At 36.6% G+C, this 72089-nt stretch overlaps 2 protein-coding genes and 1 long non-coding RNA gene across 7 annotated transcripts; 2 read left to right on the forward strand and 1 right to left on the reverse strand.

The window, feature by feature from the left end:
• Window positions 1–5781: 5781 nt before the first annotated feature.
• Window positions 5782–24028, reverse strand: LOC135154845 (uncharacterized). Of its 5 annotated transcripts, none has more exons than XM_064103041.1 (12): window positions 23879–24025; window positions 22914–23132; window positions 21329–21694; window positions 20624–20704; window positions 19141–19197; window positions 17109–17207; window positions 12452–12693; window positions 10552–10641; window positions 9890–9961; window positions 9544–9651; window positions 8923–9000; window positions 5782–7640 (listed from the first exon to the last, which is right to left on the reverse strand). In XM_064103041.1, the coding sequence occupies exons 1-12, from the start codon at window positions 23925–23927 to the stop codon at window positions 7569–7571; spliced, it is 1533 nt and encodes a 510-aa protein (XP_063959111.1). In that variant the 5' UTR covers window positions 23928–24025; the 3' UTR covers window positions 5782–7568. The 5 variants fall into 5 exon arrangements, with proteins under 5 accessions (XP_063959111.1, XP_063959110.1, XP_063959112.1 ...); XM_064103040.1 differs by having other exon boundaries at window positions 22845–23132; window positions 23879–23998; XM_064103042.1 differs by lacking the exon at window positions 9890–9961 and having other exon boundaries at window positions 23879–23968.
• Window positions 24029–26521: 2493 nt separating this feature from the next.
• Window positions 26522–28769, forward strand: LOC135154846 (uncharacterized). The gene is made up of 3 exons (XR_010294270.1): window positions 26522–26598; window positions 27875–28007; window positions 28568–28769. It is a non-coding gene; the product is annotated as an uncharacterized LOC135154846 (long non-coding RNA).
• A 5651-nt stretch (window positions 28770–34420) lies between these two features.
• On the forward strand, window positions 34421–37893 carry LOC135154847 (uncharacterized). The gene is made up of 2 exons (XM_064103045.1): window positions 34421–34720; window positions 36507–37893. Exons 1-2 carry the CDS (start codon window positions 34664–34666, stop codon window positions 37752–37754), a joined length of 1305 nt encoding a protein of 434 aa, XP_063959115.1. The 5' UTR covers window positions 34421–34663; the 3' UTR covers window positions 37755–37893.
• Window positions 37894–72089: the final 34196 nt, after the last annotated feature.

A 72089-nucleotide genomic window follows, 5' to 3' on the forward strand; every position in this document is an offset into this window, starting at 1 on the left:
ATACATACATATATATATATATACATACATTCATACATGTATATATATATATATATATATATGTCTCGCTATGTTTATTTTTTTTTACAATCTAGATGATTTTCTGTACAAGGCAATGACAAAACATTAGTCAATGATCGATGCAAAATTTGGGGGTTATTTGTATGGAATGGTTTTATTTTGATTGCTGCATGCTTTATTCAAATGTATATATATACGAATTTGAACCTTCCTCCTATCTCATTGTGAATGAGATCAGTCCGATATTAGAAATTTTCTCGACTGCCACCATTTTTGAAAGGGTATGGAGCATCGAAACAGGTAAAAGTTTTTGGAAACTTGGTGCGAATTCCACAGGCATATTTAGATCTCCCAGGCTTCTTATTGTAACTTTTCTCTTCCTCTCTCTCTTGCACCATGAGCCTACCTCTCCTAACTTAATTAACAAATTGCCTCTCTCTGAGTCATTCAATTTTTCTATTCACTTTCTCGCAATTTTACCCAAATCTCATGTTTTCCTTATTCATCTATTAATTCTTCACAGTCCTCTCCCCATTTCTTCATGAACAAATGTACATGATATCAACAACGATTATGATGATAATGATCATAGTAATAATAATAATAATAATAATAATAATAATAATGATAATATAATGATAATAATAACAAGTAATAATAATAATGATAATAAAATGATATCAATAAAAATAATAAAAACAAAAGTATCAATGAATGGAGAGTTTGTTAGTAACACCATGTAGGTTAGTCATGAAAAGACGTTTCGATCACATAAGCTTTGATCTTCGTCAGAAGTGAAGACTTGAGTGTGTGTGTGTGTGTGTTTGTATTTGAGTTTTGTCAGGCGTGCAGCAACTATATACATATGGGACCGAGCTTTAACGTCACCATCCGAAAGACGTCATAATGATAATAATAACCACTACATAGGCGGATCCACGGAGTTGAGGGGCCCTGGCCCCCTATTGGTGGATCAAAAAAAGAAAAAAAAAAGAAAAAAAAAAAGGATGAAAAGAGAGGAGAAAAAGAAGAGGAGGAAGACGATGAGAGGAAAACTTTGAAAAACAAATATTTTTGGTCACTTTATAAGGGCTTCGCTCGCGCTTCGCATTAGCATTGCCTGATTTACACATCTTGTTCAATATGGAGCTTAAATATCAAGTTTGGAAATCAATATACAAAATATATTTCACCTTGGAAATCGAACTTTAATTATATGGTGTAAGTTACAAATTTATTTTAAAAAAGTGCTCTGCAAGAGTGTAAATTTATGGTCTGAATATTAACATATTCCGCTCGCGCTGAGCGCTCGCAAACTTTATTTATCAAGTACCTATTATTTTCGTGCATTCCATAAAGTTTTCAAAATAGCATTTTTCAGGTCTCATTTTCAAAACGTGTCAGCTAGCACTCCACGCTCGCATTTTGATTGGCGAGTTATGTAAGTCTCAGTATTGATTATCCAACAAACTACTTGAAATCTCCTTTTCATGACACTTGTTATATATAAGAAGAATTGTAAAAGCAATTACATTTATCTATTTATTTATTTTCTCTTTAAGGATATCCATATCCTAGAATGATAACGACAATTCCAGCACGTGTTTGTAAAAGCTATCGTTATGCAGGCCTTTCGCCTATTTAAAGGCCAAGGATTTTTATTTTTTGAATAGGGTGAGGCAGACAATAGAGCTCCCAGTAGTAGTGAAAAGAACAATAGACTTAGCTATGTTGTTGACATGTTGATTTCAATGAGGTCATTCAAATATGTTTTAGAATTTAGACTGATCTAGAAATGGGCAGAATGTTCTTTTTATAGTGAATACTAGAAGTTTCTAGAATAATGAATAATTTGTATACAAGGAAGGATTTCATCACATCAGATCATCATACCAGATCCTAACTCAGAGTTTCACGCCAGACTTTATGTCAGAGCAGAGTTTAATTCCACCTGGAATATTTATCTTCTGTGGAATTATTTGCACACCATCAATGAACTGTTTGCAGTTATTTTGAGAGAGGAATTATCAGTTCTCATCGAGATCATCAACCTGTTTAAATGAACGCTTTTCAACCCATGGATTGCTAAAATTGACTTTTAATCATCATCAACAACGTCTTCATGGATATTCCAACTCATTACAGTGACTCTGGTTAATCATCGTGCTTCAACATCAGTTTCATCATCGCCATCATTGTGAACTTTGATTTACGGAATCTTCGCCAACCAACTTGGATTATTACTTGAATATACATGTAGTACCATCACTTTCGATCGCACATCTGTCACTTCAAGAGATGTACACGTAAGAACAATATTTATTTATGTTTGTTACTTTATAATTGTTAATGATTTCCTGTAATAAAAGAAAAGGAAATAAAAATAAAAAAATAAATATTTATTGTTATTTGTTGCAGTATCGTAACACACTTTATCAAAAATTTTGGCTCTCGATTTGCGTTCGCATTAGTGTTTAAAAATATATTAACTGATGCATCATATTGATAATTACAAAAGTGCTTGAAATTTCCAGTTTTCAGGCCATAATAATATCATCAGATTCCGCGCCTCATTATGCATTAATAAATAAGACATCAATATAATAATTAAATTGTCCGTTTAGTTTCATCTTGCGCTTAGCAAGCGAAATAGAAAGATAGACATCATTTTCACATGATGACATGTCTTAAGTATGTCCAGGTCCTATGTCAAAGCTCAAGGTAACAATAATGAAAAATATCAGCTCTTTACTAACTGCGAACCATCCACCTCGCAATTCTACCACAAAGTGCTCGAAATATAGAGCTGAAATTGACCCTGTTTCAAATCGGAATATCAGATATTTTAAGCTTGCGCTCGCTTTGATTTCCATGATAAAATATGTATTTAGACTGCCTAGATTCTAGGTCTAAATCTGTAACACGCGCGTGCGTTGTTATTCAGATACGCAACTTGTTCTTTATTCAAATCATTATCCAGTTTCAGATTACAATTCAAAAAAATTCTGCTCGCGCTTTCTGCTCGCATTATCAATCTAGGTAGATCCCCTTTTACTCATCCTTTTCATGATTTACAAAACATGAATAGAGTATCCCGCTTTTAGATCTAAATCTATAATTTTCCGCTCGCGCTTTGCGCTAGCATCAATTGTTTAGTTACATAGCTATCCTGTTCACGATTACAAAAATTGATTACAATTTTCATTCTTTATGTAGAAATGTCAAAAAATTCAACTCGCACTTTGAGCTCGCATTATTGGATTGTTGAAGCAGTCCTTAACAGGTACATTTTTGATCAGTTAAAAACGTATATAAAACATTTCTGCTCGTGTTTTGCACTCGCATTATTAATGTAAGGAAGATCCACAATTAAAAACATGAATGGAGTGTCGTTCAGCAGGTCTAAATCTCGAGATTTTCCGCTCATTCGTTGCGTTCGCATCAATTGCTTAGTTATAGTTTCTTTAAGTTACAAAAAGTGCTTAGAATTTCTATTCTTAAGGTAAACATGTAGAAAAAAAAATTAAGCTCGCACCTTGCGCTTGCATTATTTGAGTGTTGAGATCTGTAAAGTCTTTATGGCTCACTGCAAGCGGTCTTGAACAGGTAGGCCTACCTTTCCGATCAGTTAAAAACATGTATCAAATATTTCTGCTCGCACTTCGCGATCGTAGAAATTATTTTGTTGCATACATTGCCTAAATAACCAACATTGCCCTGAGTGTTCAAATTGTAGGAGAAAATACATAAAATTTCAACAACAACAAAAGAATGCTCGCGCTTCGCGCTCGCACTATATAAATAAGGATTACGATATTATGTTGATTTATAAGAATAAAGCTAAGGAGTGGCTATTAGGACTAACCCCTCAAAGAAGCGAACAAAAATCAACTTCGAGCGACCGATCGGTAAAAATATAGCTGAAAAAATCCAGGTCCCCCCCCCCCCATTGGTGATGGCTGGATCAGCCCCTGCACTATAAGAATACATTTTACAATTACAATAACGATATTAACTCACAATATCTAGTTTTGAAATAGGCTTTATTGTGCTTCTTCGCGGCCTGAACAGTGACGTAATACTGTGTCAGGGGGTTTTGATATACATATATATAATATATTTCGGTTTTTTTTTTTTCTGCGAAAGTTATTGGGATAGTGGCACTAAAATTATTCAGTACTCAATTGATGGAGACCTGCAGCTCTTGACTATGTTGTGATTTCTTTAATTCTACTAAGTTTATGTATCAGGAATACAAATGGAAAATTGCGCCAAATAAGCATAAAGTAAAGCATGGCAAAACATCAAAGGCTGTAGGTTAAAGCCTACAGGAAAATTCATGATATTTATATGTAATAAAAGTGAAGAAATCAAATGTGTAAATGGAATTCTCATAGATCTAGATCTATATCTTTATTGGCTTTATCGTATCCGTCACATCCACAAAAAGTCTAATCCAGCTTTCTGTGTACAGAGCTATGAAATCACGACGCTTCTGAAATCACTATAAAGCTTGACAATACGAATTGGGGAACATATTGTTGTGTTGGGGTCGGTGCTTATAATTAAGAAGGGAAGCGTAACGAAGAAACTTTGGAGAAAGTTATACGGTTCAAATTTACGATGAATATAAAATAATTTAGAAGTATAAAGATTGAGATTGTGAAGTACAGATAATATTTGATGGACGTCTAAGTCTTGAAGTCAGTCAGTCTATATCGATGAGTGTGGGTCTAGTATTCTCCTGTATATATTGTGTATCTCTCTAAGAATCAAAGTCTTATTTATATCATTAGTTTTGGGGGTGTAACAATTTAAGGTGGGAGCGATCTAAACTTGTTCTGATTGGTCTGGTGTGGTGATGCTCTGTGAAAGTAACTGGGGCTGGAAGTGTGAGTCATACTTCTTAGAACTTAAGTTCCTTGAAGTTAGCTAACGTCACTGAGAGTTGGTATTTTTATGGTCAAGGCCTGGGAGTTAAATGGTATGGGGGTTGGGGATTTTTAGATGACATTGGGGGGAGTTTGTAAACAAGGTTAATGACTGAAAGGATAACAGGAAGTTGAATACATACTACATAACAATATGCCAAAATCATCCGCAGAGCAGCTCTTGAACTATACTATATGCGATGGATACGCACCCCCCCCCCTTGCATGGTGTAGGTCATCCCATTTTGCAAAGATTGGTCCTGTCCCAGTTGCGAACCTAGGATTTTCCACCCACAGGGGGAGGGGGGGGGGAGCAAAGTCGTCCGCCCAAAATTTTGACAAGCAAAAAAAAAGGTCTTCAAGCTCGTCAGGGGGGGGGGGGGGCAGGGATACGTCCTTTGCATGGGTTGTGACTCGTCAGGGGGGGGGGGCAGACTGCTCCCCTGTAGGTACGCTAGTGTCCTGCCCTAAAAACTGCCAGAAGAAAAATTACTGGCTGTCTGCGACTAACAAGAATATAATTATCAAAACCTACTGTGTGGTATTTCCCCTCCACACATTAAAAGAGAGGTGTCAGCACAAAGTGAAAAAGAAAATCAAGCAGGAAGATAACCCGGCAGTGATCTGGCAGAAAAACTCTCCTATGGACCAAGCGAATAACTCCCCCCAAGTTGAAGTGAAGAATGACCAACCTGCCAGCTGCCTGTTTGATATTTTTTTTCCCAATAAACCATACCAATCCAATCCAGTCTTGGGCTTTAAGAAACGATAGTTAATGCAATAAACGGAAGACATCAGACACTAAAGGAAAAGACAATTACACAGCCTTGGCTGAAGTGCATTATGTTTATTATGGCTGTCACTTGCCGCATCGTGTTAATGAATATTTGCAGTGTTTACATGTATATTTCCAAATTTAGGAAAAGGATACAGCTCTGTTTTGCAGTTGAAAAGCAGTTACAATACATTAACATAATTTCATGATCACTCACACTGCATTTGAAGGAACATTGACTTCTTCTCTGAGATCTAACTGATCTTCTTTGAGATCTACGTGAATTCCATATACATTATCACAATTTATTTACATCATTACACAAATTGAGGTTCACAAACATTTAAATCAGACAAAATTACATTTCTTGTATACGCCTACGATCCACAGCATATCTTGAACTACATTCCATCTGTAATTACTTTGCCTGCCTAGGCCAATACTACAAGCACACGAATGAAACCCCACCCGGTGCTTAACGGAAATAAAGATTGTGTTCAAAATGTTTTTGCTCGAAAAGTAGCGATTTTGCCAGTTTCGTATTTTCCCGGCCGTGGCTTACGCAGCCCTAAACGTACTATGTATGGACACATTTTGCATATTCTGTCGTACAGCCGTTAGGAGTAGTTGAGGTGGAACGACGTCACAAAAGAGAATATAAAGTGCAACATATTTTCGTCAAAGATGGGACACAGCACATTGATTTTTTTATGATCAGCGAGATATACATGATGAGCTTTGGACTAATTTTGCATCATTATTCAAAGTATCTGGAATATAATGCAGAACTATCAACACATCGTACAATTTAAGGGGGGCATGGAGAATAAATGATGCATACATTTACATGATTAGGAGTATTTCAAAGAGTTTTGGGTGTCTGTTTGTGTTACTGCCCCCCTTCTCTCGCTACTGATCTAAACCTAAAATATAGTTGCAAAACTGCATTCCAATTCGATTGCCCTGTCGAATAGTAATTGAAACTAAATGCATACATTGAAACAATGAACTGAATTGATTGATCACCAATACTGATTATGAATAAAAACGTCTGGACTAATTAATTACCCGGGTGACTGCAGTTACACTTAGGTATGTAGTAAGCATGGCCGGTAATTCTGATTTAAAAATGGCCACTCAATAGTACGCACTGTTTCAAACTGATTCTACAATACGTGGCCGAGCCAAATCAGTTAAAGGGGAGTGACCTGGGGATCGTTTCATGAAAGTTTTCAGCAATGACAAGTTGGCTTTCTCCGACAGTTACCATAGTAACGGTCAGAGGTATGTGCCTCACAGCCAATCAAAACCAAGGATTTCACTGAAATTGCCAGCACCGACAATTTAGTCAGTGCTGACAACTTTCATGAAACACCCCCAGAAGTAATATTCGCTTTAATAAAACATGGAAACAAAAGTTCTGCTTTGATATAATGTTAATGCATTTTAAGACATAAGATTTTTTTTTGTGGATTTTGTGTGAAACCTCTTTCATGTCTTTTGAGCATACAGGCCAATATATACATCATATCACATAGCACTCCATTTGATTCAGTTATACACAAGTGCTCGAGATTTAATTGAACTTCATTTATTGTACATTGTCAACAGGTCAATTCATGTTGGTATGGGTTCGCGTGCGCGGGCGTGTGTGTGGGTGGGTGTGAAAGTGCATGTATACATTAATTAGCTATTCTACGGGTCTTCATCGTTTTAAATTTAGATCAAGTGTGGCTATTGCTCCCTTATCTATGATGATTTTCAATCAATAAAATTCCCCCAAACTTTTTCGTCGGTATTCAGATTTACACAATGACATTTCTTCCTCCAGAATCCTTAGATTATCGCCTCTTGTGATTTCTTTTTTTCGATTTATCAACCACTGCGTACTCGGCTTCCACATCATGATGAATCTAGAAGAAAACATATAGAAAGTTTCGATAACAAATATTCTTTCAAGATAAACATGACACTGAAAATATATGAATTCTTTTATTGAAATATAGTTATTCGTGAAATTTGAAACATTATGTCCACTTACACCTTTAGGCAACACCTAGAGAAATTAGACATTATGGGTCACGATATGTATTTGAGATGTCAATAATTTGATGCATGGTTCAATACATATAAAATGATCCGAACATATATTATGCAGCTTATATAAAGATGAGGAGTGATAACGAAATCTTTGGGGATTTAATGCATGCAACATTTTATGATAATAACCGGTAAAATATTAGGAATTCAACAAATGAATTCAACATACAAATCACCTAATAACAAGACAACAAATATTTTTCTGAAAAAAAAAATCACGCACAGGTTCAACCATTATAATTTGCATATAAAAATTGTTAGGCATATCTGTCGTTCTTGTAAAACAATGCAAATTATCAAAATGCTCTAATATGATGAAACTTTAAAGGTCTGCCCAAAGTAGTTTGTAGTTTTCTGCGAATCAAATTATCATTGATCTTATGTGAGAATTACACGGTATAAAAATGAATATATTTATACATCATTCTCGCTTCCAAAGTTACAATAGCTTGCAATCTTGTGAACTCCATGTCATCTGTACCATATTGCAAAAAAGAACCATTGTTGCTGAGTAAAGTGAAAGCAAAGTAATCTGCTTTTGTTTATAAGTACTTTGCATGGAATGGGCGTTTGTTCTCATTATAGGTTCGATGAGTCCTATTCAGTGATGATCTATTAGGCCATCAATGGTATAATGGGTGGATGATTATATCATGTATGTTGTTTGTGTCTCAATGAGAGTTTATGCCCTGCACACTTTAACAGAAACAAAGAAGAATACTATCAAAACGTTTTGTTATTGATCTGAGTTTTGCCTTCAACATATTTAGATCACAGCTAAACAATTAAAAATGCCATTAACTTGTTGAAGATAAATTTTCCATACTATTTTAGAAAATGACAGTTGAAGTTATATATTTGTAATTTTATAGTAAACAAGGGCCGCGGAACTGGGAGGGAAGTCCCCAAATATTAAGTGTCGATGTACAGAAACCTGAAAATTCCAATCAAATTGTGATTGTACGCATGTTCAACTTCCCACCACACTCAAACACACACCCACCCTCACACTGAAATACACAAACACAATTTTAATCTTGTTCCGCCGCCACTGATAAAAGCAACGCAAGAAAGTATGGAAATAAGTAATGCTACCTTTTCGATTTCTGCGTGTGAAACCAACGACTGTGCTTTCTTCTCGTTTCCTGGTTTACTAACTACAGCATACTCAGCCTCAATAGATAGATAAATAAAACAATGATAATATTTCGTATTTCTTTCATATTATACACAAGGAAACAAAAGTCCATGCTTGCACCCCATGATCTAATACTGGCAGCTTTTGGGTGCAATATTACACCTCAAAGAGCATATTTATTATTTTTACAGTGCCGAGAAATGCCTATTTTAGCACGTTTCATCTTCGTTTAAAATGCATGGTGTAAAATTACTGCTACGATGTACATATCTGCTCATATCAAGATTGGAATGCTGCAGATAGCTCTCTTTATTATGTACAAAAGGCTTCTTAGTGTGCAGAGTTCCCATATAAGCTTCCAAGGCTGCATTCGAAGAACGTGGTGAAAAATACAAATTTTTTAGCATCGTATGAAGAAAGACAAAGTTAACTTACACGATGTAAACCTAAAGTCATAACCCTCCTATTTCATATACATTCAACATGAATGTATCATAACGAGCACATTTGTAAAGCTATTTTTTTCTTCAGTTTAGTAACCGTGGCTAATGGAATAAAAAAAAAGAATTTTAATTTACCAGGCCCGTGTGTGATTCCCGATAAACATGCGGTACGGTTGAACTGACTGTCAGAGAAGATGGATTAAGTAGGTCATAATCTGAGTCGTCATATTCTTCTTCAGTTCGCTGTAGAGAAATAAAAAAAATAACATCATTATCAGCCTTTATTATGAATTTTACTCTACTCAGTACATTCGATAATTTAGATGGTTTAACGGACGTAAACTCAAGCTTGGTTTAACAAAAGAAATTACGTCCATATTTTTTTTAGAAAATTGTATGTACGGTACCATGAAATGAGCCTTCGATCCATTATGATCAACAATCGAAATGAATATCTATTCCCAACATTGATTTGCATCACCTTCTTGGCGGGATGCCTTGAATCTTTCTCCTTTTTGTCGATATTCTGTCGACTGACCTGAGCATATTCCGCCTGTAATAACGACACAATGAAATAGTATAGACTAATAATGATGATAATATAATAATAATAGTCAGATGTTGTACAGCGCATAACACATCATGAATAACGTCTCTATGCGCTTCCAAAGGACTTGGATATTATTACCCTGGTTGTAGCTCAAGCAGCTTTTACGCGCTCGGCATTTCAGAGAATAAATTCCTGGCAGGTACCTATTCACCTCACCTCGGTTGAGTGCAGCACAATGTGGATTAATTTCTTGCTGAAGGAAACTACGCCGTGGTTGGGATTCGAACCCACGACCCTCTGTTTCAAAGTCAGAAGACTAATCCGCTGGGCCACAACGCTCAGCATCTACAGTTTACGTCTTAATGCCAATGGAAATTAATTCATGAAAATTGGGCATTTTAATGTATACTTTACACGTGGAATTTCACTAGAATTAGAAAAGCTTTTTTTCAAAATCAACCGAAATCAACAAGAAATGATGTCAATGCATTGAATCCAATGCGTCATATTACCGGGTTTAAAGTTCATACATCAATTAACTTCTAACAACAGGGATCACTAAAAAAATTAAACAAAAATTATGTCATATTTACCAAACCACTAGCTGTTTCTCTGTAAACATGAGGAACAGCCCAAGAGAATCCATGGTTTAACAAGTCGTAATCTAGTCCAGTATCTGGATCCTATATCAGAAACAAACAAATGCTATCATTATTTACGACTTAATTAACGTAAATAATCCCCTAATTGTTGTATAGTACTGTTCAGGTGAACCATGACCTTACAAACTGGAAGTGAAAGTACCAACCACAGGTTCCAAGGGCCTAATTATATACAACTGGAGGGCTAGAGATATTCGTTCGATCCAACCGGCCATTCGATTTTTTTTTTCAATTTGATATTGCTGATTGACAAAAGTGTATGAATTTAATTGAAAATCTAACACTTATTCCAGAAATGGTAACTACTGAACTTCCTTTGCAAGATATGGGAAGATATATCAATGACTTTGGAACTCTTTTCTGACTGGAGGAAGAAAATAGGGTTATTTTACTGTTTCAGTTGATAAATTTGATCCCATAACAGTATCTTCATAAATGGCGATTTATTTTTAAAATGATCTACCCTTCTCTGGTCAGATATGGAATGTCAGATATTTATCCTATCCAATGGTAGTATACATTCGACCCTCTAATTTCACGTTTATTTTTTATGAATTTTTCAAAAGTGCCTTTTTAATACACAAGTCTACCATGTCTATGGAGAATGTTTGACACCTAGTATAGGTCCCATGAGCCTAATTACAACAGGAAGGCTAGAGATATTCGTTCGACCCAACCCATTCGATTTTTTTTCAATTTGATATTGCTGATTGACAAAAGTGGTGGAATACAATTGAAAATCTAACACTATTTCCAGAAATAGAAACTACTAAACTTCCTTTGCCCGAATTGGGAAGATATATCAATGACTTTGGGGAATGTTTTCAACTCCCGAGGCCCGTTTCATATTAAGAGGTACAACTGTTGTAACTTTGCCATTATAGCAACTGCCACGGTAACAACGATTTTGATTGGCTGCTGAGCCCTGATGCCATGGCAATTGCCATAATGACAAAGTTACAACAGTCGTAACCCTTTATAAAACGAGCCCCAGATATCTAATCAAAGCACGATTGTATTTTCCTTTAGCATGTTTTATATCTCTAAAATGACACCGCCTCCTATGTACTTTTATTTACAAGGTTTTGTTAAGAATAACAAATACTATATCATAGAATGTGATGAAAATTCATCTAGCAACTATTTGTTAAATCATGTTAAGATATCATTAGCACATCGTGTGTCGAGTTGAACACATCGACATCTCGAGAGGTAATGGAGGAATATCACGTTATTTAAACAGGACATCACACATTAGAACTGTAAAACTATATCTTGTGAATTACCAAAGAAGAATGAATGTAAGGTGGATTTTTTTAACTTTCGTAGCTGTCAATTCATTACAGATTATGATGGATCGTTTTCTCAATGGCTTACGCTCATCCTCTCTTGTCATTAAAACGAATAAGCCTATTTCCCCTGGGGTTTCGTTATATTTTATGACATATTATGACTTTGAAAATTAATGTACACCACTATACAATCTTTAGTTATCATAAAATTGTGTTATTGTCGTTGTAGTTCTCATTGACTGATTTGCACTCAATTGCTGTTTATATTTGATCTGTATTTTTATCTGAATTTATTTGTGATGGAAATGAATTTCTAGAATAATGAATTTCTTGAATTTAATGAATCTTGACATCTATATAAGTAGTGGTTTTATAAGTTAAATGCATTTTTTCCCCCATCCCCAGTATAAAGCACACATTCAACATAGTGTGCTTAGAAATAACTGTAGTGAGCGCCTTATAAATGTTATGTATCATTACTATTATTATTATTATTGTCTCTATCACTATAATTATCTTAAATCAAAGTAGCCACAAACCCTTCTGTTCTGGCTTCCGCCTCCTCCCCCCAAACCTCTGACATCTTCCGATACTGGCACCAAGGGCCGCGTTGGAATATCAGGTGGGAGAGAAGGAACTGGTCTGTGTCGCCCAGTGGTTGTTAATGGTCGATCGGGTAATGTACGGTTGTCAACTGGCGTCAGGGGCAATGAACCTCGATTTCGTCGTGGTGTCGACTCTGGGGCATTTGCCGCGGATTCAGCTTTTTCAAAACGTCTGACTACGGAAAGACAGACGTGATTGCAAAAGATTAACGCAAATATGAATATTTACATGATTAGTACTTGAGATATTTGATAGGTATACCATGTATACATGACTGCGTTATAGGTCCTTAACAATACTGTGTACCGGAGCGCATGCAATAATATCAAAATAAACATACATGTTATATAGTCCTATAAATGTAAAGTAAAAGTATTAAAGAATAACTTGCTTGAGGAATGTTTTTAGTTAACATGTTTACAGCTTCAAATGTATTTGTTCACGTTTTACTAAGTCTTAATACGAAGAGCTTAATTCCAAAAGGAGCTAAATCCACCTTTGACCAACAATGATTTTTTTTTAGACAAGTATATGTATCTTAGTGGTGCGAATCAAATGCAGCATATCACATTTGAAAATAAAAATGGAAAGGTTGGTTAAAATTGATTACAAATTGAGTTTTGTTCCAAAAGGAGCTAAATCCACTAAACGGTTATTTCAAATTTGTTATTTTTCCTATTTTACATAAAGTTATGCATTCAATTTTCAGGTAAATGTTTTGGAAACAAGTTTACACCATCAGTGCAAAGTTAGCTGAAAATAACAGAATTTTACCATTTTTTAAAAATATTTTTAGACTTAGGTCCTTTTGGAATTAGATATCGAAAAGTTGCCGTCCTTAGAAGAGATGACAAAATATTATGTTTTTTTTTTTTTTGTAATTTTCAACAGATAAACATCAGAAAAGATGTGAAATGTATTTTGCTAGCCATATTATGTGTTTTTTGTGTTCAATTTCCAATATCAAACATGTTTGAATTGGCAAAAATTGAAATTTTACTAATTATAAAGATCAAAAATTAGATTAAAAATCAATAATGAAAGTTCGATTATTGAAATCATGATTTTAATAATATAAGATGATAGTAATATCATATATCTACAAATGAAATAGCAGTGGCTAAGGGAAAGAGATGAATTAAAAAAACCTTGATTTTACAGAAAAATACCAAAAGTGGATTGAGCTCCTTTCGGAACAAAACTAAGTGCAATGAGGCAAATACCTTGATTTGGAATGGAATATATACACAACAAAAAAAGTAAGTCCCCCCTAAATCAAATTGCTGTAACTTTTGAACGGAATTATTTTGAGATATGATATTTCGTAGGTGGTTTTTTACACTCATTGAACAACCTCTGGGGAAAAATGACATTGATCGGTTGAGTCATGCATGAGTAATTAAAGATTGAATTAAAAATGACAATTTTTGAAAGTCACAAGAGTCGTTTTTCAGATTGTGCAAATACAAAGCTGGGCAAAAGTTGTTTTTAGGTGAATTTTATGGTGTTAATGCTGTTTTACTATCCATTATTTAGCCACTCAACACACAATTTTGATATCGTATGTTCATGGTTGAGTGAGCACAATAATGCAGGGGCCGCGGGGGGGGGGTCACCCCCCACTTTTTTTCCAAAAGCATGTACAAAAATGTAAAAATGACCATACCATTGTAATTTTTTGCATGGTCAGCCCCCCCACTTTGAAAACCGTTCCGCGGCCCCTGTATAGTGACGTATCATCAAAGGGGTTTATGGTCCTCTACGACTTGTTAGATCATGTTAAAATTTGAAAATGTTGGTGGCTCCCCCCGATTATAGGCCCCTCCCTCATTTTAAAATTCTAGATCCACCACTGATTTGTCCATAAATTAAACTGATCATGAGAATTTGTAAGAAAAAATACATTTATGCAGTATAAAGAGTATTCATTCCTAAGTTTTCGAATGTGCTCGCTCAACCATGAAAATTTTAAAACTTCGGAAAGTGTGTGGTGATAGAAATGATGGATGATAAAAACAACAGCAATTAAAGTCTCATTTGAAACCGAATTTGCCCCCAATATTCACTTTATTACCATTTAAAATGGGTCTGTGACATTGAAAATACCCAAATTCCCACTTTGATGTGTGCTCACTCATCCATAAATAAACAAATCGATTTCATTTTTGCACAGAATTCTGCCCATAGGTTGATAAACATTACTGCAAAATGACATTTCTAAAGACAGCCTTAAAAAAAAGTTCCACCACATTGAATAGGGGGTTACTTATTCTTAAACATATGCACCCATAATGTACACAAGTCTATGAGAGAGGTCAACATTTTAACAAATATGAAATGAGGGTTTGTTTCATGGACGGTTTTTGTTACTTCTGCCAACAGTTATTTCATGAAACTTCGCACATGGCTTCAGTGTAACACTATCCAAAATGTGCGCACACCAAAATAACCATTTGATATGGCACAGAGTGTGGCCAGGACCTTGAAGTTTCTTCTCATTTGCATAATTTTCGAATATTGTGTGCTCACTGATGCATTAAACATCGGGATTTTCATAAAAATCAAATCAAATGAACCATGCAAGGAGGTTTGTGATAGATATCCATAGTTACAAATTGCATTTTTTCCAATAACATAAAAAAGAGCTTATCACATTCCACATGTTCATCCAAGCGTGAATGTTTAATTAAACGCCTTTGAACCATTGAAGCATGTTAATTGGTCATGAACATAACGAAAAAGTTGAGAAAATATCATTTTCAGTTACCAAAATGAAACAATACTTGCCTATGATATTTCAAAATAGTATCTTTTGTTTTCAATAAATGTTCATTGAACCGTGAAACAATGAATATTGTTGAAGATACTCTTCCCAAAAATAACTGTCATCATATTCTATCATTTTTATTGATAGAAATGCGTAAAAAATCCAATTATAGCAAATTTGGACTTGTGTTCATTCAACCGTGAAATTTAGCCAGAAAAGTTGTATCGTCTTGTAGAAAGTACCTTTTAAAAGCCTTCTGACTATTTTTCATGATGAGAATGTGGAATTAGTTCCAATAAAAATGGAATCAAAGTCATGATATTTGGCTTGTGACTTTTGAAAAGTGACATTTGTGCCTTCTGACGGTGCTCACTGAAGCATGACGTAAAATACGTCCATAACATTTACTCAGAGGGTAGCCTATAAAATTACCTACACGTTCATGTAAAAATATATTAAAAACTCGCATTGGTTTGGAAATTATTGATGTTTGTTTAAGGGGGGACTTACTTTTTTTGTTGTGTATGGATAAGATGGTAACGATTGTAAAGTTTTAAATAAAAAAATGTCGTAATCATTCTCTAATTTTTTTTAACTAGCATGTGTCAAATGTAACACTGACAGTGGTGTAACTACGGGGGAGGGGCACATGCCCCCCCCCCCCCATCGGCTGGCAAATCGGGGGAAAAGGAGAAAAAGAGGGAGAACGAAAAATATACGCAGAGGGAGAAGAATAAATTAATGTTTATTATTAGTGTTATGTTATATATATTATATAGCATAAAAAATATTTTTTGCATAATTTGTAAAAATTAAATTGCTTTTTACTGCCTATGTGTTTATCACTCATGGTGCTTGCTTTGGCTTAGATAAATACTCCTGTTCAAGGGGATAACATTGTACGAAAATATCCTGTTTTCAAGTCAATAAACACCAAATATATTTCCTCACAATTGGAGTTTTTATTATTGTATGTAATTACAAATGCGTATTTTTCATGAATACTTGCCCCATCATGAGTAATTGCCCCATTTTTAGGTCTGATAATAAGGAATTTCTAGTCCGAGTAAACGTTGGCATTAGTGAATTTTTGATACGTGTCTGCTCTTCATGAATTCATAAAAAACAGTTCTTAAAATGTCGCTTTTCCTGATTTGAATAGCCAAAACTTATAGCTCGCGCTTCGCGGTCGCATCATTTTGTTAGTGAAATACGAATTGTCTTGATAAATTCCTAGTAAAAAGCATCAGGATGCCTCTCTTCAGCTTAGAGTTTGAAACATTTCCAGCACCCAATATTTGATTAGTGAGATACGTATTATGTTCATTATTCCAATGAAAAAGTCCTTCATGTGTTTAGGTGTAGTTAAAAAAAAAATCAGCCAGCTCTTGGGGCTCGCATTACATAAACCATACGCCAAGATATTTATGCTCTTCATGAATTCCTACAAAAATAGTCTATCCAAATGTTTCTGTTTGGGGTCAATATAGACCTATATGTATGCTAAAATTTAAGGTCATGCTTCGCACCCGCACTGTTCGTTAGTGAGACAGGTACGTATCATGATTACCAAAATTTGCTTACATTTTCCCTTTTTAAGGTCTCGGTATCCATGATATCAGAAATTTTCAACTCGTGCTTCGCGCTCACGTTGTTTGATTAGTGAGATACATATCTGTTTAATATATCTGGCTATTTGAGCGCACCTCGCGCACCCACTAAGGACTCAACATTTTTTATGGTGCCCCGCCCCCATGCCGTGACCCACGGTACGCCACTAAACATTGATATTCAGAAAGAATATTAACAGCAAAATGACTTACCAATTCTTTTTCTATAACCAATGATACCACAAACGCCTGCAATGAAAAGCACGAAGCTCAAACATCCAACGATAATTACAGTGTGCACTGGATTCCAATCTTCAAATGAATTTGAAAGAAAAAAACCATCGTAAGAACATTGCAAAGATATTTTTGTATTCATATCCAATATTATTTGGGGGTTTAGGGAGAATGACACCAATAAGGAGTTTATTTTATTGCCTTATGATGATACTGAAATTTGCATATATACATTTTCCTGTTAGAATTTTTACATTTCATCGCTCGGTAGTCACTTTACCATGTTTACTAGTTATAAAACTGGTATGTCATTGCCATTGAGACCGCCACACTTCTCTAATAGCATACAGACATTACAGTTACATGTATATACCGAATAAGGGATAGCCAAAAGCATGGACGGAAATCCCAGGGATGCAGAGGGACGCCGCCCCCCCCCCCCCCCCGCCACACTTTTTGAAAGAGGGGTGGCACGATGTCAATGTTCCCCCTAATTTTTGTGGAAGGAATAAAACAGGAGGAGAAAGAAAGAAAAAGAAAGAGAAAAATAAGAGAAGGAAAAATAAGAGAGATTGAGGGAAAAAAGAATGACTAAAATAAAACAAAAATGCAGCTTTAATATAATATCAAGTTTTGAGGTCAATATGCAAAACATTTCTCGGAAATCGAGCATTCATTAGGCCCTACTATGTTTATTTACAAATTGACTTTTTTGAAAATTTTCTGTAAAATGTTTTATGGTCCGAATATCAACATTTTCAGCTCGCGCCGCCCGCAGGCAATATTTGATATGTTGAGAACCTAAACTCTTCGTGTATTCCATAAAGTTCTGAAATTATCGCTTTTCAGATCTGATTGTCCAAACGTCTCAGCATGGGCTGCTTGGTCGCATTTTGATTGGCGAGTTACGTAAGCCTACATTGATTTTAACACACCACTTGAAATTCCTCTTTCATGACAGTTTATCAAAATTTCGGCACGCGATTTGCATTCGCATTATTTTTGTTAAAAATGTATTCATCCATGAAACCTATTCATAATTACGAAAGTGCTTGTAATTTCCAGTTTTACGCTCTCATTAGGCTCATTAGATTAATATGTAAGATAATATAATTTTCATGAATTCCTAATATAAATCAAATTCCTAATCGATATTCCATTTTAATGTCGACAAATTTCACCTCGCGCTATAGAAAGATTGTGGAGTGGAAACATTTCCGTCTATGGCCAAAAGAGCACACCTTTCCTGCGAAAGGTATTTCATGAATGTACAAGTCTCATTAATATCAACGATTGTATAAATTTGTAGAAAATTCATAAATATGCAAAACTATAGTCGTAAGATTTATATAGTTTCAAAATCATCTTCAAACTCATAATAGAACATCGCAGTGTGTACAGCCCCCTTTAATACCCCGAAAGCCCTATAACGATGATGATGATGATAATAATGATGATGACGGTGGTAATGGTGATGATGATGGTCATGATGATAATGATAATATTAATAATGATTATAATAATAATATTAATAATAATGATAAGAATACTAATTATAATAATACTAATAATGATTAATATCATAATAATAATCATACCACTAATGATAATTATGTCAATGATATGATGCAAATATTTTTATAACGTTCCATATTTGCATTTTCCCCGATATAGCATTGCTGTCAATCAGGCTCTTTAGTGTTTTCTTGCCGGGTATCCGTTTCCCCCTCCTGAGTTGAGTGCAGCATATGAATATGTTACCGACCCTCGAATCTTGTGATCAATACAGCGGAGACACTATACTAAACAACGACACCTCTAATGTTGACAATATTATGCAGTTGTGCAGTTAAGTGGATTACTTCACTTAAAAAATCAATATGTATTTCATGTATATTGGATTCGTATGCATCATACAAAAATCAAATGCATACACCCATGTACACACCCAGTTCGGGCTCATGCAAATTTTCAAAATGTTTCTATTTAAGAGAGTGTAGTAAAAAATTACCTGTTTTTTCAGTGGTAGAGATTAAAGTTGTGTTTGATGTGGCATTCATCGCATAGCCTGTGAATTGAGTTTTGAAAATATTCAAAAAGCCATATTGATGAGTCTACATAATGTATAGTAAAGGGTCTTCTATTGACAAACGCTGATAAAGTAAAGAAATATTATTCACCCCGTAACTTTATCAAGTCTAAAAATTAGTTCGAACTTCATTAATTTTACATGCCTGTAATTTATTTTGTAGACGTCAATACGCACTAATCCTTTTAACCCTAAATTTTTAAGGTGTTGAGACACTAAGAGTTCCTTGAAATATTTCGAAAGGTTACAGGATAATAAGAAATAACACAATCGCAAATACATATATTATGACATGATGATATTACAACGATAAAGTTTAAAATGAAAAAATGTGATAAAAAATAAGAGACTCATAGTAGAAATAGCGACATTAGAAGGAGTAGTACAAATTCTTGTAAAATCATGTAAAAATATGGAAGAAATAAACAATGCAAAAAAAAAGTTGGTTAGTAATCAAAATTGTATTAATGGTGATTCTGATTCGGATAATATAACAGCCAGAAAATTCCACGTTGGTGTCAATATTCATATTCGTCATAGTGGAGGTGCCGTGGCCGAGTAGTCTACGGCGCCTGGCTATACATGGAAAGTCCGGGGTTCGATCCCCGGCCGCGGCACCTATGCCCGTGAGCAAGGCATTTAATCTACAATGCTCTTTTATCCTGCTTTCAAACAGATGAAAATGCTATGTGCATTACTGGTAACTAGGTGTGCACTTGTCAAAAATGAAAAGAATATTCATATTCATGAGGATGATGATCTATTATTTATAAATCAATAACGATCAATATAATTATGATTTTAATGACGATGATTTTCATATTAATAATGACATAATAATAATAATAATAATAGTAATAATAATAATAATAATAATAATAATAATCCGCATTTATATAGCGCTTAATACATCGGAACGACGTCTCTTAGCGCTTTACAGACAAATTATTACCCCGGTCATCGGATCCTTGCATGCCCGCATACAATGTATGCACCTTCTCCATTCCCTGGGGAGCATTCCAACAAGAGTTCCAAGACTCAATTGCTAGGCATACTACATATAGGCTTTCACATCCTACCGGGTACCCATTTAACACCTGGGTAGAGAGTGGCAAAGTTTGGATTAACGCCTTGCAAAAGGACGCTAGGCCATAGTTGGATTCAAACACACGACCCTCTGATTACAAGGCGAGAGTCAGAACCGCTACGCTACGCTTCCGTCGTTGTGTAGATTATGATACATATAATTATGATACATATAATTTTTAATTTCTTATAATGATCATGAACATTTGAGTTTTTGAAATTTGCAAAACCTAACTAAAAATAAATATTATAGGTCAATCTTTTAACGAGCAATTGCTAAGTGATAATAAAAAAAACATTCATAATCAAGAATATTAACCTTTCGACTGTCCATAGTTAGCTGTGTTTGAATGACTATAGTAGAGGCTCGTCAAAGGACTGTTTCCGACAGTTGTGGGTTCTAAATTACGTAATACAAAACACACGTTGACATGAAAATACATTCAACACCAGACGAAAATGTAATATGTAAATGAAATACAAGTCATGTAAAAACTAAAAATGTGATGATAATAATGAAAACATAAATTATAAATGTGTTAAAGGATAATTTCCACTATGACGATTGTGAAGTGGAAAAACATGAATGAATGAATGAACGAATGAATGAATTCATGGTTATATATAACCCTATTGCGCGTCACCGTATAAATTTACTTAATAAAAATCCGTAATAGTTTTCTCTTTTACTATAATGTGATTTTGAATCATAAACTACAATATTTCGTTAATATTAAGTTTCGACTGTATCAAATTATACACGAATCGAAGTAAATGTTAAAAAAGGGGGTTGAATTTAAAACTATAAGGATGACCCTAGTCCGTGTTTCGTCCTTCACCAAATATCTTTGGTTGATTGAATATACCTGTAATATAAAACAAATATAATTCTCACTCCCATCTGCATTGAGCAATGCACAAATTCATTTAAATGATATAGCAATATTTGAGGGTTATTTAATGGGAAATAGTTTTAACTCCTTATTATAATTGTGTCAAGATAAAAATATGTACACGAACTCACCATGCGCACCTTTCTTTTTTATGATAACGGATGCATTGATTTGGCTGGAATTTTTGACGATACAAACGAGCTCTATTTCACCGTCATCGTCATCCATATAAGTTGGTGAGAAGTCTATAGTTAGTGTTGGCAAAGTAAGTCTAGTATCATTTGAGTCATTAAGAAACGTTGACGATTGAAGGATATCCTTCAACATGTTCATGCCCTTTAGGATCTTCCACTCCAGGTCCACAGGTGGTTTCACTGACGTATTGGTCTTACAGACTAACGTCTTGTTTCCCCCTTCTTTTACAACGATTGATCCTCCTTTAGGAATGACTTTACCATACCGGTTATCTTCGACCAACGTCAACCCTTTTGCTGGAACTAGTACACGGTAAAAATGAATTGATAGAGAGGGGGAAATAGAGACCAGTAAAATGCTGACCCGTTTTGATATTGACTTATGAACATCATTGATGTCAAATTCTGCTTCTGATTATTATCTTGTGAAATTCACAAAATTACTTTGGAATTTGACTTCTTCAGAGACTCATTGCAAGGTCATATACGAGTGGGCACATAGTAGACAAAATCGTTTAAAATCTCTCTTACCCCTTCCCATTCCCCAATTAGGTGAATGCATACAAGTATAAGATAGTCAAATTCTAAAGTATTTTGCTATTTTCCCCCGAAATAATAGTCAGAAATATTAACGTTCGTTCCAGCGAGAATGCTGATGGAAAATTATCACGTAAAGCCAAACATAAAACCTAACCTTCAAGACTAAATAAACAATAATAATTATCTTAGCATAGTTCTCAATCAAAAGCTATAATAAAATCATATTTCTCTAACCCAATGCCCTCCGACATATCATAACCAGAGCAAATTCGTGTCACCATCTGAACAGTACAAATACATGTATTATTTTTACAAATACTCTCAAAGTATAGTTTCTCTTAAATGTTAGTTTAAAAAATAATTTGAGCATTACTCTCTAATTTATCAAATGGATTTTAATTCTTGAACATAACATGATTTGGTTTTATTAAAATTGATCAAACGAAAATAGTAAATAAATTTTGAAAGAAGGAATTTAGGAGTCAGGGAATACACTTTGCAAATTTAGATTTAACCTCGGATTAATGTTATCAGCAAAAGGAACACGAAAACCTACTTCAAGGGATAGCTTTTATCTTGGATGAATAACATCAATTTCATCGTTTCATTCAACTTTGTGCATTATGTTTTGGTAACTTTTTAATTTAAACAATGGAATGAACAAGGATGACATTGTGAAAAGTGAAAAAATGTCAAAGATTTTTTTTTTAAAGGAATTAGATCCATTTCAGTTTATGAAATGAACAAGAATACCATTTAATAATGGTAATAAGTACAAACGCCTTTGCCCCAGATTATTACTACTGTGTCCACCTCTACTTCATCAAGGATTTATAAATTATATCTGGAAAATGTGGCGAATGTATTAAATATTTTGATGCTATTTTGTTAATCGTATAAAAAGTGATTTTACCATTAACAGTCAACTTGAAATCACACGTTTCCTTATCGTTATCACTTGTCCAATCGAATAAGTATTCACCTTCATGAATCAACGAAACGTTCCGTATTGTTAAATTAGTGGAGGTTAATACCGAAATATTTTTTTCACAGTCAACCGTTATTGAACTGCAGCTGAAAAATATTGAGCCATCGCTTCGCTTCAACTTTATACCAAGATCGCCAGTTGTGTCGTTTGGGAGGCAGTGTAGACTGACGTTCTTTCCAGCTTGTACTGTTATATTTACAGCTTGGTCTCCACCTTTAAAATACAAACATTTTAATGTTTTACGTATAACCAAATCATTTACTATCATTTGAAGCACTTATTACTGACCTACATGCATTAATATGGATCTTGTATCACTGTGGTATCAATATACTCAAAACTTAAAACAATAATGAAATGGGGAAAATTGTTTTAAAGGTTCTCTCAATTATTTATCACTTAAATAGTACACATATATTATTGTTGATATTTACTAATAGTAATTTTAAATGCATGAATATCTGCAATGTTGCAATAACGAATGTCTTTGTCACAACCGGTGTTGTGAATGCAACACCGGAGGTCACTGATATGGATTTGAAGTTTTTTTAACAAAGTAACTTTGTTCAAATTAATGCTTTTAACTGTACTCCTTACGGTGTTGCAACACAAAATTGAGAACGAGTATGATAATCACCCTTTCTTTGATCATGTTTCTGTAACTGTTCTCAGTTTTAAGAAAAGGGTATATTAATATGACCACAATTAAGTAGCCTGACATGAGGACGATCGAGGTTATGAATACAAAACATAGTCTAGATTTCAACTTAGACTTCTATTGATATTAAACATAAATGAAATCAGAGATAAGACTTGCTGAGTCTAGTCACAATTGATTGTATAATTACCCATATTCTACAGACCTAATAATTTTTTTTTTTTTTTTTTTTTTTTTTGGGGGGGGGGGGTCAAATTGCATAGCGTCATAACTACTAAGGAACAACGAGAGATATGCTTACCTAAAACGTAACTTATAGATCCAATTATGAAGAAAGATAACTTCCACATGATTAGTTAGGTTTGTTTCCAGTTTAAATGGATCAAATAATCGTGTAACAAAAGGAAGCGGTAATACATGTAGGTTGCAAAATAAATACTTGTCGTATTATGACAGTTCTGATCGGCAGAATACGACATATTGTTTGGTGTTGGCGCCCTTTACCTAAAATACCAACATGTTATTATAATCTACAAATTAAACCATGTCATTAATTTCAAAGTATAATCAATAAAATATGATATAGCCAAAATATTTATTGAATGCCATTTCTCAAAGGAAACAAAGCCCAATTTCGAGGTTTTTTTTTTTTTTTTAAATACAGTATGTTGTGTCAAAATAATGTTTGGGCAGCTATCCAGCACAAAAGGTGAAAAAAGAAAAGATAAAAATCATCCCCACAGCCGTTACGGATTATGCACATTGCTAATTTCCCAATGCCTCTTTTTAATGCAACGTAAAAGGATAAGTATGGAAAATCAGGTCAAATGTAATTAAAATACCCCGATAAAGTACCCTATCCAAGCTATTTCACTAAACCCATAATGTGAAACACCCGAAAATCGCATTCACAATATATATAATTGAAAAGGGAGAAGACTACTCAATACCATTCTTCGACGTTATTGTCACATGTGAACCAAGCAACCTCCTCTCACACGAGGTCTCCTACGATCCAACCAAGACAAGCAACGCCACTTTCAGTCATTCCATCGCCCTTTTGTCAACCTGTTTATCCCCAGAACATTGGTCAAGAGGGCACCATTAATGATGACAACCATCATATAGGAGGGCTTGAACAACTCAAGTCTAATCTCATAACCCTTAACGTTTATTCCCGCACAAGATCAAGACCAAATCTACTCCACCCCGCAGCAAGGATCCAGCCAATAAGTTCTACCCTGTTCAGGCCCTACATCCCACAAAGTTCAGCTTATTTTCAAGTCAGTGAAAATTGAAGTGGGACGCATATCTTCCAACGCCCTATAATGATACGCCTCGAAGAAATTTTGTCAGCCAAAAATGAAATAACAATTTTGAGTGGTTAAAAGCAGAATAGTACATCAATACTGCCAAATTTAAATTGCCAAAGCTTATAGTTGACTTGTTCAGAGCTTGAACGCTGCTTTTCTTTGTACAAATGTCCCACTTGGCACAGTTCCTTAAGTCAAAAGAGAAAGATTCATCTAAAGAGACACGCTGTATATTTGCAAATAAGCAAGTAAATTTGCATATTATGTCGATATAGTAAAAACAAGTATTTAGGAATGAATATTACCCCGAATCGCTCTAAATTGAAAACATATACTTTGGGTAAGAAAAGCAAGAAAATTGTCATACAATTATTGGGATATCCTTGTTTACTATTACCTAATTTACATGAATTATGACAATTATAATATAAAAAAGAGTACTTTTTGTTGCGATACTGCAACAAATAACAATCAAAAATTAAGATTTAAAATTTAAACTTGGTTTCCTTTTTTTATTACAGGAAATAAATCATGTAATTAAACAAAATAAAACCAAACAATGATCTTACATCAATCTCTTGAGGTGACAGATGTGAAATATATCTGAGTAATAATCCAAGTTGTTTGGCGAAGATTCCGTAAATTAAAGTTCACAATGATGGCGATGATGAAACTGATGTTGAAGTACGATGAATAAGATGAGTCACTGTAACGAGTTGAAATGTCCTTGAAGACGATGTTGATGGTGATAAACAGTCAATTTCAGCAATCCATGGGTTGAAAAGCGTTCATTAAACAGGTTGATGATCTCGATGTGAACTGAGAATTCCTCTCTCAAAATAACTGCAAACAGTTCATTGACGGCGGGTAAATAATTCCACAGAAGATGAATATTCCAGGTAGAAATAAAGTCTGCTCTGACATAAAGTCTGGCATGAAACTCTGAGTTCTGCTCTGATATGATGATGTCCTTGAAGAAACTGCAGCTTATATATACAAATTTCATCTATTCTAGAAGCTTCTAGTATTCACTCTTCTGGAAGCTTCTGGTATTGTCTTTAAAAAGAACATTCTGCCCATTTCAAGAGTAGTCTACATTTAAAACACTCTTGAATGACCTCATTGAAAACAACAATGTCAACAAAATAGCTTTTCCTATTGTCCATTTCCACTACCAAAACAAGTCTATTATAAAGCAATCTCTATTCAGAAATAACAAAGAGTACTCAAAGTTCTATGTTATAAATATCCTTAAAGAGGAAATAACTAAATAAATGAATGTAATTGCTTTTACAATTATTCTTATATATAACACCTCCCCCACCGGGGAAAAGAAAACTTTACTGTAGTAAAGGTTTCTTTAAGATTACTTCTTGTTCTTAAACTTTTCAAAGTCATCTTGATAAATCATTTACAATATTGTGTACAGAGGTATAGTACTTACAAACATATGTGTGGCGTCGCGCAAAAACCAGACTATTGGTGAGAGACAATAAATGCGCTAGGACGTCATTTAAATACGCGTGTCATCAAACTTTTGTTTGGCGCGCGTTGCGAGGAAAAACAAAACAAACAACCCGCGGGAAATAAAAAAAAATGTCAGGCGCATTTTTATTTTTTAGAACTGAGGATATCGGCTCGATATATTTGGTGGCGGGTTCGGATACATGTTGATTGAATTTAATTCCCTTGGCTGAAATCCATGAAGGTAAGTTAAATTATGTTGCAAATTGAGTTGTTTTGTTAAATTCATTGATAATTGCGATGCGAGGAACATGGCAACTAAACACGTGAATGTGAATTTTGTGTTGCGTGTTTATGTGGATCGATCGAGAGACTGAGCTTTTTTAGGAACGACTTTAAACGTCAAATTACATGCGACTGCTGCAGCGATTCGCGGTATTTGTCCGGGACTTTGACGGCCTTTTTAAGATCTAACTTATGTATGCCTAGGCTATCAACTAGATCTAGATCTGCACGTACTTAGATAGGCCTTCGTTACATACTTGTAACCATTTAAGTTAAATCTATCACATGCAACAAGTTTGTAAAAAATGTATATAAAAAAATCAAAATTGGACAAGGAGTAAAGGAGCTATGATAATTTAAAGATATGGATTTCGGTGAAACAGTTCTATGCATGTTTTTATGAATTTACTTGACAAACTGATGCAAAGATGTCTCACCTTGTTACATGAAATTATGTTTGTTCTATCCCCCCCCCCCTCCAAGACTAGATATTAATTAATGCAAAAAGGTGACATATCATTCACACACGTATGACCAAATAAAATAAGTATGATTTCATGTTTTGTTATAAGAAAAGTTAAAGTGGGGTGTCATCATCAGCCCATCTAACGAATATTTATTAAGACGTGCATATAACTGTTTTTATAATGCATGAAAAACCCTTTTAGATCTAGTTGTTATCAGATTTTGATGAAATTTGCAGCATTTGCTTACATTTGATGAAATTATTTTCAGCTCGGAGTACCCTTTTAAATCGGTTAATTATGGACATTTTTCAAATCCCCTCTTCTAACAAAATTCTTATTTGTCGGACTTCTGATTTCAAATTTGTTTTTTTTTTTCGGAGGGGGTGGGGTCTATTTGGTATGAGCTTCACCAAAGCTGTGCAAATGATATCGAAATTATAACTAGAAAACAGATTGTCACAATTTATAAGAAATTTATTCAAAAATAACAATATATTTTGGGGGCGGGTGTGGGGGGTATTTCTTATTTTTTTCTACAATCTGGTCGAGCTACATTACATGAGGTTCGCCAACTTTCTACACAAAATCATTCAATATTATTTTAAAAAATGAAAAGACATATTTTTGAAAATAAAAATAAATTATAGTTTTACTTGTTTTTTTTTTGTTTTTTTTCTTAAGTAGTGTTTTTTTTTAAATAAACTTTAACTCTGAAAATTTGTTAACTAATTGGCCTTGTTTTCTTTCGTTGTGTTAAACATGTTAAAGGCACGGGATCTACAGAGCAACTATATTAGTGCAGTGAGGACAAGACATCTCAGAACCAACATACAGCTGACAGCAGCCCTTCAAGAAGTACTTTAAGACTCTGTTATGGGATTCACCATTACCACAGCTTCAGGTAGCTTTCCATGCTTTATCCATATTCTATATGGAAATAGTGTGCCAGTTTTTACTTTATCATGTCAGTTGTAACCGATTTTTCCACGAATTAATTGCCGTTTTATAAGATATTGTTTTAAAATTTATTTTACCACTATTAGTACATGAAATCTAGAATTATGGAAAATATAAAAAAATATAAAATGATAAAAACAATAAAAAATGAAGAAAAAAATACAGGATTTGGATAAAAGCTCATGCAGAGAAAGCTTTTTGCAAGTGATATATCAAATTAAACATTTAAATATGAACATCTCATGAATTTTGGAGGGATTTTTTTACCCAATAATAGTTAAATCTTTTTTTGGTAGAAAAATATGACATCAGGGAGTACTTCCACCTTTTATTAGAAATACAAGTAACATTTACACAAAGCCAAAGAGTGAAAAGTTAATGTATTTTAAATATCATGTTGTTGATAAATGTCCATGAATCATGAAGAAATGAGAGTGTAATGTGACTGTTTTTATAACACATTATTATCGGTGAACTTTTCAATTGCATTCATCAAACATGTAGATTTGAGTCATCGGAACGTGGCATTTTTAAGACTGGAACATGAAGAAAGCAAACAATGCAGAGGAAGAAAATTATCCCCTTTGGTGAACCCTGCTGACATAGTCTCTCAGATACTCCCAGATAAGCTATCAACTGGATTTTCCAAATAGAGGGAATATGATATATGGAAAGATCTTAGATGAGGACAAGGCACCTCGCGGCCTCCCCGGAAATTGAACAATGAATACATCTTTTACTTTGAATGAACAAACTCTGAAGTTTTTCGATAAAAAAATTAAACTTAATTTGTAACGTTTGCTAACCCATTAGAAGGATGTCATTGTAGAAAATTGAAATGTGGTAAGTTTGCTGCTGTATTAAGAAGTTTGTGATAATGTTAAACACACACACTAAGGAGAGATTATCGTGTTTTATATAATTTTTAGTGCAAATTTGGACAGTGGAGAGCGATGCACATTCCTGAGTTTTGCTAATACTGCTGCATAGAAGAGAGTAAATGTATGTAGTCTCTTCCATATCAAGAATTAAACTCTGATATTATTTTTTTATTCAAGCATAAGATGTTTACAACGCATATCATTACACACGTGTACAGAGTGTAGCAGAGAAAAGATGACTATGTATTTGTGAGTATTTGTTAGTTATAATACCTGTCGTATTAATATGTGGAGCCAAGTTTTTATGCACAGTTTTATTCTTCTTTTCAAACGAAGTGACCTAAAAAAAATCCTTCAGTGATCCAGATAATTTGGCAGCAATTTGTGAAATATATTTTCATGACTACCCCATCCCTAAAAAGAAACCAAATGTGGCCCATTTCATTAAATATGGATATGATCCCTTGCTCGAATGAAAAGTACCATGAAAACAGTGAACCTTCTGCTTCCTGATTCGCTAGTTCAATGAAAGTTGATATTTCATCAAGAGTTGCTGTCATATTAAATCTTTATGAAATGTAGCTCGCATCAGCTTTTCACTATTGTGTATTGCCACCGAAAAAACTTGGTTTTGCAAAATTGAATTTTCTTTGTGGTTATTTTCCAAAGCTTAAGCATGATTTTCTTTAGATTTTACTTTGCGAGAAAGTGAAGTATGGACAAACAGCATGGTGGTGTCTTTTTTTTGGGGGGGGGTTAAGGGCAGGGACAAATCTAGGATGGAGGTGGGCAGGGGCTTTGGCCCCACTTTTTTTCCCCAGAACGCATGTATAAACATGTAAAAAATTACCATTTGATTGTAATTTTTTTTTTGCATGGACAGCCCCTCCCATTTTCAAAAAAATGTTCTGCGGCGCCTGTGGGGGTGGGCACCCCCCAAAAAATGATAAGCTGCCCCTCCCCCCCCCCCCAACAACAAAAAAATCAGATGAATAACCCAACCCCATCTTCCCCTGGTCATTGGATCTGGGAACCTCCTCTCATGTTAAAACTACGCGCTATGACGAACTATATATAGTATGACAAATAGTCTCCATAAGGGTTTTTTGCATGTAATGTGAGTGTGTGGGTGTGGGTTCTAGTGTGGGTGTGGTTGAATATGTAGAATAATTTGTTTTATTGTATTCGCCTAGCTGTGTATATATAAAAATTATGTCTGCACTACAAAAGATCACCTCGCCTATGCCAGGTATGTTGGGCGTTACAAAAGAACCAACATTTCCCTATCATGAAAAGATGAATAATAAGCCCGACTACCATGACGACCCAAACAGCCAGGCAGGGGGGGGGGTACCCCTGATTCAATTGGCCATATCTCTAATTTGAATATGAATTAGACTCTAATATTTTGTATACACATTGTACATGTGTCCATGTACCAGAAAACATTAAAGTTGAATTAAGAAGACGATTCCAAATATTGAGATATTTACATTAATTGCAACCTTACAACCCCCAAAATACTAAGAGGTGATTCGACCCCTCATTTTCTTTTTTCAAAATAGTGAATTTGAACGATTTATCCCTACCCATTTTCCCTGAGTTCGCTCCTGCAATGCCTACCGAGACGGGTGTTCTTTGACTGTGACGTCACCGGGGGGTATTTGGTCCCGGTGCAGTAAACAAGGCAGTGCCGTTTTGTATACTATGCACGTACGCCTTCATATTTACTTTGGTGTCAAAACTTCATTTTATCGCTATTGATTTTATGTGAACGACATTGAAAGGAAGTAATAATTACTCAAGTCATATAGTCAATAATATGTCCTTACATTGATAAAACTGTTCTTCTTTGTAGCGATTTTAGACGATTTTCATGCCTTGTTTTCGTTCGGGACTGTGTCCGTGGCGAAACAAGTCATAATGGAATAAAACTGCAGTTGAAGTTGTATCTGCGAGCCGGAGAACTTGCAAAGAGGAAATTATTAAAAGTATATCTATGGCCGTACTATTATTCCAAATATGTAAATTCCTTCAGAATGATACCATAGACCCTAAAGGATTAATTTCAAGGCGAATAATATGAAATTTGATCGAGATCTTCTCACCAGTCGATAACGTAGCAGACGTCTTATTATGACATATTTATCCGCGTGTGACGCGGAGGTGTGACGCGGCTCTTGCAAAAAACACAATTGGTTGCGGAATTGCTCTGTGCCGACCGGCCGCCCGCTCCGGCGCAGCTAGCTGTCGAGCTACCGTTATACCTTTCTTGCTGTCGATGTCTTCAACTTACTTGCGAATTGCGTTTATGTGTAACGGTGACCTCGACTCTCTAGCGAAATTAAATATAGAAAACAACTCGGAAGGCCTAGACGAATAGTACGTTAGATTCAAGATTGTCCTGTTGAATGAGCTATGAGTGGAAATGATCCAGAGGATATAAAAATGGAGTCAAAGACAAAAGGAAAGAAGAAAAAGACGTCAGGGGATCGCTGCATGGTCATGAACTGCGGGTCGACATACCGGACCACTACAGTACATTCAATGCCTGGGCCTTTGCCAGCTACTGGGGGTAGATTTTCTGCCCTCCAGATGGCATGGATACATTTTATCCAGCTACATAGGGTATTTGACCACACTCAAGTGAAGCACATTCATGTTTGTAGCTTACACTTTGAAAAAACCCAATATGACCAAACACAGCTTCGAATGTTTGAGATGGGACTCCGGAAAAACCCGCCTAAACTCTTGCCAGAAGCTGTCCCCCACATTTATAATCCTGAACCTGCTGCCTCTACAAGTTCAACATCCAGTGAAGCTGTGAGTGTGGCTGCGGCAAGGCCATCGACACAGTCACAAAGAAGAATTCTGCTTGCCTCTGACTCTGCCTCCAAGCCACAACAAGTCAAACGACAAAGAACGTCATATTTCAGAAAAAAGGTAGGTAGATAATGAGGCGTAAGCCAAAGTTTTGTTCATAAGATAAATTTGACTCATGGTAAATAGATATCAGAACATGCACTGATGCAGGATTTTCCCTGTCATGCCTGTAGACGTAAGTGTAAGATCAGAAAGTTAGATAGATATCTAGATCTGAACTCCTAGTCCTATTATTTAGATCCAGACATAATTCATTGCCAAGAATGAATAGCCAATATTTAATCTGATCAAGTATTAGTAATGACTTTATTTTTCGAAAAAAGAATAATGTGATACATAATTTATTGTGTTGTGGGTGTATAGATCGCTACATGTATATGAGGTCAACATATATGGTCGTAGTGTATTAGTGATCATTATTTCTAACCATAAAGATGAAATCTTCTAAATGATTTTTTTTTTTAATATCAATTTCATTTTTATAGGAAGTTGCGGACATCGCGAGGGAACATGAGAAGAAAAATGCTGAGAAAATCACCAAAGATATTCTTGCACGGAGTAAAGGGTGTCAGTACCGCTACTCAGCGAAGGTACTTGAAGGCGTTCCATTTTTTATTTTTACTGTGACATTGCAGGATCTATACCGTAATCTCATGTGATAGAACAACTTTGTAGATAGTGAGAAAACTGATATACATCTTTTTGAGTGCATGTAAAGTTTTTCCTGTGATGATTAAAGATTAAAGATTGCCTATAAAGATGCAAATGTAGCATTCATTTACGTTTTTGCATGCCTATTATGTTTAGTCTCTCAGAAAACCCAAACCAACACCCCCTTCCCCCCAAAATGAATAAAAATTAAGAATAAAAAGGGGAGAGGATATTGTGTTTCCCTTTAAACTCTAACCAAAAATAAAATACATGTAAAGCGACCCCGGGGGGGCCACTTCCATTGACGAGTGGATACCATGCGCGACCATGTGGTCTCGAAAAGCACCCTAAACACGTAATTTCAATATTCTGAAAATGCACCCCTTAACAAGTATTGGCGTGTGAAACCCTACCCTTAACAAGTATTGGAAACAAAACGATAATCTTGGCAAACATTCCCTGAAATGAACCCCTAAACAAGTACAGGAATGTTTTATTGTTACGGGCACTTCGGTCGTCGGCTTTACCTTATTTGGTTTAGTACGACCCCACCTTCTACACCTCGTGCAAATCGGACTCTAAACACGAAGTGTTGGGGCAAAATGGACATCCTTTATAATACATTTTAATTTTGTTTTATCATTCCCGCAAATTCGACCCTAAACACGTAATTTTCCTAGCGAAATAGACACCCTTTTTTCATTATTTTTGTGTTTTTGACACCCTTATCAGAAGGTGACTTATACAACTCGCCAAGGCGCCTTGTCTAAGACGAGAAGGCGAGATGGTGACTTATACAAACTCGCCTAGGCGCTTTGTCTAAGACGAGAAGACAAGATGGTGACTTATACAAACTCGCCAAAGCGCCTTGTCTAAGACGAGAAGACGAGAAGGCGACTTGTATAAACTCACCTAAGCGCCTTGTCTAAGACGAGAAGGCGAGAAGGCGACTTATAAAAACGAGCCTAGGCGCCTTGTCTGATACGAGGTGCATCTTTCTAATTGTTCATTATTTCATGTGCAGGTACAAAGGCATTCGATAAGTTGTCCCAGGAATTATCGAAAACCTACGGAAGCTTAAACGTGCAGCGCGAAGGCGAGTTGTTTAACTCGCCAAGTCGCCTTGTTTCGGCAAAAAAGGCGAGAAGGCGACTTGTACAAACTCGCCAAGGCGCCCTTTTTAAGACGAGATGACGAGAAGGCGACTTGTACAAACTCGCCAAGGCGCCCTTTTTAAGACGAGATGGCGAGAAAGCGACTTATACAAACACGCCAAGGCGCCTTGCTTAAGACGGGGAGGCGAGAAGGCGACTTGTACAAACTCGCCAAGGCGCCCTTTTTAAGACGAGATGACGAGAAGGCGACTTGTACAAACTCGCCAAGGCGCCCTTTTTAAGACGAGATGGCGAGAAAGCGACTTATACAAACACGCCAAGGCGCCTTGCTTAAGACGGGGAGGTGAGAAGGCGACTTGTACAAACTCGCCAAGGCGCCTTGTCTAAGACGAGAAGGCGAGAAGGTGACTTATACAACTCGCCAAGGCGCCTTGTCTAAGACGAGAAGGCGAGATGGTGACTTATACAAACTCGCCTAGGCGCTTTGTCTAAGACGAGAAGACAAGATGGTGACTTATACAAACTCGCCAAAGCGCCTTGTCTAAGACGAGAAGACGAGAAGGCGACTTGTATAAACTCACCTAAGCGCCTTGTCTAAGACGAGAAGGCGAGAAGGCGACTTATAAAAACGAGCCTAGGCGCCTTGTCTGATACGAGAAGGCGAGAAGGTGACTTGTACAAACTCGCCTAGGCGCCTTGTCTAAGACGAGAAAGCGAGAAGGCGACTTATACAAACTTGCCAAGGCGCCTTGTCTGAGGCGAAAAGGCGAGAAGGCGACTTGTACAAACTCGCCTAGGCGCCTTGTCTAAGACGAGAAGACGAGAAGGTGACTTAAACAAACTCGCCAAGGCGCTTTGTTTAGACGAGAAGGCGAGAAGGCGACATGTACAAACTCGCTAAGGCGCCTAGTGTATGCTACGAGAAGGCGGGAAGGCGAGATGTTCAAACTCGTTTGAGGGTAACGCAGCGCAAGTGGAGCAGCAAAATGTCAATAGACTGTGACATGGTGGACGTCAAGACGATTTGCTAGACTGCTAGAAGTGAAGAGGAGCATCATTGCAGTTTTTACATGAGAAATATCGGCAATTTATCATTCAGCATGCCGAGGGCTAGGCTTCCTATTTTTGTAAGTATGGTTGCCAAATTAGGCATATAGAATTTTCTCGTCATTATTTTGATTTGGTGAATTCTATAATATTGTGCTACTCAGATTAAATGGCACTTCTATAACCCGATAAATGTCATGAAACTTTGAAAATGGTCATCTTCTTTTTAATAAGGACGAAGTAGATAGACTGCATGAAGACTAGGTGTGCCACTGATCGAGGTGTACATAATTTTTTAGACAAGGGAGGCGGGATATTAACGACTTTCCTCAACCAGTGCAGTTATTGGGTGTCTGGACAGGTTGGGTATCCGGACAGACTGTTTTCATTTTTCAAAAAACTACATGCACCATTCTACGGATTTCTCAAAAATTATTGTTGACAGTATAAGTATTACAAAGGACAAATATTCAAAATATTTACCACAAATTCATAAATATTTTTCGTGAAATCAATGTGTAAATGTTACAACAGTGGCGGATCCAGGGGGGGGGCACAACAGGCGTGCGCCCCCCCCTATTTTTTGGATACCCCCCATTGAACGTACATGTTAATTCTCGAAAATTTTCGGCTGCGCCCCCCTATTTTTCAAAATTTTCGGCTGCGCCCCCCCCTATTTTCAAATCCTGGATCCGCCGCTGTTACAACTTTATTTTTTATAGGTGTCCGGACACCCAACCCCCATCCTACATACACACATGAAGTACCTGCACACAAAAAAAACTTAGCATAGGCCTGACTGTTACACCGGTAATGTCGCAGCGATGCATAATGTCACACCAACACATCTTATTGAATGGGTCGAGCCATGCGTTTGGAAATTTTGCCATGGGAGAGCAGCTCGAATGTGTGACTTTTTTTGCAAGAAAGTTCTCCATTAACATGAATATGTACACAAAGTACACAAAAAGGTCGTTTTCTTAAATAGAACAATGGGTACTCTTTTCCGCCAAAATGAGGCAAAAATTACACTTAATGAAGGGTACGGGTTTGACGGCTTTAACGACACACCCCGTCGGAACCAAATCATAGCGTACCCATCTGTAAGTCCGTCAACATTACACTTTTTAACATAATTTATAGACCTACACACTTTTTAAAACATTTTGGTGCAGGTCTAGATCTACACCAAAATGTTTTTTATCGGTTTATATTTTTTAGATTCACCAACTGATCGGGTTTATTTGTTGCATGCATGCATATTAGGACCATGCTTATACACCCCTTATGTGTTTTTTTTTATCACGCTGTCCTCGTTAATTATGCTAATATGTGCATATTTAAATTCACATAAAATGGTCATTTTAGTTTCTTGACAGATTGTGTTTAAATTTGGTATAAAAATTATACAGATCTATCATATAGAAGAAAAAAGTCCTAATGTTTTGGGAATGCTGCCCTCCTTAATCATACTGATGTATGCAACTTTGATCAAAATCACATAAAATGCTCCCATTTCTTATTTTTTTGATATATTTTGTTTAAATTTGGTAGATAGGCCTATGACTGCTATTGGTAATGCTGCAACCAATCCAATTTATGTTTATAATGCATATCGTTCCCGGGTCTCTACCCTACGGGGGTCTCTACAACACAAGAGCATGCTTGTCTACGTGAAGGTCAAAGGTCAATTAACAATTAATGTCTCATTTCACTGTTTTTTAACCACGCGCATTTCAAACCCACGTTTTGCGGACGACCATATATTGGACGTTGTACATATTTTTTTTCGACTAGCGTGGATTGGCCCTTCCAATCAAGAAAAAAAAATGTTTCTTATATGTTTGTTTGATTTTTGTCTTTCAGGTGTTCATATTCGCTTCCTTTCTCGGGGTAGCAGGACAACCACCTCCATTCTACACGGCTGCAGCACTTGGCGAGTTGGTGGAAGATTTATCAGATGACCTGATTCAGCACTATTACACTGCGGGATTTACCGCAATACAAATCCTCCTGTTGCTGCATATGCGTCACGAAATTTCCATCGGTATCAGAAGAATTCGACAAATTATTCGACGTCTCAGAGTGCGAAGAGTTGATCGACGGAGCAACGTAAATGACATCATAAATGCCATTACATTTGAATTGCGTGGATCGGGACAAAACCTTGGTTACAGGGCGATGTGGAGGAGACTGAGAATCAGACATGAAATATCTGCTACACAAAGAGTGGTGCGAGAGCTTCTGTCAGCTATGGATCCTGATGGGGTCGAGAGGAGATCGAATCGGCGTCTACATCGACGAAGATACGTTAATAGAGGTCCAAATCACGTCATACATATTGATGGTTATGATAAACTCAAACCATATGGTTTTGCAGTTCACTCTGCTATTGACGGATTTTCGCGGAAGGTATTATGGCTTAAAGTTGGGCGTTCAAATAATAATCCGCGATATATCACACGATTTTTTTTAGACTATATTTCATTAATTAATGGAGTACCTCGAATCGTACGGAGTGACAGAGGAACAGAAAATTGTCAAATTCGTGATGTACAAATTGCCCTTCGTTGGTATCATGACGATGAGTTCCATCGATACAAAAGTTTCATGTATGGGCGTTCAACAAGTAATCAAAGAATTGAATCTTGGTGGGGACATGTTGGGAGGCTTTCATCTCGATTCTGGATTGAACTTTTCAAGCAATTCCGCGATAATGGTGGATTGGACAATACCAATCCAATTCACGTTGAAGCATTACGATTTTGTTTCACAAACCTAATTCAGCGTGACTTGGATCTTGTTGTTCAAGAGTGGAACCAACACCGAATCAGGAGTCAGGCCAATGAAGAATCACCATATGGGATACCGGATTTAATGTATTATGTTCCTGAAATATACGGAGCCGAAGATAACAAGATGCCACTTGCTTATTCACTCGACGAAGTACAGGAAACTGCAAATAATATATCGCTTGATTTTCCACCATACGGATGTAGCCAAGAGTTTGTTGAGGTAGTAAATCAGTATGTCGGTGATGTTCACAATTTCCAGCTTCCTGAATCTGTTGAAGAAGCAACTGAACTCTACGAATATCTTGTAAATCTCTTGTGACTCAAATAATATTAATGATATTTCATCTGGAAGTGTGAGAGATGGAGAAAAAAAACACATCAAGGGAATTAAGTTCAATGTTCTTTTTTTAGGTAATACGCGAGTAATAGGGACCATCAATAACGGCATGTAGATTCACCTAATTAAAAAAAATGAAAAATAAAACATGCAGTCACTCTTGTGAATATTTGATTGTGACTGAAAATCCAAAGCCGTAGCCTCGTGTAATTGAAGCAGACTTCCTCTTGCCGAGGAGAAAAGGCTTCTCGTAAGGAGCTTGTCACAATCAAACAAATAAACAAAAAGCCTTCATAATCACGCGCAGTACTACGGGTGAAACTAAGAAACCTTAAAAATGCACCTATACATGATAGGTGCCTTTTGAGTTCTAGATGAAACATTGATTTTTTGATTGATTGATTTTTTTTTTTTTGTACATATGAGTCGTATTTTGTTAAGTAATCCATCTCATCAAGGACAAAAAAGAGGTTTTGCTGAATGAATAATTCCGATGTTAATGAATGTTAGGCCTATTGTTATTTTGCACATTGCATCATTGATATACGAATCTGTGTTGGGGTTCAAAGAAGTCTTTCTAATCTTTACTATTTGCAGGCGTAAAGCCTATGGTAAATAAAATGTACAGAGTGAGTCATAAATGATGCAACACTTTCTTAATTGAGCATTGTTTTACAAATATGGGATTGACATAGGGTTTGTTACCATGTATGGATAGATGATGTATCCCTTCGTCGTTTGGTAAAATTTTCTTCAATTTTGCTGCTACGGTTGAGCGCACAACAGCTATTGTTTGACATAAAAGCAAAACCCATTTGCGCCAAGTCAGAAAATCTTTTTACACTTCTTAAAGTGTTCATCTCACAAATATGAGAAAAGATATCACATTTATTGCACCTGACTGTGATAGAGTAATTATTTCCCTTTGATTTGATACCAAATTTGTGGGGAATTAAATTTATTGGATATGAGCCAATAAGTGAGTCTGGGGAAAAACCCATTGTGTCATCATCAACAATGCATTGCTTTTGTCAGCACATAAATTCTATAAGTCTTGGCGCAAATGGGTTTTGACTCTTTGTTAAACAATGGCTGTTGTGCGCGCAATCGTAACACAAAAGTAAAACAAATGTTTCCAAACAACAAATTAATATAATACTCTATCCATACATGCTAAACACAATCTGTTAATCCCACATTTTTATAACAATAGTCAATTTAAAAAGTGTTGCATTGTTTCTGACTCACTCTGTATATTTTAAGATCTGTGTTGTTACAAGAAAAGCATCTACTGATCCGCAGACCTACTGTCCCCCAGTCCCTGTTACTTGTCAGGTCAGAACTTCAAGACGGAGTTGAATGAGTTATTGTGAAAAACTACAGATTGATCTTTCAAGCCAAATTTCGACAAAAATATCAACATAGTTTTATGGGTGCTAATTTCCTTCTCTTAAGTTTGTGTTCCTAACCCATTTTTAATTTTGTTATGTCTTTGTTATGTCTTTGGGCAACCGATGGTTTGTGAAACATCATTGCAAATGTGTGTAAATTTTGCCCAAACCGAGTCATTTTGAATCAACCATGCAATTTTGCAGTTTTCTAACTGTTAATCACGTTTTAGCCTAAAGTTTGGGCATGTTAAGATTGGGCAAACTCTATCATACAGTTGGTCAATTTGAGTTGAGTATTGGTTGAAGGATAACCCTGTCGGGCAATCGTTGTCCAATAATTTAATCGAAATTGCTCAACTAGTTGTGTAAAAACTTATTAATATACATATTTTTGTTAATGTCAAATCATGTATATAAGAGGGATTCTTAAACTTTAACTGTTATACTTTCAGTCGTCTCTTTACTCTTTTCGCACACGCATAGTAGGACACTTTAGAATGGTAAGTTTTATTGAAAAATTACAAAAGAAAATATTTGAGAATAATGTGAAGGAAAATGAAAGTAAATTGAAATATGACGTATGAAAATATATTTTGTTGAATTTACTGCCGAAAAATAACGTTGAAACAATGCAATCAATGCCGTACGCAGATGGAGGGACCTTTCGCATTTTTTAACGATTTGGATCCCATTTTGGGTGGATTTTTTTTGGGGGGGGAATTAATACAAAATACATATTCATGGAAATGTGTGTTCCTGACGTAGGATACCGGGAAATGTAAATAGCAAACATAAAACAATAATTATGATCACTAGCTGGCATAGCCAGGATTTTTTTAACAGGGGACCAAAGCGAGGGAGCGAGGCGACCGAGTGGGAAATGGTGTGGGACAACGATCTTTGAAAATGTGCGCATCAAAAAGATTTTTTTTTTTAGTTCCTCAAATCAACGGGGGTGGGGGCTGGGCCATTGTAGTGCATTCAAGTGGGATGTACTTGTCATAGTCTCGAAGTTCAAAATCGCCTTCTTTTGTCTGAAATTGGGTATCTTCTATTAGGGTACTCAAGTTAGATTGGAAAAAATGACCCCCTATTCTCGGGGAAATTAAGAATTTGTGGCTTATTCCTGGCCTTATTGCTTATCGGATGTTGTGAAGAGTCCTATAGGTTTATGTTAATTTCAGGAATAAGGAGGTAAAGATGGACTAGACTGTGAATGTGGTGAAAATCACAAAAACTTTAAACAGCAATGCTAACCCCTTCATTATGAAGGTGGCATCATTAAACGAGTTTTTCCATTATGTGTTTGTGCAATTTTGCCATTTTTGATTTGTTAGATTTACCTTGTCTTTATGTGTTCAGTCTTGCATTAAACGAGTTTTTTCCATTATGTGTTTGTGCAATTTTGCCATTTTTGATTTGTTAGATTTACCTTGTCTTTATGTGTTCAGTCTTGCATGCATAATGTATAAATATCCTTATTCTTATCCTATTTAATTTGATGTATGACACTGACTATCTATTTGGTTAGTACATGATATAATACGAGTAAAATAAGTGTCCACTTTTGTTTTCTGTTGAGTGTAGCTGAAAAGAGTCATGGCTAATTTTCTTTGCAATAGAATTATTACATTACAGAGATAACGAGAACACCAAAGACAACTATTTCATCCCTTACAGGGCCCCAGACAGCCCGCCCGTAAAATGCCCCCAACCAGTGTTTCCAAGTTCAAGAAATTTACCCAAATTCCGAAAATCCAGGCAATCTCCAGGTAATTGTCAGGAAACAATTCCAGGAAATATTAGAAATAATATAGAAAGATGTTTTTAATCAGTTTTCACTGAAACTAGTAAATTCTAACGACGAAGTGGAACTTGCCACTGCTCAAAACTGTCGCTCACTCGCAGAATTAAATTTATTCCATTCCTAATTTCGCGTGAATAACCTCAAGCAAAATTATACTGTACATGTCACATATTCACAAGAGAAAAACAAGATTATGTCTTTTATTTATTTTTTATTTATTTATTTTTTTTTTTTTTGGGGGGGGGGGACTAATTCCAGGAAATTTATTCAAATTCCGGGAAATTTAGGATCCCATTCCAGGAAATAAATTTCTTAGGAGTGGAAACACTGACTGGGCATGTGTATTACTTCCAGTTAAAATGACGAGAATAGTGATGATCATCATGATGATTGTGGTGGTGGATTTGATAGTGATGGTGGTGATGATGATGATGATAGTGATGATGATGATGATGATGATAGTGATGATGGTGATGGTGATAATGATGATGATGATGATAGTGATGATGATGATGATGATAGTGATGATGATGATGGTGATGATGATGATGATGATAGTGATGATGATGATAGTGATGATGGTGATGATGATGATGATGATGATAGTGATGATGATGATAGTGATGATGATGATGGTGATGATGATGATGATGATGATGATGAAACTGCTGCCACTGATGATAGTTGCGGTGATGACGATAGTGATAGCTTATTTTGCTCGATATATGCCAAAATGTCTGGCACTTAAAGAGATCCAGGGATGAATGTAAAGAAAGTACTACAACACCCCCCCCCCCCCAAGATGAAAAATAAATGTATGCAAATGTCAAGATTTAAAAGATGACATGCGTCACAATGAAAATAAACTGGTATAAAACGAATAGATTATCACCAAAAAAAGAGAGAAAAGATGAACCATCCTGGTGAACATAAACCATGTATGTGACAATGAAATAAAAAGATCATATGAAGAAGATTTAAAAAAAAAGGAATATGCAAAAAGAAAAAAAGAGAATTGAACCATCTTGGTGAACATAAACCATGTATGTGATAATGAAAATAAAAAGATTGTATGAAGATAATTTAAAAAAAAGGGAATATGAAAAAAGAAAAGAAAAGATTTAACCATCTCGGTGAACATGAACCATGTATGTGTTATGAAAATTAGAATGATATAAACAAGAAAACAAAACAAAACAAAAGAACCATCGTGGTGAACATTACATGGGTGTATCCAGGATTTCACACCCCGGGGGGCCCGACCTGATTTTGGCGCCCCTGTGTACTTTTCAAAAGATGGCGCCCCCTCCAGGCAAACATAGGCATACGGCTAAAATTCATGTTAAAATAATTTATTAAAGCATTTATATCATGTATATGAAGCCCTTCTTGAAAGTTAAATGATTTGTTTTCTTTTCTTTTCTTAATATTTAACTGGAAACATCGCACCTCCAAATTAATATAAAATCATGTGAGAGCGAGTTGAAATTTGTCCATCAATTTATAGTGATTTGAAAGCAAGCCAATGTAAATTGCTGTTTTGCAATAATCATCATATATAAATGTGGTGTATAATCATGATAATCTGGTTACAAGAAAAAATCGGAAAGTGGAAATTTTCTCAATACGAGTGATCTGGAATAGGACGCTTTATGCATTTTAAGGGGGTCATAACTCCTCATAATGTAATAACCTCTTTAGAGTGACCAGAAGGCATGGAAGTTAAAGTACACATTCAAAGCCAATCAATAAAAATAGCAATCTATATATCAATTTAAAGCGGAAAGCATGTAGAAGACAATGAAATCCATTATTACTCATATAAATTAATAAGAATTTATCAAAACGCATTTTTAGAAAGGCCTCTCATATGGCTCCGGACACACCGATTGCCGGTAGCGAAACGAGCGATTTCTTGATGGCGTCAATTTATGGGCAAACATACCAACGTTGCAAGTGACCCGAGCTAATGTTCATACTTATACACGGCCGGACTGTGATATCCGATGTTTCATGGGCTTGGTTTTAGTCCTATTTACATGATTGTAAGCACCAAAAAAATAAATAAAAATAAGGTTCAGCTATAGAATAGTAACTCCCCTTTGACTTTGAGGGGATGATTTCTGAGGATCTAGTCTCCCGACTATTTTCGATGTACGAAAAATCATAACATTATAGACAGAGACCAGAGAATATCATCGCGTATCTAGCTCAAAGTTCGAACGTAATATCAGTTTACAGATCGTAAGAAAACCCAAATAATTTAGATGTAAATGCTGAAAATAAAGATATCTAGACATAAACAAGCAGAACGATTTCTACCAATACATATTTTTTCTTTTTTTCTCGATCTCTTGACGATTTCGAGAGGTTTGCTTATATATTCATATATATCCAGGCATTGAGCGCAGGATACGCTACTCAGGAGCAGAGAAGCAGTATTTAAAAAAATGGTACAAGCGGGGGAAAAATAATTTAGGTATCAAATCTTCTCAAACGATATGTGTTTGTGGTATCAAGTTAAAGCCGAAAGATTTTTCTTGCTGATACACTTTATTTCGTATAATTTGCTTTTGTAAAACAAAGAATTAACTAAATTTTGTGCGATGAGGAAAGTATATAAGCCCTGTGTTCGTAAGCGAATTATGCACTGCTGTATGCGCTCCGGTCATCAGCTCTCCGTGTATCATAGTGCCTATTATGTCCGAAACCGGCCTACACAATGCCATAGACACGTACATGCGCAAAATTGATTTTTCTTGATTGTAGAAGAATAATAAAAAACCCAAGATCTACAACACCCAATGAGATATATATAAAAATATGCAGAAGAAAGTCTGTTTTTCTTGCTTTAAGAAAATACCAAACACTGACAGGTTTTGATTGATCATCATACTAAAAAAAAAAAAGTTTTCCGCTAAGTTGTACCATTTTTATTGATACAGACTGTATAATTATTGCGTAATTTTAGTGTTGATGAATCTATTTCAGCCTGTTCATTTTCTTCTTCAAAATCTTCGATTTCAAAATCAAATTCTAGACTCATCTCTAACTCTGCCATTGTTGACTCTAGTACTAGTCAGGTTTTTTGTTTTAGTGTAGGCCTACACGGGCAGGACTGGTATGTACACGGGTAATACTGCCTATGCGTTATACACACAAATGGCCTAGCTCGCGAAAGCCATAGCAGAGTGTTTGCCCATGGATTGACGTCAACGCATCTACGTGTATTTCGGGGACGTGTTTGGGGGCGTTTCGGGAGGGGCGTCTTAGCAGTTTTTGATTGGCGATTTCTGCGTTCCAGATTTTTTTTTTAATTTGGGGGATAGTGTAATAATGATCCTCATGTCATTACCTTCGCATTGACATCAAATTCGACCATTTTTATTACCTATGAATGTGTACTTTAAGCACTGCACTTTGGGGTTTCAATTTTGTTTATCGTTTCTTCACTATAAAGGGCGGAAAATTTCTATGCTATAGTTATCTGAAAACAGGAAATTATTTTTCTCAATACCATAGGCGGATCCAGGGGGGGCCGAAGGGGCCGCGGCCCCCCCTATTGGCGGCGCAAGAAAAGAGAAAAAAGGGGGAAAAGAAGAGAAAAAGAAGGAGAAGAAGAAAAAGAAGAAAAGGAAGGAGAGAAGAAAAAAAAAGGAAGGAGAGGAGAAAGAAAAGAAGAAGAAAAGTAAGGAGAGGAGGAAGAAAAGAAGAAGAAGAAAATAAAGGGAGGGGAACTTAAAAAATGCAAATGGCGACACTTTCAGGTCAATAAATCGAAAAATTTCAGCTCGCGCTTTGCGCTCGCATTACTTGTTTATTGAGATACGTATCCGGTTCATGGGGATTACAAGAAGCGCTTAAAATATCCCAAAAAATTCAGCTCGCGCTTCGCGCTCGCATTATTTGTTTAACTCTTTGAATGCCACATTAATTTGAAGCACATAAAGTAGATCTTTCTCTTTCAATTTTTAAAATAATATGAAAAAGTTTTGAGTGGCGTGAACGATGGATATTAGTCTTCAGACATGATACAAGCAGTATTGTTGTTTTTCAGATCCTCTAGCCCCAGCATTAAGGAGAAATGAATTATTACGATTGTACAGTTAATAAGTACAATTGTGCAAAAATGCGAACTTGGCACACAAAGAGTTAAGTAGATACATATCTTGTTCATGAGGATTACAAACACGCCTTAAAAAGTGCCCCGTTCTCAGGTCACTATATCAACAAATTCCAGCTCGCGCTTCGCGCTCGCATTAGGCCTATTTCTTTAAGGATATACATCTATGTATCCTGTTCATGAGGATTCAAAAAAGCGTTTAAAATGCCCCGTTTTCAGGTCACTATATCAAAAATTTTCAGCTCGCGCTTCGCGCTCGCATTATTCGTTTCAGGAGAAACATATCCTGTTCACGAGGATTACAAAACACGCCTTAAAAAGTGCCCCGTTCTCAGGTCACTATATCAACAAATTCCAGCTCGCGCTTCGCGCTCACTTTAGGCCTATTTCTTTAAGGATATACTTCTATGTATCCTGTTCATGAGGATTCCAAAAAGCGTTTAAAATGCTCCGTTTTCAGGTCACTATATCAACAATTTTCAGCTCGCGCTTCGCGCTCGCATTATTTGTTTCAGGAGAAACATATCCTGTTCATGAGGATTACAAAACACGCTTTAAGAAGTGCCCCGTTTTCAGGTCACTATATATAAAAAAATTCCAGCTCGCGCATCGCGCTCGCATTAAGCCTATTTCTTTAAGGATATATATCTATGTATCCTGTCCATGAGGATTACAAAAAGCGCTTAAAATGTCCCGTTTCACGTCAATATATCAACAAAATTCAGCTCGCGCTTCGCGCTTGCATTATTTGTTTAATTAGATACGTATCCTGTTCATGAGAATTATAAAAAGCGCTTAAAATGCCCCGCTTCAGGTCAATATATCAACAACAAAAATGCTCGCTCTTCGCGCTCGCATTATCTGTTTAATGAGATATACATAATCATGTTCGTGAAGTTGAAAATAAAGCTCAAAAGTGCTTAAAATACACTGTCTTTAGGACTACCCCCCCCACCCCCCCCCCCCCCCCTACGCGGCTTTTTAGCTCTTCGAGCAGCCGATCGAGGAAAATACGGATGGAACTTTTTTCCGGCCCCCCTATTGGAAAATGCTGGATCCGCCCCTGCAACCGATCGTAAGCTACGGGGCACGTGCGTGCCCCGTAGCTTGCGTCGCCCGTAGAACATTTCTGCGATTCCTACGGTTTTGATATGGCTGTAGAAAAGGTACTGCAAAAACCTCCTGCGTGCCGTGCCTGCTCCGTGCGTGTCTGAAAAAAACGTGCGTGCGACGTAGAATTTTTCTACGGAATCCGCCGTAGAGAGGTGCACGTTGCACGTACGACCAGTTGTGACCACGGCATAAGGCCTGCACTCAAGAAGCAATGAATGAATTCGGTTTTAGAAGCCAATTTGTAAACTGATGAAATAAAAGTTTAGATTGGGGTATATGTGCGATTATGGAAGTAAGGGTTGCTACATCTCTGAAATGGGGCCCCCTTGAGTGACCTCGAAATTCCAGCATTTCATACCGAAAATCATTTTATGAAAAATATTACCAAAAAAACAAATGTATTGATGCTTTATATATGCCATTTACGATGAACACGGTATTTACATATAGGTTCCTTACAATGCGAGATTTGCTTCATTTTTGGAGCTCAACATTTTCCACTCGAGCTGCGCGCTCGCATTTTCCTATTTTAAATTATTTGCAGAACAACATCAACAAGAAGAAAACGGAAAAAAAAAAAATTCGTGAGTTCCAATACCGCCAAATAAAATTCAGTGCATGCAGCTCTTAATATATTTTGGGCATTGCAGCTTACCCCTCTCAATCCAGCATGTAGGCCTATGTCTATACCTTATTTATGATTCTTTTTTCTTTTCTTTTTTTCATATTTAGGATGTAATATTTGCTTTATTCAAGACCTCAACATTTTTCGCTCGCGCTTCGCGCTTGCATCATCTTATTATCTCTGTAGTTATTTGCAGAAGAAATATAAAACTCAGCGTATATGCAGCAAAAAATACATTTTCCGCCTTCCTGGTGTGATCCCCCGAGTGGAGACAAATGTACGTCCTTGCTGAGTGATTCACCCCTCCCCACTTGTTAAGACCTGCATGCCCTCACCCCCATTTTCAAAAACGCTCTGCGGCCCCTCAACTTTAGTTCCGCCTCCTCAAGATGTGCACCTCCCCATGCCCAAATCAGCCCACGCCCTTTGATGATGGAAATGATGATGTGATCATTATCGTTAAGACGAATATCATGACTATGGTGGCAATAATTCATTTGTAATTGCAATAGTTGCAAGAAAATCTGTATGGTAAACATGCATGTAGTCATGATAAAAATCCCAAATTATATTATCTGCTAGCAGTAAAATAAATTAGTGGAGATGTGTTACAGCTCTGTATCTATGTTGGATTTAAAAAAATATTATATTCATGATTCTCCTTGAACCTTGCTCAAAGCCATACTAATTAATAAATCTATTATTTCATTTGTGCTCTGGTAGATATTGAATTGCACATTAACATGATGTTGAGTACTAGTAATAGATCTAAGTTTGTACCTGATTAAAACATTTAAGTGCTGAATAAATTGTGTGATCCTTTCTGTCTCTCTCCTCTGTTTTTTCATAACTTATTCTTACCCATTTCCTCTCTCTCTGTCTCATCTCTCCTCCTCTCGAATTGTATCTCCATATTCCACTTCTCTCCTCTCCCCCTCATTTGAATTCACTTCCTCCATCTCTTTCTCCCATTCCCTATCATCGTTTATCCCCTTTCCCGTACCCCCCCTCTCTCTCCCCTCAGTCACACCCACAAATCAATCTCAATTCTCCACTTCGTATCTTCACCCTCTCCCCCCCCCCTCTGTCACACCCACAAATCAATCTCAATTCTCCACTTCGTATCTTCACCCTCTCTCCCCCCCCCCCCCCTCTGTCACACCCACAAATCAATCTCAATTCTCCACTTCGTATCTTCACCCTCTCTCCCCCCCCCTTCTGTCACACCCACAAATCAATCTCAATTCTCCACTTCGTATCTTTACCCTATCACTCCCCCCCCCCCCTCCCCCTCTGTCACACCCACAAATCAATTGAGCTGTAACAACACATCTCCACTAACTTATTTTACTGCTGGCAGATAATATAATTTGGGATTTTTATCATGACTACATACTTGTAGTAGGCATGTTTACCATACAGATTTTCTTGCAACTATTGCAATTACAAATTAATTATTGCCATCATAGTCATGATGATCGTCTTAACGTTATCGTGATCGCATCATCACTATCATTTCCATCATCATCATCAGCAGCATCACCACCATCATCATCATCATCGCAACTATCATCAGTGACAGTATCAGTTTCATCATCACTATCATCAGCAGCATCACTAAAATCACCACCATCATCATCATCATCACTATCATCATCGCCACATTCACTATCAAATCCACCACCACAACCATCCCTCCCTCAACTTCCAGCACCCTTGGTGTGGCGTTAGTTGAGCAAGTCGATGAAGGGTTAGTCGAGTCATGTGCTCCAACCTATATACATCTCGTATATTCAAGTGATAATTTATTGAAAAAGCATACATTTGTATAACTTTAGCCTTATTCCAAAGTCTTTCATCTTTTGAAAATTTATCTTATGATTATCATCATTCAATATGAAGGCATAGTTGACAGGGTGGTTGAGCGACAGAAGTAAGGGGTTAGTTGAGGTATGTCATATTATATCCAGTCTAGAAGGTTGTGCCATTTTAACTGTATGTGTGTATTTCCTATAACAAGCAGATAGTATGCACTGTTACAACCGGTAATGTCGCAGCGACGCATGTCACACCAATATACAAATGATGCTCATTTCTGAATGTTTCGGTAGGAAAGGAATGGTTTAACACACGAGGTGCAACCGAGTGGGTTTAGACTTAGTTTCTATAGTTACCAAATGCACACTATTCATATCGACAGACAAAATCCGTTTTATAGAATGGGGGTCAAATTTTTGCTCCAAATCCATTTTTTTTTTACCCATGCATGGCAAAATTTACTGACGCAAGCCATAATTTACCGACGCAAGACAAAATTTACCAACGCATGTTTCGACCCATTCAATAATATGTGTAGGTGTGACATTATGCGCCGCTGCTACATTACCGGTTGTAACATGCACTACATACAGTATTGCTATTTGAGCTTCACTCAAAACTAGATTCAACGATAACTATGCATGGGCATGACCATATGCAAATAGTGGCTCAACTATTAAAAACCCACTCTTCCCTACATGAAAACAATAATTTTAAATGAAATTCGAATACGCAATATTTCAACAAATAGAGGAATTATATATTCTTTATTATTTTTTTTAGCAAAGTCTTCAACAGGGTAAAACAACAATAACATCATACTGATGACCAAACTTGTAAAACACAATCAACTTTTTTTTAACATCAAGCCTTTTACCTTCTTCAGATTGTTTTGTGATATGTCAGTGGTGGAACGCTTGTACCACAGTTTGGTGCGATACCAAATCCAGAAAATGGGCAGCTATAAATTACATGACTCAAGTAATCTACAGATGGATGAAATCATAGCATGCATCAACAATAATTTCTACTGCTTGATGCAGGAGTGCAGTTCAAGAGAGTCTGCGACACTGCATGGCAGAATTACACAGGAATTATGTTCAACAACTGAACAAAATAAATGAAATGATGAAAAATATGCACTGCTGAGTGAAAATAATCAATCATGATAGTCTGTAAATATAGAGAGCCACTGGTCCATGTCAATCACTACCTGGAAGCTTAATGGTCCATAATCCTTCTAGACCAAAATGTCAACTTGGGCATGAAGATTTATTTCATTTTCCAGATACCTTCATTGATTTATTGTTTTAAACATACAATATCTTTGAAGGAATTTACAAACAGAAATGTGCCAAAGGGATTGACAGTAAATATCACGGCTAGAAACAAGAAGACTATAGTTGTTTTCAAATAGCTGATCTTTTAAATAAGCATTGTTCCATTGGGGTACTTCCCAAACCACACATACAATGACGCTACATGAATATCATGTGCCCTTGAATGACATGTTAATGATATAAACCGAGGTCTGGCTCACTTTCGCAAAAAGGAGCAAGTGACAAATCACTTGAATCTGAATTAATAATGCGTTTAGACTGTTCTCATTATACCCCACTTCCATGGAAAATATGGAGCAAGAACTCCTATTGTCACTAATCAAATATCAGTGTGTCACTATGTAAATGGCAGATGTGATTTGCTTTTTCATGAATTATCACTTTTGCCCCTTGCTACCAGATGAACTTGATATTACTACCCAATAATAAATAGTCCACCCCCCCCCCCCCTCCTGGGGATGGGGTGGGTGTCTTATCTGGACCATGGACTAACATGAATGATTATCTATTCTTAATAAAGTCTTGAACATGGTAAAACAACAACATTGCCTTGCTTATACTTACAAAACTCGTAAAACAGAATGAAAAAGAGAATGGTTTCCAAATGGCACTATGATAAGAGTTACAAACTGTAACACTACATAAAAACATCATTTAACAAGGTGATCCGCGGATCACTCGTGTCGCCTAATGTAGCGGTCACCATCGTCTATGAATATATGACTAGTAGGTGTCTCCAAACCTTCAGTTTAGGCGACACAAAAATCGTTTCACGATTACTTGCACAAATAAAGGAATGATTATTTATCCTTCATAATAAAGACCTGTACAACAGAAAACTTGAAAATAAACCAACTAGCAAGTAAAACAGAATAAGAAACAGAATCATTCACAAATGATTCATCATTTGAGTTTGAATACTGGTAAGTAGCTTTCAAAATGTTGTCAAATTTTGTTTCCATATGATCTGCCTTACATTATTTTAGATTTCTGGAGCTCTATTAAAGTTTTTTTTTCTTTCTTTCAGAGAAGAAATAGATTCTCTAAGACTCTTTCTTTTTGTCAAAATCTAAGATTGAAAAAGCCTTAAAAATGGTTGAAGTCATGTACATTGGGTTATCTTTTTTCCTTAGTGCGCTTTACATAAAAGTGATGCAAAATCTATAGTTTCTTTCTTTGCTCTTTCCTAGTAGTCCAGTCAAAATGTGAAATAACCCAAAACAAATTAGAACAGAAACCATTTTACTTGTACATGATTGAGAAAGTCTTGTAAATAACATATCAAAAGTTTACCGAAATGGGAGCATTGGAACAATGTTTAATTTGCATAAAAGCAAAATAGCTGTCATTCCAGACTCTTTTACTTATATTTCAAGATCTGAATTAGGAAGAGATGCTATTTTTCAATCTTTACTTATGTATTCTTGTTTTAGGGTATGTGGTCATAACCTTCTTGATACTATATGATTTTCCTGTTGTTCCTAATAAAAAGATCACTGATAACAAAATAAAATTAATCCCTGTTGGAGTCTTGAACTAGGCTAAAGTCAGGTTAACAAAGTCATTGGAAATGATATTTTTGGAGCAAATCAACATGCCTACATGTACTTTTAACAGATTATGGAAACTCATCATGACTTGGTTAATGTTTTCAAGGCAAAGCAAAAGAAGAGTGTGCTATTTACATGACCATGTTATTAGAATGGAGGGGGCACCCACCCCCACCCCCTTATTAAAAGTGTCAACAAACTGTGTCAAAAACCGAATATTTGCAAATCACAGAAATTATTGAAATTTACCAAATTAATCCATGAAACATTTCTGTACATGCATTGTAAGCACAGCCGTCACTTCCAAATGCCCGTTTCCATTAATCACAATTATAAGTAATAGCAAGTCACCCTAGCTCCCTCTTATTAAATGTGCCCATTTAATCTATAATTTTCCTGTTTTCGATACTCAAATGGTTCGATCACCCCTAAAATGCAACTCCAATCTCCAAAATTATATTCACCAGATATTCTTTTAGAGTATTCCTATGAATCAAAATTACGATAATTATAATCATTAGCCGTGTTCATTTTAATCTTACAATCCATGCATATTTGAAACAGGCAGGAGTAGCCATATGATGAGACCTCCCCCATCCCCCTTCCTGAAGCAAAATAATATCATGCATTATGCTCACTGAGAAGTGCTCCTAGAGGTTAAAGCAATTACTGCCTTAAATGGCATCTGCCCCATTATGAGTAGATGTTACCTACGCCATTAACTTTTGCCTTGCAGAAGGGACATTCCATATCATTGGCAAAGAAATGATTCCCACATGGCGCACAAATAGCATGGCCACAGGGAATTAAAAAAGAGGTCTTCTGCCTGTCCAGGCATATCGTGCAGGCAGCAGTGGTAGGTACCTTCATTGCGACCTGCAATGATAAAAATATAAAAAAGAACAAAGTCACTGCACTGAAAATAATGTATACATGTATGAATTAGATGTATGTATGGGATGAGATGTATGAAGTGAGATGAGATGTTGATCTCATCTTGATATCACCTGTGTTCCAAGGAAGTCGAGTATGTATACAGTTATTGATCGCATATATATCACTAGATGGGGAAAATTGTGTTTTATGACATGATGTATCTTTTGACCACAATTATACAGCAAGACTTAGGATGAGGTTTATCCCCTTCAAACTTTAGAGGGGGTACAACTAGTCAAAACTTTGGCGGAGATGTTAGATTTCCAATAAAAATATTTTCTATCCTGCGAAAACCAATTGATCAATCACATTTTTGGAACACTCATCAATATTCATAAAAGGGATATAATGAAGAATAGTCTACAAGGGTTCAGTTTGTTGCATGCCTCTACTTCATCCATATCAATGATATATAGGTCTTTGTCCTGGATTCAAACAAGAAGTCGGAAGTGTGGCTGAAGCATTCCTCCATCACAGAGAGGCGTATTCCATGACACTTTGTATAGGGGTCTTCTAAGCCATGGCTCTCCCAGCCCCCGGAGTGAAATGTCCTTTGGTCATTAGTTGTCATTCTGAAGAAACATTGGCTTGGTGATTGGGCAACTACATTTTGAAATCGTTGTGACTAGACAAATCATTTGGTAATATTTTGAAGAAAATTGGATAAAATATAGTTCTTGACATGACCCCTCCCCCCAATTAAGCAGGCAATGACCCAATTTCAGTCCCTAGGAAATATGGTTGAACTTATTATCAAGAAAGACATCAGAGCTGGCTGAATTTGTTAAGTATCCACTTATCAACCCCAAAACAACTGTCAATTCTTGGTCTCCACGAAAGTACAGTGGAACCTAGTAACCTAGCTACAAGTTGTGCCTCTACCATCTATAATGTCAGTGAACCATGCATTAGAATGACAATGCATAGTTGCAAAATGAAGTTTACGTTTAATGTCCTGTAATCGGAATTCACCGATCACATTTCTAAAATCTTCATGGGTATTGTATAATATGGTTTAATACCGTTGGGGTTCCCCCGTTGACAAACATCTGCCCTGCGTCTGTTGAACTTGTGCCCGTCGTGCTCCTGCCTATTGAGCTTGTGGCTGTCAAACTAATGTCCGTCGAGCTTGTGCCAGCGAGATCTGCACAAATATATGAAAAAGTGTAATAACACTAACAGATGAACAAAAAAAAATGCACACACAGAATGACTGGAAGGCTGTATACAAGTCTAAAAGAAATGCAATGGCGGAATCTGAATAATTGGAAAATCGCAATTAAAGTTGACTTGGTGTATAGATGGTGCTTCACGCAAGGCTTGCAAAAATCCCAGAGGACAGTACCATGCCACGAAACATTCTAGTTGGGAATGGAAGAAACATTATGCCAACTACGAAAAACTACTGCATGCACCGACCAAACCAATGAATCAAACACTGACCCAGCCTCATTATACACCAACCCTACACTAAGCACTGCGACAGCAAATTTCCAATTGCTTTGAGTGTATGTGGCTTCTTCATCTCTATATGCGTCGCTGCATCACGTCGCATCACACACAAGAGTGAGTGGGAGTGAACCGAAGTGCTATGTACTCCTTGCCCCCCCCCCCCCCCCCATCAAAACCCTTCACGGAAGCTGGGAAAAAGTTATGGCACTGCAAAGATGAATTTCTACAAGCATTGCGTGAAGCGCTATCTACCCACCCAGCCAACTTTAAGTGATGGCCAAAAATAATCACTTGAAAATTACCAAATTTCTTTTACAGTAGATAAACAAGTTATCCATCTTTATCATTCTCAGATAGCTCAGATATACAGTGCTGCTGAAGAACAGATAGTGGCTGAAGCAGGTGCCATGCTACAATAAAATGAAATGAATATATGTGTGTGTGTGATAGAGAGAGAGACATATGGTGGCAAACGAGGACCTACAAGTGAACTGTACATTTAAAGGGAGGATGTCCTCGATCTGCATCTGAAAACTATTGTTAATGGTTACAAATCAAATCACATGTCTGTTCTTATAGGGGTGTGGTCGAAAGTGCTCTATTTATATTGCGTCTTTGGACATGCAGAAAAAACTTCAGATCAATTCTTGGTTCACTAGATTCCTACTGACACAGAAGTCCTCTGCTATGTTGTAAAGATGTATCGCTGTTAAAGGTCCTTGACTGCCACAACAAACGTGAGCGTGTGTGTGAGTTTTAATATGGCTGATTCCTGAGAAAAGTGTACAAACCATGTACCAGTCAATATAATTTGGGGCATGATTGACAGTTTCAATTTTATGTTCGTAAGATAGAGCTCAAGGAGACCTTTCATTAATATTGTATGTCAAATTTGACGTATTTCATGCAGAGGTTTACTTAACAAGTTCAAGCGTGTCATTTTGGCAAGTTTTTAAAACTTTTTTTTAACCTAGAGTTTTAATAATCATAAAGATGGGACTAAAATGCTTTTAACATTGTTTTTCATAGATTCTATGTTTCCCATTTATCTTTTAATAATAGGAAAATTTTGGAATTCCATGTACAATTCAAGATGTGTATATTCTTTAACAAGCATGCACATGGGCTTGAGATGAATGGAAGAGAATAAACAAGAAATCATTGACATAATTTCATGTAGGTGACAAAAATAAGAATGATTGTGTTTTGGAAGGTTCCTCTTTGGTTTGGAGTGATACTTGTACATTCTACACATTTCAGCCCTTGGGCTGCCATGTGGTTTTTAATAAATACCATTTCAATCTCAATTTCAATTTCAAATACTTTTAGAGATATTTAATAAATAGCACATATAAATTCACATGTTGCCAATAATGATAAAATAAAGAATGTAAAAAGGCATAGAGCAATGAAATGGTATTCAACAATTAATGCAGATAAATACAAACTGCACCAAAATTGGAGACAGAAGTCAGAACATCTCCACATCATACAAACATCAATGTCTACATGGTTTTAATTTAAAGGAGAATTAACCCTTTACAGAGAGTTGTCTTACTCTGGATGCAGAAAAATCAAATAAGTACATCAGTGAAGGGTTGGTAAAAATCGGATGAATGATAAGAAAGTTATGAGTATTTGAAAGTTGAGATCTCTGATGATATAGGAAATCTCCCAATGGCAACACAGTCATTGTGTGTGATGTCATGCAGGGAGAACTCCCCCATACGGTGTGTACAAAAACTATTCAAAATGTCTTTGTTTTAAATTCTAATATTAGAACAGACTTTTTGTCCATGATATATTATGTCTTAACTGTTACATATATTCACATGTCATCCATAAAAAGAATCTCTGTTCTACCATTAGAATTGAGAAAATAGATCGATGATTTTAGTAGAATGTGTACTAAAGAAATGGGAAAGTTCTCCCTGCATTACATCACACATCATGGTCGCATTGCCAATTGGAGGATCTCTATACCATTAGTGATCTCAACTTTAAAAAAATCATATCTCTCTTATTCGTTACCTGATTTTTCTGAAACTTTACCAATATGTTTCTCTTATTTTTCTCCACTCATCAAAGCCATATTTCTCTGAAGGGTTAATTCCCCTTTAATGTACAACTTACTTGACACTGAAGCATTGACAGCATCGAGTCCAGGATCTGGTAGATCACTTGACGGACTGGTGTCACTGTCCAGCACTTCGAGCACTTCTACGGCCTGTCCATCAAATGTTCCAGAACATGAAAATATTATTAGAAATCTTACTCTTAGAATTTATGTACATTTTTTGCAGCAAATTTGACACTATGATCTGTGTTATTATTGTAAACCTGTAGTAGTATTTCAGAATAGTCCAGTGATAACTAAACAATGAAGGTATAGACATAATGTGTCTCGCCACATCCGTGTGCAAACATTCTTGAAGGTAAATTGCAATTTGACCGCATTTCACCTTAGACGTACAAACATGACCTTTGACCGAACCAACATCGAGGTCCCTGTAAGCCATTTACACTCACCTTACAAATGGGCTTCTAGTTCAAAAGTTATCAACCCCAGTAGAAACTTGCAGATAAATTTTAATATTTGACCTCATTTGGCTTTCGACCTGCATACGTGACCTTTGACCCCTAAATAACATTAAGGTCACTGTATATGGCATCTACCATCCAAGTTTGGTAACAAAGGGGCTAGTGGTTCAAAAGTTATTTACCCCAGTAGAAAGTGTAAACATATGAACTCATTTGACCTTTGACCTACATACACGACATTTGACCTCCAAATAACATTAAGGTCCCTATGGAGCATCTACATCCAAGTCGCAAAGTTATTCAAGTTTCATAAGCATTACGGACGGACGAACGACGGACGGATGCCACCGAGGATCCCTTAGTCTCGCTTCACCTTGGGTCGCTCGACAAAAATAACAGATCGGATCAAAACTGTAGCTGTGAAGACTAGGGGGGGCCATGATAACCCCCCCCCTAAGATCTTGGCCGCCGGTCACGCGATCGCCGCAAAATTTTGCACGCTGGTAGTGTGTGATGTAATCTACAAGGCTGTATTGTTTGTTTTCCCAAAAGTATGTTGCTTTATTTTATATTATTTAATTATGCTAATTTATGCATGAAATCATACTTTTTGCTCTAAATCACTAAATAAAGCTTCTAAAATGCTCATCTTTTGCGAAAATACTCTTTGTAGCATTCCTAACAATTGTACTTGAAAAAAAAATCGGTATCAAATTTATTTCTTTTGTTTTTTATTGTTTTACGAATTTCTTATGTATTTCTTTGTTTTTTTAACCTTTTGTTGTTGTTTTTTCGCAAAATTTATCATAGAACCTTTTTCAAGCATAATAATGCTATAATAAATTAATTTCAGCCAATGAAAGTGAAAATAATCATATCTTTATGAATAAGAGGAGAAAACTCCATTTGCATTGACTTTGTACACAAAATCATGTTTTTGAGCCACTTTTGGTCTGACGGACGTGTATATCATGCAGCGCCGTAACGGTATGCCCGATTTTCGCAAAAATTGTTTTAAAAGATGCGCGAGACTTTAAAGTAAAGAGTCACTGAGCGGCGTGGTCAAATAATTTTGCGCGGCGGAATGGTCGCGGAAAAAGTCGAGGGGGGGGGGGCTTTAAACCCCCCCCCCCCCCATGGGATTATCTGGATTATCCAAATCTGGATAACTCAATTTCACTAATTGTTGTGGAAAGAATTGACACCAAAAGCATTCACTTTCTGAGGATAACTATACATGCATGTACCTTCTGTTTTGTGAACAAATAGATTCTGGTGCGGCTCCCATATTTTGCATACAGCTGTTCCAAGCTGAAATCTGTATCAAGCAGCTGTCCTTGGAAGTTTCTGAGTTCCTTCTCCATTTCTTTCAAATTTCCTTTGGAGCTTTTTCCACCTGGAAAAAAAGCTTTGGCGGAGATTTCTAGTAGATTTTTATACGATGAGTCTCTTGGTACTTGTTGGATGACAGTCCCTCCGCCTTGGTTTGACTTAACCTGCACATAATCTTTGCTGCCAGTCTGAAAGTGTCTCCATCCAATGTTTATTCGCACCTGCAAAATGTATGAGAAAGGCTCATCATTTATTGCCTCCTTCATTTCTTCAGTAGGACTTTGTGGGCCTTTGAAAAAAAAAATCATTCATGGAATACTAGTATGACCCATATTTAGCCCATATTCTTACTTAAACTGCGCCTTTGGGTAATGATCCTAGGGTGCAAATTTGATCATCCTACCTTAAAGCTATAGAAAGTAGTTGAAAGTACAGTGATTTTCAGGCCAGGTTCATGGATCTTTCACCTTTGAGTCAGATTCAGGCCATACTCAAATTTTGACCTGCCCTTTTGAGTAATGTACATATGGTGTGAATTTGGAGGATTGACCTCAATACTTTGGAAAGTTATCAAGAATACACCATTGTTGACGACTTCGATGTTGACGACAAGTACTGCCAATGCCACTGAAAATAGTGATGCCTATAATAGATCTCGCTTCCACTATACGCAGGCGAGACACAAGCAATTTTCAAGGCAAAGTTTAAAATATGAATTTTCAAGCAGGATCTTATTTCTCACCTACCCCCCCCCCCAAAAAAAAAAGAAGATTCCCTTATATCATCAGGGTCCTCTGTCCATGGACACTTTTGGGGACTAGGTAGCCCATTCTATCATATATTACATTACATTCTCCAAGGAAGATTTTTACCAAATTTTATGAATCCCTCAATCCCTTATCAGGCAGAGGCATAATTATAATGAAAAAAACAAAAACAATCATACCTCTCCCCGAGATTTCATAGATGTCTTCTTCATTTTTGTTTGTGCCACATTCTTGAAAATATCTAATAGTTTTCTCTTTCTTGAATCATCATCTGCCCTTTTAGTGCTTCCTAAAAAAAAGAAATACAGAAAAAGATAATTTATTGACTTTTTTCAGGTTGAAACGAAAAAGAAGAAGAAGAAGAAGAAGAAAAAAGGATTCTCGACTGCACGCAGTCAAAATTTACTTTAAAAACGCCTCTGCCCCTAGCAAAATTTGCAATATATTGCACGTTAAAGATAATCTTGAGTAGTGGTCATGATAAAAAAAATAAAACACAAGTTTTCCTTCTAAAATATCAAGCATAGTGAATAAATACTACACACCAAAGGATTTTGCAGAAAATTGCGTAATTGCTGAGAAAAGAGCAAAATAAGCATCAATTTTGACCGCTTGTCGGGACGTCACCACGTGCGTGTTTTTCACATGCTACATGTACGTGGTAAGTCATGGGTACATGTATATCACAATGCACGCCATTTTTTTTTGCAGCCCACACCCCCCCCCCCCCCCCCGTAGATCCGCTATGGGAGGGCAGTCCCCTGAATATCACTCTTTCAAGCCTTAAATTTCGTTAGATTTAGGGCAAGGCCACTTTTTCCATAGGGCCCTTTTTTTTCATTACAGTACGAATGTAAATGTCTAGAAAGGGCACCCAAAATCTCCAAGGACAAACAGGGACTTTTGGAAGGGGCATTAAGGCCACTTAAGGGGGCATCCAAGGCAATGGCCTCATGGCCTTGGGTTAATTTAAGCCCTGCTCTTTCGAATCTATTGTCTCCTTCACAAAGGCGCTACCTAACAATTTTGAGACATCCTGTACAAATACTTTTCTATATATGGTCACAAGCTGGCGCTGTTTATCCTGTCGTCCTCGTGGGTTTGTTTTGGATAACGTCTGCCTTATAAGCTCACTTTCTGTACTGTCGGTCTCGTGGGCTGTTTTGGTCTACCGTCGGTGTCATGGACCTAAATTGCGTATTTTCTGTCTCGTGGGTCATATTTTTGTGATGTTGGTCTCGTGTACCTTTATTAGCTATTGTCTATCTAGTGGGCTGTCGGTCTTGTGGGCCTATTTCATTTAAAGTCGATCTCGTTGGCCTATTTTACTTATTGTCGGTCTCGTGGGCCGTCGGACTCGTGGGTGTCGGTCTCATGGGTTGTACCCACAAATGGGCTTATGGTTCGGAAGTTATCATTAACCCCCTACTTAGAAACTTGCAGGTAAATGTTAATATCTGACCTTGTTTGACCTTTTACCTATATACGTGACCTTTGACCCCTAAATAATATTTAGGTCACTGTATGGCATCTACCATCCAAGTTAAACAAAGGTTCAAAATTACAAACCCCAGCAGAAAATGTAAAAATTTGAACTCGAATCCCCTAGTCTCGCCTACACCTTTGATGGGCGAGACAAAAGAGAGATTTTCACCCACTACCAAACAAGCCTCTAATCTGGCTATAGCCAAGTCAATAGCAAAAGACAAGTAAATTCAATTGTTTTGGGAACTGTGATTGGCACCTCCCAGTTTTCCTACATTGGCTAAAGTTTTACATTCAAATTATCATTGGCATCCTTCAACAAAATCTGGCTACTACTGATCATGCTGAATTTAATTTTCTTACCATCATCCACTAACATCTTTATTTGTACACTGGTCTCTAGCCTGAACGACTCCGTTACATCGACCCAGTCATTCCACGACTGAGAGAAATACTGCAGCCTGACTTGTGAACCAAAAGGCTGATCTGCAAAAATCTGAGGAGCAAGATTAAGTCAGTTGTCACAATATTATGGCAAGAAATAACTAGATGGATTCTCAACTGCGCACAGTAAGAATCAATACTCAAGTTCAACCTTTGCCAGATCTGATATTATACATATAGTGCATGCTAGGGTGTTGAATATACCGTAATATGTGCATCATACGGCCTTGGTGACATATAATTGCACGAGAGATAATTTAGTATTTGGAGTTCATATAGTCCAGTAATGGTGCATCAATAGAACATGTAATATCTGTTATAGTAAATAGACCCCTAGATCTAAGGCCTAACCCGAGGCCTGCTGCAGTTTCTTCGCCTTTATTTATTTTGCTAAGCCATTATGACGTAGATCGTTCCTGCGCGTTTTCTGGTATTAATTTTTATGCGTATTTTTCTGGCGCGTATCCATTGTCTTAGCCTTAATTAATTGTGCTAATCGATTGTGACGTATATTGTTGTTGCGCATAAAAGTTGCTTTTACGCGCTAGCGGAATCAGGCAAGATTCATCCCCATTCAGTTTAACACGGGATTCCCCATGCATGAATCAAAGAAATGTTTAACGATCGTGTGACATACCGTAATTCTTTAATGGCACGTGGTACTAATCCAACCAATCACAGCGCGTATTTTACTTACACTATTTACTATTATATAGATCTTGCATGGTCTATCATGCACTATACTAGATTATGGCACGACAAACTACTAAATTATCCCAAGTGCAGGTTTGTTTCACCGAGGCCAAAGGCCGAGGTGAAATAGACCTGCACGAGGGATAATTTAGTAGTTGGAGTTCACATAGTCCAGTAATGGTGCATAGATAGAACATGCAATATCTATTATAGTAAATAGACCCCTAGATCTAGGGCCTAGCCCTAGGAATAATGAATTGTCTTCAACTTTATTTATTGTGCTAAGCCATTATGACGTATATTGTTACTGCGCGTACCCATTGTTATAAGTATTTATTAGTCTATGGTTATAAGCTTGTGTGCGTACCCTTTTAGTATAACGCGCAAGCAGAATCGGACAAGAGTGACTCATCCCCATTCATTTGAACACGGGATTCCCCGTGCATGAATCAAAGAAATGTTTCACGATCGTGAAACATACCGTAATTCTTTAATGCCACGTGATACTAATCCAACCAATCACAGCGCGTATTTTACTTACACTATTTACTATAACCATATCTGGTGTAGGTATATTTATATGTAAATGGAACAATATAAGGACATATATCTAACCGATTCTTTCCAATTTACTTTTGGCTTCAACAACTCAAGTTGAGCTTTAAGCTTCTGTGGTTTCTGGGGTGTGGCTACTTCTGTGGTTTCTGGGGTGTGGCTAGGGGGGGGGGGCTAAGTTAAATCCGTCTTTTGATGAGTTTGTAAATCATCTTTTGTACTGTATTACTCTCGTATGCATACATGTTCACCCTTTCTGGATTGATGTTGTAATTGTTTTCTTAATATCGTGTTTATATTGTTACTGTATAGGCCTTTTGGTATAGTTTTAGGTCAATAACATGTTGAAAAGCCTTTGGAAGCTAAATTTCCATGTATTTTGTGCATGGACCAATAAAGACTTCTTGTATCTTGTATGATCTGGGTGAGGCTATTTTGTGCTCATCGTACGACGGATCATCGGTAGCGCGCCTCGTCTCAAGTCAAGGCTAGACCTCTATAGCTCTAACTTTTTTTATAGGGGTCTATGGCTAATGTAAACTGACATGAATTGACCAGGATAGTGAAATAATAACAGTTAGATCGAGATCTAGAGTCCTGTCCTGAGCTCCGTTTCATAACACTTGTTATCAATAGAGTACCGAAGTGATGACGTCACAAAATATTTTTTTTGGATTTCATTGTTTTTTCTTTCATATCTCTGAGGAGCATGATGAAAAACATTTACAGCCCAAATTTGGTACGAATCAGTTCAACGGGCCGCCGGGGCCCGAGTCCGAGATATGACCACATGAATTATACCTAGAATAGAGTCTAGTCCCATTGAAGTCAATGTGTTATTGGCCTGGTTCTAAAAGTTTAGAACCAGGCCAATACATTGACTTCAACAAGTATTCATGAATAATGTGGTCATATCTCGGGCTCCGTTGACCCGATTCCTACCAAATTTTGGCTGTGGATGTTTTTCATCATGCTCCTCCGAGATACCCAGGACCAAAATCCAATTGAAACCAGTTGAAATCTCCAACTGTTTTCAATTGGTTTCAACTGGTTTCAATTGGTTTCAATTGGTTTCAATTGGAATATAAAATTTCCAGTTGAAACCAATTGCCGAACTGGAAAATATTGTTATGGGTACTCATTTCCAGTTCAAACCAATAAAAAGTGCAACTGGAACCATGCAGTAAGCTAGGTAATTTTTCCAGTTACTCAATTGGTTCCAGTTAGAAGTCATTTCCAGTTACCCAACTGGATCCAGTTAGCATTCATTTCCAGTTAGAAGTCATTTCCAGTTACCCAACTGGTTCCAGTTAGAATTCATTTCCAATTACCCAATTGGTTCCAGTTAGAAGTCATTTCCAGTTACCCAACTGGTTCCAGTTAGCATTCATTTCCAGTTAGAAGTCATTTCCAGTTACCCAACTGGTTCCAGTTAGAATTCATTTCCAGTTAGAAGTCATTTCCAGTTACCCAACTGGTTCCAGTTAGAAGTCATTTCCAGTTACCCAACTGGTTCCAGTTAGAATTTATTTCCAGTTACCCAACTGGTTCCAGTTAGCATTCATTTCCAGTTAGCATTCATTTCCAGTTACCCAACTGGTTCCAGTTAGAATTCATTTCCAGTTACCCAATTGGTTCCAGTTAGCATTCATTTCCAGTTAGAAGTTATTTCCAGTTACCCAACTGGTTCCAGTTAGAATTCATTTCCAGTTACACAATTGGTTCCAATTGGAAATATTTCCAGTTACCCAACTGGATCCAATTGAAACCAGTTAATTTGCATATTATCTGCTTGTGTGCAGATCAATGTTTTATGTAATTTATTTTGATTTACAATGTACTTATTAATTAATTTTCATTTGCAAGTAATGCATTTGTTTTAGATAAATATAAAGATTAATTAGCAATGATAAGCATGTTCATTAGTAACATATTTTTTTAATTACACAGATTAAAAGTTGATTAGTAAAACACTAACCATGTACAAAATACATTAAAATAGAAACATATATAATGGCAATGCCTTCCTTCCTTCCTTCCAACTAGGCGTTGTGGCGTGCGCCTGTAATCCAGCTAACAGTGGAAGTTACAAACTGATTCAGCCGAGGACGCAGGTTCGAAACTGAATCGCGTCTTTCGGATGGTGACGTTAAAGGTCGGTCCCCAGACGTAAATAATCATATCTGATTGATATACGTCTGTAAAAACCCAATACACACACACCTTGTTAAATATATTATATGGTCTGCATATTATAATGCCCTTTACATTGTACTTAATGTAGACACATATAACAATGCTTCTGTGTTGACATGAGCGATAATTAGTGCCAGAGCTAATTAACTTATAACTAATTAAGTTTATGCCAACTGTATAAAGTTTCAATTGGATCCAATAGAAACCAATTGAAACCAGTTGAAACCAATTGAAATTGGTTTCAACTGGTTTCAATTGGTTTCAACTGGTTTCAATTGGTTTCTATTGGATCCAATTGAAACTTAGTTGGCAACTGGTTTCAATTGGTTTTGCTCCAATTGGTTTCAACTGGATTTTGGTCCTGGGGTCACAATTCGGTACTCTAGACTAGTCTAGATCTAAGTTAGATTCTCTAGATCTAGCCTCTAACGTTAGATCTAGGCCCTATATCACTTTTATATCGACAATATCACTATCAGTAACAACTGATATTTCTGACAAATTTGCTCTCAGCCAATCAGATGCAAGGATTCCAGTAGCTTATAGTCTAACAGTTATTGCAACTTGTTATTGATAACAGGTTAAATATGAAACGGGACCCTGAAAATGGCCTAAGTAACTTGTGGTAATCACGTCGAATAGGGGACCAGCCGGCAAACATACCCTACACTCCACCCTAAGACTAAGTTAGAGATCTAGGCCTAACGTTAGATCTAGTCGGCGGCCTAACGCTAAAACCCTATCCCTAGCTTCTCGTGTTATTTTTGCCGGTCCCCTATTCGACGTGATTGCCTAACTTGTTATAGTCTACCTAGATCTAGACCTAGTTAGGCCTATACAGTATACTTACTTGTTGTGAAAGTTCGATTAAATCGGCTCTATTTGCCCCCCGCACTGCCTCCACCTCTCGAGCTCTGTCCGGTCCCATCCTAAAGAGAATCTTCACATTATGCTGCTTCTTCTCCTCGCCGTTCTCATCACTGCTAGTACTGTCTCCGTTGTTCTTGTTCTCGTCTGTTTGGTCTGCCATGATCGTTAACTTGTAGTAGGCCTATAGATCTAGATCTATATACATGTAGACTACCTATATCTCTAGACCATGTACGTACAGTACCTACAGATGAGATCGAGCGCGCGTGCGCAAGTCTAGATCTCGGCCGGCCATGGCCATATGCCCAAGTCGCCTTCTCGCCTTCTCTTCTTAAACAAAGCGCCTTGGTAAGTTTGTACAAGTCGCTTTCTCGCCTTCTCGCCTTAAACAAGGCGCCTTGGCGAGTTTGTACAAGTCGCCTTCTCGTCTTAAACAAGGCGCTTTGGCGAGTTTGTACACGGTCGCCTTCTCGCCATCTCGTCTTAAACAAGGCGCCTTGGCGACTTTCACAAGTCGGTTTCTCGCCTTCTCGACTTAAACAAGGCGCCTTGGCGAGTTTGTACAAGTCGCCTTCTCGCCTTCTCGTCCTAAACAAGGCGCCTTGGCGAATTTGTACAAGTCGCCTTCTCGCCTTCTCGTCTTAAACAAGGCGTTTTGGCGAGTTTGTACAAGTCGCCTTCTCGCCTTCTCGTCTTAAACAAGGCGCCTTGGCGAGTTTGTACAAGTCGCCTAGACGCCTTCTCATCAAAGACAAAGCGCCTAGGCGAGTTTGTACAAGTCGCCTTATTACCTTCTCGTCTAAGACAAGGCGTCTTGGCGAGTTTGTACAAGTCGCCTATAGACGCCTTCTCATCAAAGACAAAGCGCCTAGGCGAGTTTGTACAAGTCGCCTTCTCGCCTTCTCGTCTAAAACAAGGCGCCCTGGCGAGTTTGCACAAGTCGCCTAGACGCCTTTTCATCAAAGACAAAGCGCCTAGGCGAGTTTGTACAAGTCACCTTCTCGCCTTCTCTTATCAGACAAAGCGCCTAGGCGAGTTTGTACAAGTCGCCTTCTCGTCTTCTCGTCTTAAACAAGGCGTCTTGGCGAGTTTGTACAAGTCGCCTTCTCGCCTTTTTTGCCGAAACAAGGCGCCTTGGCGAGTTAAACAACTCGCCTTCGCGCTGCACGTTTAAGCTTCCGTAAAAACCAGACTCAAGAATGACATGAAGAAGATGTCCCCTCTTGCCCAAACCAGTTCAGTTGAGGCCTTTCACAGTGTGATGCTGTATTGGTGTCCGAAAATGCTGGCCTACTCATATGCAGGCATGAAGTGCAGGTAAGAACTGCATCCATCTGGGGGCAGTTTCATAAAGTTGTTCGTAAGAGCGACTATTCAGAATGGCTTGTGATCCTTTCTTGTAAATGATATTCACTATTGGTGATTATTTAGTGTGTAAGAGAGGTTCACTAGTCATTCTTAAAGTTGCTCTGAACATATATACAGCTTAATGAAACACCCCCTGGTATTGTTTTGTTCTGTATTACAATGAGAGGAGAGGGGATAAGGACTGGTAGATGTAGAAATTTGACTTGAGGTTAATTCTGCATCACAGCAATTTCTTTCTGATTGCCAGCCTGACTACTTTGTCTATGAATATTAGGCTTTCTAATTGTTTTTTATGCCCCCGCAGAGAAGTCCGGAGGGGGCATATATATCGCTGCCCCTGTCCGTCCATCCTTCCTTTTCTGTCCGTCCCCCACTTGATTTCCGCGTGATAACTTGAAAAATATTTAATGGATTACAAAAAATTGGGTTTGTAGGTAGATGACACCAAAATACAGGCTAAGTTCGAATTCGGAGTCCGCAGGTCAAAGGTCACAACTCATTTAATTTGCAAGTCTGTTTCCGTATAGTAAAAACCCAGGCAATTGCAAATTCGATGTCTGCAATTCAAATATCACCCATAGGTCACTGTTAAATACTTCTCATGGCACCATTTACCTTTCTCACAGTGATACTTGTAGGCATTTTTAAACAATCTTTCTGTTTGAACATATTGCAAAATGCTGGTTACAGCAAATAAATAGGTCTAAATTTGTTCATTTTATATATATGCATATTGGTTTCGGCACGATATTAAGTTCAATCATAGTGAATGGATTTCTGATTGCACTAAGCGGGGGCATCTGTGTCTTTTGAACACGTAAAATTTCCAGTTTTTAATTGTCAAAAGTAGATTATAGCATTTGCCCACTAGATCAAATAACTTCCTTTTTTACATGAGGAACTATCGTTATTTCTGCAAAGGGATCTAAAGTGCTAAGTATTAAGTTCTTAGATGGCATACTTATTTTCTGTTTTTGCACTCACTTCTCTGATTGGTATGATTTGCAGACTGGCAATCGCTGCCTTGCACTGGAATGAAAATGCTGGAAGGAGCCATGCAACTAAGGCTGATGGAACACACATGTACAAAATCAACTACCCCAAAGCCAAAGAGGGTGGCCACACTGTTTCCAGAGTACTGACAGATTGTACATACAGTAAGTATATTTGGCACTTCCATTCATAATATGAATGCTTATTTGTTCCCCCTTGCCCTCTCCCACCTTTTCACCAAAATAAAATGCAGCACGTAGTTGAATCGGTTAAAATCTGTTGTATAGATGAGGTTTGTGTAATTGATGTTATTCTGTTGCAAAAATATAATCTGACCAAAAGTGCACGTTACAATCGCTAGAATTTGTCCATTATTTGAAATTCCTCTGTTTTTATTACATTGTTTATACTTATATTTCAACACGTTAAGGTGTATGTAAAAGTTATAATTGACTACACAAGCAAATGCAACGTCATCTTGGTGTTATATATATTATCTTTCTAAATCATTTAGCTCAACTGATCACCCGTTCTTAGCTGACATTTTAATGACACACCCCTGTTGCCCCTATTTTTATTGTATATGGTTATATAAATAGATGTACTAAATTTATTTATTTTCATTTTCATAGATTATGTGACACTACTCATGGAAGAGACGATGAAGCTTGTGTCTGAAAAACAGAAGATCCGTTCAACTATCCCGGAACTAGAGGGAAAACCACCTTTGTGCTCAGGATTGGAACGTCCTGATAAAGCTGAGGCTGTTCAACGGTTGAATGAACATCGTCGATTTATACACGAGTAAAGATGGCAATGCTGCCATTGCCATGTGAGGAGAATGACTTTCAAACTAATTAGCAGTCTGTTAGACTATTCATCTATGGAACTTGAAATATTTTGCCAGATATATGAAGGGCAGGAGAAATCATGTTGACTGTAAAACCATTTTTCACCTCTTCTGAAAAGTATATCCTACCAGAACATAAATGTCAATGAACATTGTTATTCACTCCAGTGATGAAAACTTTATGTATAATTCATTGTTGCATTGAAGAGAAGTCAAAACCACAATGGTAAATAGATGCTGAATCAATTTGAACCATACTTTTGTCCAAAAAGTTGTCCAGATGTGTGCTTCTGCTATGAGTGCCCAGAGTGTCCTAGTTTTTTAGTGTTTTTATACGCCCTAGCGATGGGACTTATTACGGTAGCATGCTCGATGTCCGTCTGTGTATCCGTTAACTTTTCCTTGTAAAACAAACTTCAGTTTAACTTAACCTAGTCTCCTATAACTTGTTGTGTATGATACTAGCATGGATCCCAGGAAGCCTATTGATTTTGAGGTCAAGATGTGAAATGTCAAGGTCACAGTGACATCTTACCCTTGATTAAGCTCTTGTTTAAAAAATTAATTTTCATAATGACGATTGAAAATGCAAAGTACCCTTGGTTGACAGAGTGATGATGACCATTCTTATCAGAATATTTTTTTATATTTTTGTCAGAAAATTGAGAAAATACTGTTCACAAAATAGAGATGACATTATCTGATTCCTGTACAACGTACATGAAAAACTACATGAGCAGGAGGCGTGAAAATTCAACATACTTTGGCCATCAGTAAGAGAGGCGGGCATATTATGTGTTCGCCCTAGCGTCACTCTTGTTTAGTTTTGTTATCTGCTTAAATCCCTTGCACATATTTCTGTGAATATGACATCACCTTTTCCCACTGTTGAAATCTTTAAGGTTAATCATCCTGCAATACATGTAAATGATGTTATAATCAGATTTGGACATGTGTTTGAATGAATGAAGTTGTTCCACACATGCTCCAAGAAAGCATTGAGCTAGCTCTATAGAACTTAGTTGAAAATACTTGATGAAATGCAAAGAATCTTCATTGCAGCCTTATTCTGAGCTGCCAACAAGTGCGTTTTGGTTGTATTTAGTAATTGAATATTATTTTAGAAAACAATTTTTTTTTCATTTTTTGAAGATAATCATATTTCATGGACAGAATAGTCTCTGTATGGCTTTATTTTATTAAAAATACACAAGTATGGGTACTTGGATGATTGTGATTTCAGGCAACTGTCTAATTTCAAGTAATAAACATAGATTTTGTCTTGGCAAAGACCTAGCATCATTTTTCTTATTTTTGCTGAACTTGCTCTCGTTTCCTTATTTCTTCATCAACTGTTTAGCATTGGGTAATCCCACATGTGTTCATGATGATGATGATAGGTCAAAGGTCATCTAGGGGTCAAATGATATGAGGCAACCTGTGTAATTTTTCTGAGTTTTATTTTCACTCATTTATTTCTGCATCATTTGTGTCCAGATGCGTGCTCATGAGGATGAGGTCATCTACAGTCAGCAGATAATATGTTTAATCGATTGCATAATCAGGCGAGATGTTTTTCCAAGTATGTTTTTTCCAATGTTAATCATTTTGTTAAAATCATGGTGAGCTACTACACATGTTCTAGTGTTTTATTTTTTCCATCTGCAAGAGCTGTGTGCATTTATCACAGAATACTTATTTGAAGGAGAAAATACAGTTTCCGGGATAGAATACAATTTCCATTCCCAAAGGTTTGCAGATCTGCTTATTGTGTTCCATTCTACCTTTGACCGTCTGGAAGGTGTAAGAGAAGATGTTTAATAGTATTATGTAACCAAGCAGGGGTAACTGTTCTTTTTAGGATATCTTTTTAGCCTTGTGATTGATGATACATTCTTGTAGATTATTGAACAAATATGTTAATCATTTTCCAAATTGAAAAGAGAAATACCAGTAGATGAACATGTACAAGTGGTACAACCCATTTGAAAGATTTTCACTGTAATAAGACATGTGTGATAACTTTTATAAAACAAACAAGATGTCGGTTAGAGCAGGACACTCACTATGGATTATTTTTTCAATAAAGACACATTGTATATTTTGTTTGAAAAATGGCATTTAATTCGTCTGATTACATGTATGTACATTTCTAGTTGTAACAGTTCACAAACATCTTTGCATAGAAATTTTCCATGTTTAGAGCATTGTGAGCTCTTCTTATTTGATGTCACCTTTATGGCAGCTGCCCAATATTAATTGCAAAGATAAAATAAGGTTTGTAAACTGTTCACTCCAACTCGTTTGTAGCCTATTATATGAGATTGAATGTTTCACAGTGCAGTCCACTCCTGTACTGAGCACAGATACAAGTTTTGAATATCAAAAGCAAATGATCCCAGTCCCAATTTCAAGCTTATATTCACTCAAAAATGATTTCCTTGTAATGAGGCAATTGTCATTCAATCACCTGATAACAGAGTGGACTGTACTGTATATTGTGTTAGTGAGAGCAAACTTTAGTGTGAGGGCTTGTTTATTTTTATGATAGTGTGATGATTAAATCATTAGAAATTCAGTGAAACAAGATATCTTTTAGAGCGAGGAATCTTGATATACAGTTAACATTGCCAAGTCAAACTGCCAGTTGGCATAAGTAAAATAATTGCCAAAATCGAAGGCCTGTGCAAGTCACCTTTTGTATTTTACTATTTAAATCACTCATTTGTCAATGTTTTAAAGGACAAGTCCACCCCAACAAAAAATTGATTTGAATAAAAAGAGAAATATCCTACAAGCATAACACTGAAAATTTCATCAAAATCGGATGTAAAATAAGAAAGTTATGACATTTTAAAATTTCGATTAATTTCACAAAACATTTATATGCACATCCTGGTTGGTATGCAAATAAGGAGAATGATGACGTCATCCACTCACTATTTCTTTTGTATTTTATTATATGAAATATGATATATTCTTATTTTCTCCTCATTGTCAAGTGAAACAGTGATTAATTCCTCCCCGAACATGTAGAATTAGCATTGTTTAATATTATATGGTTCAGTTGAGTTGGTCCCTATGGTCAAATCTGTAAAAATGAAATATTGTATAATTCAAACAATAAAAAACAAAAGAAATAGTGAGTGATGGACATCATCGAATGACTCATTTGCATGTCACTGAGTTGTGCATATCACTATTTTGTGAAAAATAAGCGAAACTTTAAAATGCCATAACTTTCTTATTTTACATCCGATTTTGATGCAATTTTCAGTGTTATGCTAGTTTGATTTTTCTCTATTTATTTCAATTAACATTTTTCTGGGGTGGACTTGACCTTTAAACTCAAAGTTCTCAAATTCTAATCAATTTTGCTCTGGCGAGGTTGACTATATACTCTGATATTTTGAGTTTGTATTCTAAAACATGAATGTTTGGGACCGGAATATAACTTGGATAATGTAGAACTCTTTACACCATGTTTCTACAGTACACTGCAATAAAATATCAAAATGAAACAAGTGACATTTCAAACAAGTGCATGATATATAGTTTTTCACTTGATACCTGCACTTCTTTTCAAAATGAATACATAAAATTCAAATACATTTGTCGTCACTGGCTTTATTATTTCATTTTATGGCAGTATTTCTGTTATAACAAGGCAAATAGCCTTGCTCAAACGATATTTTGTTTCTACTGGCCTTAGCATGAGTGGTTTGTACAATGCATGAATTTGTGAGAATGTGATCACAAATAGCCAATTGGTCTAAACTCACTTTGACTAATGCCTGCTTAGCCTCGTCTCACATGGTCTAATTTTATCTTGCCTACAACCAGTCTTCGAATTCACTCTAATTTCTACTTGGTCTGATATATCATTTTCTCTGTTCAGTTGGTTTAACACCACCCAGTCATTTCCTCTATCAGACTTGTAATAGACCATATATTGATTTGGAAATTAGATCAAAGTGAAATGAGACAATTGGGCTATTAGACAAATCAACTGATAGACTAAGTGGATATAAACCATTTCAAACTGCAGCAGTCGCTGATCCAGGTTTA

The sequence above is a fragment of the Lytechinus pictus genome, chromosome 8 (assembly GCF_037042905.1).
Source record: "Lytechinus pictus isolate F3 Inbred chromosome 8, Lp3.0, whole genome shotgun sequence".
NCBI classification, from domain to species: domain Eukaryota; kingdom Metazoa; phylum Echinodermata; class Echinoidea; order Temnopleuroida; family Toxopneustidae; genus Lytechinus; species Lytechinus pictus.

Excerpts from the sequence above, each read along its gene's own strand:
- LOC135154845 (XM_064103040.1), bottom strand. The coding sequence starts at position 23,927 with ATGTGGAAGTTATCTTTCTTCATAATTGGATCTATAAGTTACGTTTTA. Across the intron at positions 12,694-17,108 it reads TGGTTATAGAAAAAGAATTG|TCAGACGTTTTGAAAAAGCT; the intron begins GTAAGTCATTTT and ends GTCTTTCCGTAG. Across the intron at positions 9,001-9,543 it reads GGGAATCACACACGGGCCTG|GCTGAGTATGCTGTAGTTAG; the intron begins GTAAATTAAAAT and ends CTATCTATTGAG.
- LOC135154847 (XM_064103045.1), top strand. The coding sequence starts at position 34,664 with ATGAGAAATATCGGCAATTTATCATTCAGCATGCCGAGGGCTAGGCTT. Across the intron at positions 34,721-36,506 it reads GGGCTAGGCTTCCTATTTTT|GTGTTCATATTCGCTTCCTT; the intron begins GTAAGTATGGTT and ends TTTGTCTTTCAG.